Source organism: Myxine glutinosa, chromosome 1 (assembly GCF_964187855.1).
Source record: "Myxine glutinosa chromosome 1, kmMyxGlut1.1, whole genome shotgun sequence".
Classification (NCBI taxonomy): Eukaryota; Metazoa; Chordata; class Myxini; order Myxiniformes; family Myxinidae; genus Myxine; species Myxine glutinosa.
In genome coordinates, this window is record NC_136261.1 from 196,362,329 (window position 1) to 196,434,417 (window position 72,089).

At 46.5% G+C, this 72,089-nt stretch overlaps 2 protein-coding genes across 5 annotated transcripts in view; one reads left to right on the forward strand and one right to left on the reverse strand.

Annotated features, from left to right (window-relative positions):
- Positions 1–14,819: 14,819 nt before the first annotated feature.
- LOC137432791 (uncharacterized) lies at positions 14,820–55,639 on the forward strand. The gene is made up of 6 exons (XM_068124999.2): positions 14,820–15,060; positions 38,788–38,969; positions 41,588–41,822; positions 45,161–45,287; positions 45,792–49,540; positions 54,573–55,639. Exons 2-5 carry the CDS (start codon positions 38,838–38,840, stop codon positions 46,204–46,206), a joined length of 909 nt encoding a protein of 302 aa, XP_067981100.2. The 5' UTR covers positions 14,820–15,060; positions 38,788–38,837; the 3' UTR covers positions 46,207–49,540; positions 54,573–55,639.
- A 4,370-nt stretch (positions 55,640–60,009) lies between these two features.
- The window catches only part of BOC (BOC cell adhesion associated, oncogene regulated), a 129,745-nt gene continuing 117,665 nt past the window's right edge, over positions 60,010–72,089 (reverse strand). For 2 of the 4 annotated variants that reach the window (XM_068124883.2, XM_068124892.2), the window contains exons 9-14: positions 67,851–67,973; positions 67,555–67,740; positions 64,819–64,988; positions 62,871–62,938; positions 62,570–62,745; positions 60,010–62,423 (exon numbers count right to left, since the gene is read on the reverse strand). In XM_068124883.2, the coding sequence (XP_067980984.2) occupies positions 62,266–62,423; positions 62,570–62,745; positions 62,871–62,938; positions 64,819–64,988; positions 67,555–67,740; positions 67,851–67,973 (881 nt within the window). In that variant the 3' untranslated portion in view covers positions 60,010–62,265. The remainder of the gene's footprint in view (positions 62,424–62,569; positions 62,746–62,870; positions 62,939–64,818; positions 64,989–67,554; positions 67,741–67,850; positions 67,974–72,089) is intronic. The other 2 variants (XM_068124875.2, XM_068124864.2) reach the window with 1 other exon arrangement.

Sequence of the window (72,089 nt, forward strand, 5' to 3'; positions counted from 1 at the left end):
ACCACCACGTCAGACCCCTCCCCACGACCCTCCAGGGGTCGCTTCGGCCGGGTCATCCGGACCCCCCTTAAATTGACCCTGCCGGTGCAGGTCGATTCTGGAGGGGCGTGTGTAGCGGTTACCGCTGGATGCACACAATCGCCTTGCACCGGCCAGAACACGGCCAGACGCGCCTCTCCCGGGCATGCCCGGACTCACTGTTCGCGGGCACGCCCGCTCTCGCCTTTCCAGGGCTCACCCAGAGCGTCCGGGCATGCCCGCTATCGCCTTTTCAGGGCTCGCCCAGAGCGTCCGGGCATGCCCGCTATCGCCTTTCCAGGGCTCGCCCAGAGCGTCCGGGCATGCCCGCTATCGCCTTTCCAGGGCTCGTCCAGAGCGCCCGGGCACGCCCAGCCTCGACTTGCCAGGCCGCAGCCAAACACGCCCGGGCAGGTCCAGACTCGCCTTTCCAAGGCTCGCCCTTGACACCCAGGCATGCCCGGTATAGCTTTTGCCGGGCAAACTTCCCGACATAAATGTGTATATATATTGCAGCCCGATAAACGGGCTTGTCAGAATACCTGAGCTGTTTTGTTTCAATAAAGCAACTCGGACGAATTCCGTCTTTGGTCGCGTCAATTCTTTCGACTCGCGTTGGAGCGCAGTTCCTTCAATATAATAAATCGTTCACTTTGTAAAGGAAATCGCTGTCAACATGTTTTCCCTGCACGTCGGCTGTGGTTCCTTATCTTTGTCTAGCACTGGGGTGGGAAACCTCCGGCCTCCGGGCCGTATACGGCCCGCGAGACCGTTTGATCCGGCCCGCGAGGCAATTCATCTATCTATTATTCCAGTAATCTCTCCTTTTCAAGGTTTTAAATTAATCGGACAAAGGGTAACCAAGTTATGGCCAAAAACGATTCAACCAATCAGAGAGGAGCGAGCTTTCACGTGTTGTAACAGACAACGAATGCCGAACGTGGCGAGCAGACGCTGCCTCGGATGGCACATTTGAGAACTTATTCATTTATTTGACGTTGGCAAAATATGTTGGCGCTAACAGAATAATTGCCATCAAATTAAAACTAATTTGCGATTAATCGTAACTGCGATATGCGACCTTCCGGACAGTCAAGTGAGTGACTGCCGGACAGTCGTAACTGTGATATGCGACCTTCCGGACAGTCAAGTGATCGCGTGATCTCATGTCATCATTTCATTCAGTATATGCAAACATGGCGACTAACAAGAAAAGAAAGGTAGATGCGGATTGTCGCGCTTTCCAAGAGAAATGGGCAAACGATTATTTCTTTGTGGAAGTAAAAGGCAAGCCAGTATGCCTAGTTTGTCGGGAAGCGCTCTCGGTGATGAAAAAGGCCAACCTCGAGCGTCATTACAACTCGAAACATGCTAAACTGGACGAGTTGAAAGGACAAATGCGCTTGGATAAAGTTAACGTTCTTCGGCGGAGTTTTGGTGCTCAACAAGCAGTCTTCATAAGACCACAATCTGACCGAGACAACACTACGCATGCTAGTTTTGTGGTGAGTGAGCTAATCGCTAAGAAGCTGATGCCGCATTCAGAAGGAGAATTTGTGAAGGAGTGCCTTGTTGCTGCTGTGGTGCTGCTCGCACCGGACAAAGTAAAATTGTTCCAAAGTGTCAGTTTGTCTCGAAGAACTGTCTCAGATCGGATTACTGACATGGCACAAGATATTGAGAAAACACTGAAGGACACCGCAAGAGATTTCCAGTTTTTCTCTCTGGCCTGCGATGAGACAACGGACATAACAAACACCGCCCAACTAGCCATTTTTGTGCGGGGGATTACAGCTGAGTTTGATACGAGGGAGGAGTTGCTGTCTTTGCAAGCCATGCATGGCACCACCAAAGGTGAGGATTTGTTTGAGCAAGTTGTTTTGGCTATGAACAAATTCGAACTGCAGTTTGACAAGTTAAGTGGCCTGGCCACGGATGCCATGGTTGGTGCGCAAAAGGGATTGACTGCATTGTTCAAAAAAGAAATGAGTCGTCTCAGTCTCGATCCAAGTGAGTTAGTTGTATGCCACTGTATCATACACCAAGAGAATCTGTGTGCACAGTCCCTGAAGCTCAACAATGTGATGACAACTGTCGTTTCCACCATAAACGTCATCAAAAGCAGAGGGCTGAACAGCCGCCAGTTCAAGGAGCTACTGAGTGAACTAGAGTCAGAGAACGGAGATCTGGTTTACCACTGTGAGGTATGGTGGCTGAGTCGTGGAAATATGCTCACACGGTTTTACTCACTGAGAGAAGAAGTGAAACAGTTCATGGAGATGAAGGGGAAACCTGTCATGGAACTCAGTGATAGCAAGTGGCTGTGTGATTTGGGCTTCATGGTGGACATTACCAAGTACCTGTCAGAGCTGAACGTCAAGCTCCAAGGTCCCAACCAGCTTCTCAGCTCTCTGCAATCACATGTGAAATCATTTGAAGCTAAACTAAAGCTGTGGCAAGTGCAACTGGAAAGGGGAAACACTATCCACTTTCCCACTCTGCAAGAACAAAAGCCTGCTGTGACATCTGAATATGCTGCTGAGTGTGCAAAACTCCTCCAGGCATTTGGAGAGAGGTTCCAGGACATGAAAAGTAAACAAAGGGAACTGAACATATTTGCCACGCCGTTTAATGTGGAACCAGCGGATGTGCCTGACAACCTACAACACGAAATCATTGAGCTGCAAAGCAATGACGAGCTCAAAGCTAGGTACAACAACCTCCCTTTGCTGGAGTTCTACAAACTGTATGTACGTGCTGAGGATTTTCCCATTCTGAGGAGACATGCACTGAAGTTTGCATCACTGTTTGGGACGACCTACAGCTGTGAGCAGTTCTTTTCAAAACTGACTCTTGCAAAGACTCGGTTCCGCTCAAGACTGACTGACCCAAACCTGCAAAACCAGCTGCGAGTAGCATCATCATCACTACCACCTGACACCAAACGCCTCGCCAAAGAGAAACAGTTCCAGCCATCGCATTAGGTGAGTCTGATATATGTATTCAATAATTTAGCATGGCCCTCAAAGGATGTTCTAAAAATCGAAATGGCCCTTGACAGGAAAAAGGTACCCCACCCCTGGACTCTAGCACATGCATCCAAGGTTTGTTTTCCCGAGCCGAGAAACCACATGTTTTCCAGAAGCCAAATCCAACTGGGTTCAAAGCAAGCCACAGTAAAGACATAATTATATATTTAATGTCAGATGTTCTGATCGCATGGTTCATGGGGTTTAAACCCTATGGCTGACACAATGTCTCACAGAGTTGCACTGGAGGCAGTTGACCGCACACTGCAAGATATTCGAAACGCTCAGACTGTCATGGGAGGCATTACTCTTCTGATGGCAGGGGATTTCCGACAGACCCTGCCTGTCATACCACGCGGGACCAAGGCAGATGAACTTCGTTCCTGTATAAAGGCATCTCCTCTATGGTTAAAAGTGACGAAGTTGAAACTCAGCACAAACATGCGTGTCACCCTTCATGGAGATGTAGCCGCAGGCGCCTTTTCAGCGAAGCTGTTACAGATCGGAAACGGAGATTTGGAGACGTGCCCTGAAGATGGACTGGACATCGTACCATGCGGCAACAATGTCACCACGGCTGACGAACTCAAGGCGAACGTCTTCCCCAACATCCCCGCCAACTACCGAAATCACTCCTGGCTCTGTGAAAGGGCAATTCTAGCCCCAAAGAACGATGCAGTGGACAAAATCAATTTGGATCTTCTGCAGACTATTCCTGGGGATCTAAGAACTTACCGATCTGTCGACTCAATCCAAAACGACCACGAGACTGTCCATTACCCGGTAGAGTTCCTCAATTCGCTACAGCCTCCGGGTGTGCCTCCCCACAGACTCCATCTAAAGGAAAGTGCTCCAATCATGCTCCTGAGAAATATCGATCCTCCAAAACTGTGCAACGGCACACGACTGGCGATCAAAAAGTTGATGCCTCACGTAATTGAGGCCAACATACTTACGGGAAACTATAGCGGGGAACAGGTCTTCATTCCGAGGATACCAATCATACCATCTGATCTGCCATTTGAGTTCAAAAGGCTCCAATTCCCCGTACGGCTCAGCTTTGCCATGACCATCAACAAGGCGCAAGGACAATCTCTCAAGGTGGTCGGACTAAACCTTGCTTCCCCGTGCTTCTCCCATGGCCAACTATACGTAGGATGTAGTCGGGTAGGACAAGAGAACAATCTATACATCCTAGCCGAACAAGGAAAGACAAAGAACATTGTTTACAAGGAAGCACTGCGTAATTAACTACGTGTCTGGTGTGTTGTGATGATTGTGAGAATATCGATTCTGATTCTGATTCTGATCTGATTTTTATGTGTATTTATGTGTATTTTATGTGATTTTATGTATTTATGTGTATTAAAAAAACACACAAAAAGGCACGAAGGAAAATAGTTAATTACTCCGACACATTTAGCTGCGGTGATTGATAAATCACCGGACAATTGTTGCTGTTTTGATGCTTTTTACTGCTGTTTTGATGTTCTCACAGCCTTCCCCCTCTCCCTCCCCCACCCCTCCCACCTCCCCCTCCCCCTCCCCTCCCCCCTCCCACTCCCCCCACCCCCTCTTCCCCCCTCCCCCCTCTCCTCCCCTCCCCCCCATTCCCCTCCCCCCCGTTCCCCTCCCCCCATTCCCCTTCCCCCTCCCCTCCCCCGCCGGGTACTTCTGCTAGTATATTTTGTTGCGGATTTGAGAATCCTGTGGTTTTTTTTTATTGTTGTAAGTGTCATGAATCGTGTTGTAAATATCACCCTCCGCAGTGTATAGGTCAAAGGTCGTCCTCCTAGTTACTCCATATACATACACGTAGCAAATCATATACCCTTTTAAATAGTTATCTCCTTATTCTATGTAGTTGAAGGCTCTGTTCCCACTAGTTGACACTGCATTGCATCAAGTTGAAATAAGGTAGATTCCCCTGTCAAGTTCAAAGCCTCAATTGCCAACTGCAATTGCCTCCATTGAGCACGCGGTCGGTTCAGAGAAGAAAGGCGTGTCTCCACCTCGTCATCAAAGGGTGGAGCCAGGAGAGCCCTTGCCGACCAACCAAACACCAGGGGTTTGGCTTGAGAGGGCGGAGGGAGAACGATCCGGGAGGTTCACGAAGGTTCGAGGGTGTGGTCTATATAACCCGCGGCGGGACGCCGACACAGAGATGAGCCCTTGGAGAGCACGCGACGCACCCCACCTGAGCGATACCTGCACCGATACCGATACCTGCACCCCACCGGAGCTGAACCACAGCAGCTTTGATTTCTGAACCACCGCAGCTTTGAACAAACTGGAGCTGAACCAACAGCAGTTTTGGCCACAGCAGCTTTGAGCGTCAAAGGCGGTTTTCAGCCGCGGCTACACTGCGGCGGCTGCTCACTCCCGGCCCGACCATTCTCCTGCTCCAGCTGAACCTTCCTCTCCTTCCTGCCATTCCTGTCATCCATCCATTCGTGTGAGTCTGACCGTAGTCTGTCTTTTGTCTTGTCCTGGGGTTAAGTAAGACTGTTTAGGTAAGTTAAAATTGCACTGTGTCCTTCTGGTTCTTCCATCCTTCTGTATTTATTTTATTATCCTTCCTTCTCCTTGGTTTCTTTAATTGTGTAAATAGTTAGTAATAAATCATATTTGTTCTTCCTACCTTTGCTCTTCTTTCCTTTACATCCGTTTCGTCCTTGTCTTTTCCCTCATTGAATACCTGTGGCACGATTTGGCCAACGTTACGAATCGGGTCAGTTCTTGTTAATAGTTCGTGCCACGGTTGCTAAACCGCTCGGCAATTAACATCTGTCCGCGGTCGTGAACGGGGTTGCGCTCCTGCCTCTCCGGAGGGAGCTGTGCAGCGTCAGGACTCACGTCGGTCAGTCACAAACAAGGGGACTAATCCCCCCTTCTTAAGGGGAAGAAGGCCGACGTAGAGATCCGCAACATTTGGTGTCGGGAGCGAGATTCGGACGTGAAGCGCGCTTAGCGCGCTCAAATTACGAGTGGCCCACAATTTTATTTTAACATCCTAAATTTAAAATCGTGCCATGGATGGTCAAGGCGATCGGATGCCGGTGGGAGAGTTAGAGGGTTTCGAGTCGACCCAGGACCCCAGGGAAATGTATGTGGGGGAAATGGAGGAGGAGAGAAATGAGGATGTGGTTGAGGGGGTATCAGGTACACAAGATGGCGCCCTCACGCACGAGGTTTCAGGCGCACAAAATGGTGCCTCGCACGAGCGCGCGGTAGCCGCGCCCGCTGCGCAGATGGGGTGGGCGACATGCAAGCCTTCATGGCCCAATTCATGGCAGAAATACAGAAAAAGAACGACAGTATAGACAGGATGGGAGAACAATTGGAACGAATGGAAGACAGAAGGAGGGCTGATAGTGAGCAACTGGGAGGCCAAATGGGAGCAATGAGGGATGAAGCCAGGGGTACTAGTGAACGGCTAGACAATACATTTGAGGGTTTAGACAATAAATTTGGGGGATTAGAAAATCAAATAGGGAAATTGAGGAATGATATGGGAAGCCAAATCGGGGGGCTCGAAGGTAAATTGGGGGGCCAACTAGAGAACATGGGTAATCAAATTTGGGAAATGAAGGAGGGGTTAACGGGGTTGGAAAATAGAATGGCTGCCCAGGAGAACCAGATGGAAGGGGTGAAAAATGGGTTAGGGGGGGTAGAAAACACAATGGAAGGCAAATTGCGGGAAATAGGCGAGCAATCCGCCCGGGAAATTAAACAAATGGGAGAGCAGATAGAGGAGGTGAAAATCGGGTTGGAAACCAAATTGGATGCCCAGAGGAATGATTTGGAACAGATGAGGGCAGCCTCTACCAAGGAGATGGGAGAAATGGGGGAGGAGATCAGACGAGGTGTGGGCGAGGAGTTCGCGGGGGTACGCGAGGAGGTAAAGCGAGGTGAGGAGCGTATGGAGAAAGAGGTGAGGAATAATACGGCTAGGTTACAGGGGGGCATAGAGGACCTGACACGGGGAGTAGAACAGCTGACGGTGGGGCAAAAGGAATTAGTGGAGCAAGTGGAAAAGAACACTGCAATAATCTGGGGGTTAAAGGCGATGCAGAAGGAGATAAAGAACGAACTCATAGCGACAAAGAGGGAATGTCGGATGGTACATGAGGGGTTGACAAAGAGGTTGGACGAGGTAACGGAGGCAATGGAGACGAAAGAACGGGAGGTGAGGATGCACATAGAGACGACTAAGGTGGCCTTAGAGGAAGAAATTGAGGGGGCGCACCGGGAAATAAAAGAGGTGAAAAAAAATTGGAGGATGTGGAAGAGGGGGTGAGTGAAATTAAGAAGAGACGGAGGGAAACTAAGAGAGAGATAAAGGAGGAAGTGATGGAATATGTACAAGGTCTGTGCTCAAATCATGAATATGTGCTCACTAACCAAATAAAGAGTTTGCAGGTGGCGGAAGAGGAGCGACGACGAGGTGCCGAGGTGAGTGGCGATATACTCGGAAATGTATATGGTGTGAGGGGAGATTCAGTCGGCTTGGGTGTTGGTGTAGACCCAGGTGTTCGTGAGAGGCCGCTGGTAAGGTGTGCAACAGGTACAGAGTGTGAAGGAGGAGGTGTGCGAGGATGTCCGACTATGGGGTGTGTGAGGAAAAAGTGCGTGCCAAGGAGTGAGTGTGCTGTCGAGAGTGAGTTGGTCGTAGCGCGTGTGCGGGGGGGGGGGGGGGGGCACATGGAAGCGCGTGATGGGGAGTGTTACAGGGGATGTAACGAAAGAGTGCACACCTGTGGTGAGTGTTACGGAGGGTGTAACGGGAGAGTGTGCGCAAGAGGATGCGCGAAAAAGGTGTGTAACAGAGGAGTGCATGATTACAGAGTGCGCTGTTGAGAGTAAGGGTGAATGCGTGACCGAGTGTGGTGGTGAAAGTAGTGAGAGTGACATGGAGCACGAGTTGGTTGTAGCAGGTGAGAGAGGATGCACACCTGGAATGGAAGGATGCACACCTGGAATGAAAGGATGCACACCTGGAATGGTCAAGCGCATGTGGGAATGCAGGCTTGAGTTGGTAGTGGAGCACATGATTGGGTGTGCGGAGGAGAGCACACCCGTGGTTGTCACAGAGGATGTGACTGAGGAGTGGGTGCGAAGAGGTGTGTTGGTGAGGTGTGCGAACGACGAGTGTGTGCCAAGGTGTGCGGTGATCAGGTGTGTAGCGAAGTCGGTGAGCGGAATGAGTGTACCTGGGTGTTGTGTAAGAGAAGGTGCAATGACGGAGTGTATGGAGACACTTGGATGTGCGAATAAGGAACGGAACGCGTGGTGTGAGCATGCAAGTGAAGCATCGACGTTAAACGGAGCAGCGGTTAGATCGACTTGTAGCCGAAGCGAGCCCTCGGTTCGTGCCGGGCTTTGTGTGCAGCGGGAACCAGCGGGGATCGTAACCACGGCGGTTTCGAAAGAACCGCCGTGCGCGATCCATGCCGGGCCTCGCTCTGAACGGTCGCGTCCATACTCCGCTAAGCGGAGCGGGCGGCCCAGTTCGAGGACACCTAGGAAGGGTCGACACGGCGACCCCTTGTGGTTGCAGCGCTCCAGCCAGCCGAGATTGGGGCATCGGACGGTTCCGTGCCGAGATGGTGCGTGGAATCTCGGCCCGAGTAAGCCTCCTTCCCTGCACCGCATGCCAGACGGACCCAACCGCCGGCAACGAACCACCCGCATTCATTGTTCGGCTTCGCAAAGCCGGGCTTTGAGAATGTAACGACGCACCGAGGCTCCAGTGAAAGGACGTGCGGTAGGGATAGGGAATTTGTGATTGGCAAATTTTTTGATTGGCAAATGATTGGTAGAATGATTGGCAGTGATTGGCAAATTTTGATTGGTTGGAATTTGATGGCAAAATTGATAGTGGGACATGCCCAATGTGGTGGGATGGCAACTCTGCCATCCCTCACGAACGGGGCATATGAGCAATAGTTATGGGGTTTATGGCAGTGTAAGCTCGCCGAGGGAGGGTTTGGATAATGTATAGGGACCTAGAGATTGACCATAGGTAACTGGAGATTTAAGTAGCGACATTATACAGGTAGTGGGGACATAGAGAGGTTAGAATGGTTGTTAATGACGTGGGATGTGCTTCGTTTAAAGGGAAGACGGGGAGCACCAAGTTAGAGGGAAACCAGGTAGATCAGATGATGCCGTGTGTTTGAGAATCGAAAGTGTATTCGGAAGTGTATTGTGAAAAGAGTGAGGTGATTGTGAGTTGTATTGAGCGTGGAAGTGTATGGAGCAGTGCATGAGGAACAATTGTGGTTGTGCATTGTATTGAATGATTGAAGAAGCCTGGGAGGAAGGAGGGTGCAGGTGGCACCAGGTGTGATTGCACAGGTGTGCAAATGAACGGGTGTGTGAAATACATGGAGTATGGAATACATGGAGTATGGAATGGATGGTGTGGAGGGAGTATGGTGGAAACTGTGGAGTGGAGTGGATGGTGCGAAGGTGTGAATGGGAGAAAAGTGGACCCCTATCACGAATACCCGGGGAGGGTAGTTTAAGAGTTAGATAGAGGGTATAGGTAAATTGTGGTTGGATATTGGCATCTGTGGTGCGTGTGGAAGAATGGTGTTTGGATGGGTGCATTAGTGACGTGGAAATGGCTGGGCGTGTGTCCTATTAGTGTGTGTAGTTAAATGGGCACTCCACCACTGTGAGGATGTCGGCCAGGTGAGGCCGTAGGTGGGCTCTGGGAGCTGGTAGAGTTGTTGTGGATGGGGCCCGAGGATCCAAAGGACGGACCCGGGTAGCCCAGTGCCAGAGAGGGCACCGAGTGGGGAGAGCGCCAGAGGGCCTTCCCCAGTTACATAGGTTAGGGTAAGGAGCAGGTAAGCTCGGAGGCAACTGCAGTGGTGGAGGTGTGCAGGTGGGTAGACCTGCTGGGAGAGCCACACGACCCAGTCCTGAAATTGTGCAAAGGCACAGGGAGTTGAATCGGGGGAGTGAGACCCCAAATTGATGAAGCACCACAGTTTGGTCAATGGAAATTTGGTTCTTAAAACCGCATAGAGTAAGATGGCCAATGGATTGGCAGGGAAAGACCCCGGTAGTGTAAAGTGTATTAAAGTCATTTAGAAGATAGTTAGGATTGAAATCTCCTCGCACCATCTACATCCACTCACCTGAGGTGACGCAACTCCACACCGTGCCATGGTTTGTTATTTTATTATTTTCTGTGCAAATGTTTGGAATGTGAGACGCATCATGACGGGGGTGTGACATTGTACTGATGTTCCATCTCTCCCTCCTTATGAGGATTGATGATGAATTGGTGATGGCAAATTTAGACAATGGGATTGTGACGAATTTGGTATAGGGGAAATATAGGGAGGACGTGACAGTAGTGACGAATTGGTAATGTGTAGATTTTTTGTGTACATATGGGGTAAGGGCAAGGGTAAAGTAGGTAACAGGGTGGGTGACATAAGGTAGGGACGAGCTTTTCTCCGCTCAGTCTCCAGACGCACCTCATTCTGCATTGCCTTGTTTGATGTGTACCCTTGCGCCCTTACCCCTCACTCACCTGTCTTCTCTGTCTTCCTTCCCCGACCCATGGATCGTGCTCTCTGGGCACTGAGGGGAGCATGCGTGGGGCCGTGTCGGTGTGCCCGAACCCCCGCAACCAGCTGCCTGCATCGATGCACCACTTATGGACCACATGTCTGTGGCTGAGCACCACTCATGGACCCCACGGGTTGGGGCATGGCCCCTCTGCTGGAACCGGCCACGATGGCCCAAGATCTTGCTTGCGGACCCGGTGAGGTGGCACCAAGCCCACAGGTGAACCACCCATAGTCGGCCCCTGTGGGCCATAAATAAAAAACGGACACGTTTTGCGCATTTTTCATTTTTTTATATCCACCAAATAGGCCGCAACCAGGAAGATGAAGTTGACAACATCAGGAAGAACAACGGCCAGCAGAGGGAGCCAAAGAACAAGACCACCAACAGGGGTTTTTTAAAATTTTAATGGAACTATGGTGACTGTGCACTCTGGTGCTTTATGGTGCTTTGGTGTATTGGTGCTCTTTATTGGTGCTGGTGCGTCGATGCAGTGCATGCTGTCTCCTCCCCTCCTACAGGATTTTCTTTTTGTTTCCGCCAAAGGAAATCGCAGGTCCTGGGTTGCAGTGTAAATACAATTTGCGTCACTTGTAAATAATGCTCCCCACCATTCATGTTTAGTTTGAGAATTAATTCCGCAATTCGGTTACCTGTGGGCGTGAATCTGTTAGGTAGGGTGCAATGCAGCAGAGGGACATACTTACTTGTGTTTTAAAACTGTCGCACTCAGGGTCAGGTTAATTGTAGAGGGAACTACACCTACGTGTCACACTAAGTTAAAGTTTTGTCGGCCCGAGGCGTGCCGTGCGGAATGAGGGTGCTGTGTTACGGATTTTACAACCTTCACTTTGTAAATTTAGTATTAAATTTCCTATGTACATTTCCCCTTTAATTGGCTGTTAATTGAAATGAGTGCACCGTAGCTAGTCCATATACAAGCACGCAGGCCACCATAGAACCTCTCTATAGTTATTTCTTATTCTATGTTAGTATAAGGCTCTGTTTCCCATTAGTTGACTGCATTGCACCAGATGAAATAAGATAGATCCCCTTGCAATTGCCCAAAACCTCCATTTCCAACTGCATCATTGCCATTCGCATTGCCAACTACATTTGCCGCCATTATGGCGAGGTCATCTCGGAGAAGAAGGTGGGAGGAGTAAACCAAGCGCCAGGAACAAGGCGTGGCTTTGCCAATGCCTCATCAAGAGAGCGGGATCGGTGAGCCCTCGCGACCAATCCAGGCCGAGGCGAGCTCACCGATGGGCGTTTCTAAAAGGCCGGCAGCTTGATCGCCACGCGCCTTATATAAAAGGAAGTTCGGAGGGACTGCGGAAGGAGATGACCGAAGCAGATGACCGAGGAAGCCCCACCAGCGGATGACCGAGGAAGCCCCACGAGCAGATGAGTAAGGAGTCCACCGCAGCGGAATCCACCGCAGCTTTGAGACCACCGCAGTTTTGACCACCGCAGCTTTGAGCTTTGACGGCAGTTGCGGCCGTGAAGCAACGCCGCCGTGCGAACACGCTTGAGGAGGGTCGGCGGCTGCTCACCTCGAGCCGCGCGATCACACCAACCGGACCCGCATCCTTCCCGCCTGTGATCCCACCTCCTCGTCAGTCCATCCATCCACCCCCTGCCATTCATTCCTGCTTCATTCCCCGTGTAAGTCTGATTGTCGTCCGTCCTTCGTGTTGTCCCTGGGAATAAGTAAGACTGTATAGGTAAGTTAATAATTGCACTGTGTCTTCTTCTCCTTCTGTCTTTATTTTCGTTTCTTTCCTCCTCCTTGGTTCCTTTGATTGTGTAAATAGTAATTGGTTAATAAATCCCTGTTCTTCCTACCTTGCCTTCTTTCCTTCACATCGGTTCGTCTTTGTGATTTCCCCATTGAACACCTGTGGCACGATTTGGCCAACGTTTAGGATCGGGTGTAGTATTGCTAATGGTTCGAGCCGCGGCTGCTAATCCACTCGGCAAATAACATCTTGTCCGCGGTCTCGAACGAGGTTGCTCACCTGCCTCTCTGGAGGGAGCTGGGCAGCTTCAGGACTCACGTAGATCAGTCACAGACAAGGGGATTAATTCCCCCTTGATAAGGGGAAAAGGGGCCGACGGTGAGATCCGCAACAATATATATATACTGTATGTATATATATATATATATATACATATATATATATATATATATATATATATATATGTATATATATATATATATATATATATATATATATATATATATATATATATATATATATATATATATATATATATATATATATATATATATATATATATATATACAGACTTGGCATTTAATATGGAATTATTTTTTTTTCTTGACTTGGGTTTATTTTCTTAACTCAGTATATCAATCTGGTGAGTTTCTTTTACACTTTGGTGATTTATTTGTTAAAAGAACCATGTCACTGATTGTCTGTCGCAGCAAAAAGTCAACAACAGGATTATATCACGGGTGGCGTGGCAAAATGTACGGACAGGTGCATTTGATGATTGGCTTCACAGTCGGGTATACAAGGGTTGTTGCGTTCTGTATTAGTGGAAAACAACTGCTGCACGTCTCCAAAAGTTATTGCCGCTTCCTCTGGAGATGGTCCGTCAACTCGACAATGCTGTTTGTCATGGAGTGGTAGCTTTACGAAATTACGGCATGAAACAGCGTGCTATTGCTTGGCAGTATGGCATCACTCAAGGTCAGGTGTTAAAGATCCTGAAACGAAATGCTCAGAGGGGTGTCCCTACTCCAATACCGAGGCCAGGACGTCCCCGCAGAACCACAATGAGGGATGATCGCCAGCTGCACCGGTTAGTCCGCAATGGCCGTACCAAGTCAGCTAATCGGCTTAGGGCTGAGTGGCAGCAACTGACAAATGTGCCTGTATCCAGAAGGCTAGTCAACCAACGACTGGTTCAAGCAGGCTATCGTGCCAGGCGTCCCCTGAGAAAGCCCCGCCTGACCAGACAACACCGCCAGCGCCGATTGCAGTGGGCCAGAGAGCACCGTCAATGGCAACCAGTACACTGGAATCACGTGATCTTCAGTAACGAGTCTAGATTTCTGGTCTATCGTCAAGATGGCCGCGTCCGAGTGCGCAGACAAGTTCATGAAGCCTAAAACAAAGATTGTATAGTGCCAAGAGTCCAAGCTGGAGGTGGTGGGGTGACCGTTTGGGCTGCTTTTCATGCAGGGGGCAAAACTGACCTGGTTGTTCTGAATGGAAACCTGAACCAGTTCAAGTACAGGGCCATTCTGGAAGAAACATTGCTTCCATTTGCTCGTGCAGCCTTCAGAGGAAACTTTGTCTTCCAAGATGACAATGCACGGCCTCATCGCGCTCGCACGATCCAACACTTTCTTGCTGACTGTGGTATAGAGCATATGGAGTGGCCTGCCATGTCCCCGGATATGAATCCGATAGAGAACTTGTGGGCAGATTTAACGCGTCAAATCGACCACTTGGACCAGCAGCCGACCTCTGTGCGTGCATTGCAGCAGGCTATTGTCACTGCATGGCAAGCGATTCCTGTCCAAACCTTGGCAAATCTCATGAACAGCATGCCTCAACGTGTACGTGCTCTCCTGAATGCTCGTGGGGGTTACACGAAGTACTGAACTGTAATTTTACTGTCCGTAATACCAGTCGTAATTTAACTTTTGTTTTTGTTAAAAAAAATTTTGGCTAATGTGCAAAATAAAGAGATACTTCTGGAAAACGTACAGAAGTTTAACACAGTACTGTCCATGAATTGAGTTCGATATCAGTTTACATCACTTTCAAGGATCAATTTAATTTTTTCGAAATGTCAAATGTGGTTTTTGTTTCTTTTAAAGGTCACATTAACAAAATCTATAATAATTTCAACATAATTCCAATGAACTTTTAGTTCTAAGACATCTTGAAAAGTAAGTTCACCCCCACAAAAAAAATATTCCATATTAAATGCCAAGTCTGTATATATATACATACATACATATATGCATACTTACATGATCATCACCTCTAACTTCATATTACCGGTTACATGGATAGTATTCATGGATACATGGATAGTTACATGGATTTCTCTTTCCTCCCGTGTGGTTAACGCGTTATCAGTTGAACCACCTGCTGACCGAGTAAAGGCTGTCGTGCTCCGTCTTGTTCCTCAAACCGAGACTGCCTCGACTGACGACAGTTTCATAAGTTCTTCTCTGTTTTCGTTCCTCTTGTCCAATGCTATAATCGTTTAAGCGAGTGCGACAAAAGCATCCTTGACTTCGGTTACAAAGCAGTTCCGACTTCTTTAACGGATCGGTTCGTCTTGCGAACTTTCTGGAGTTGTGGGAATTTCCACGCAGCTCAAAGGTGCCTCGATCTACACTTGTGGAGCTAATTTACACAGCAGACCTCCACCGGTGAGCCATTTCTTTAGCCCCCACCTGGGTGGCAGCCATATCGGGGGCCTGTACTTGTGGGTCTTGTCTGTCTGTCCTTTAGGAGCCGCTACTCAAAAATGACCGGACGTATTTCTTTCATATTCACAACGTGTATGCAATAATGTTTGCGAATGACGCAAGTCAAATGATTTTGGGATCGGAGCCAATTTGGATTTTTTGCAATTTCGAAAATAATTACAGGGGAGAATAGCACAAGACTGTGTATGATTTAGGGAACCTTTAAAAATATATATATATATACACTTTAACATCTCCCCTACTGACACAAATTTGAATTATTTATTTACACATTACCATCTCCAATACAAACACACAACGCTACTGAACTACCACCTGGATTTTAAAAAAATATTCACGAGCATCTCCGCTACCGACAGACAACTTTGCATTATTTATTTATGTATACTTTACTATCTCCACCACCATGTTTAATTACTAATTACCTCCGCCACCAAAGGTGGATGGAGGTTATGTTTTTACCCCTGTCTGTTTGTCTGTTTGTCTGTTCGTTTGATTGTGAACAGAATATCTCAAAAGGTTGTGGACGGATTCCGACGATATTTGGCAGCGATGTAGCGTATGTGACACGGACGAAATGATTAGATTTTGGTGACGATTCGGATCCGGATCGTATAATTTTTTAAGTGATTCTTCACCATGGGGAGATAGGGCCAAAAACGATACATAGCAGGACAACTCAAAAAGTTATAGATGGATTTGGACGAAACCTGTTTGACAGGTTGTGTGTGTGACATGGAACAATCGATTCAATTTTGATGAAGATCCGGATCCGGCTAGTAGAATTTTAAAGTGATTCTTCACCATTGAGTGATAGGGCCAACCAGGTGGAGGTATGTATGCTCTCTACTGAGTGCCGTTCTAGTTTATATATACTTTACTATCTCCACCACCACGTTTAATTATTTATTTATATATACTTTACTATCTCCAGTAACACAATTAATTAATTTTTTTATTGTACACTATATTTATTGTATATTGTATGTATTATATAAATTTTATTGTACACTGTAGCATCTCTACCACTGACACAACTTTGAATTATTTATTTATTTATACCACTATCTCCACCACTTTACTATCTCAATTATTTATTTATTTAATTGCCTTTTAGCATTACACTACCTATTGGTGGTGGATAAAGAAAAGGAAACACCTGTGTAAATGAGAGACACCAAGGAGCTGCTTCCAAAATAAGTGTCTGTTAATTAAGCAAATACCATCCCAGCATGCTCAGGGTCATGTATAAAAATGTTGCACAGCCTTGGTCGCCTATGATTATGGCTAGCATGGCTGCAAGAGGAGCCCAATGCCCCCATCCACAGAGCACGTGTAGTCGCCTAATGGTTTCATTAGCATGGCACTTATGCTACCCATATGTCATGGCCTTCTCAATCACCAGATCGACGCCTGGGACAGTGTTTTCCACCACAATCAAACAGGTGTGAGTTATTTGACTTTCTCGTGGAAGATGTCGCTTCCCTCCTGCAGAATTCCAGATGGTTGTGGACCCTTTGCCACGGTGCATACAGGTCGTACTGGCCACAAGTGGTGGCCCAACGCCCCATTCAGTGATTTACACTGGTGCTTCCATTTTTTTGTCCACTACCTGTATATTTCACCATGAAAAGTAAATAAATATATACAGTATATACATATATATGTATATACATGGATACGTATATATGTGTACATATACATAAACATACACATATACATAAACATATACATAAACATACACATAAACATATACATAAACATATACATAAACATATACATAAACATATACAGACTTGGCATTTAATATGGAATATTTTTTTTTTTCTTGACTTGGGTTTACTTTCTTAACTCAGTATATCAATCTGGTGAGTTTCTTTTACACTTTGGTGATTTATTTGTTAAAAGAACCATGTCACTGATTGTCTGTCGCAGCAAGAAGTCAACAACAGGATTATATCACAGGTGGCGTGGCAAAATGTACGGACAGGTGCATTTGATTATTGGCTTCACAGTCGGGTATACAAGGGTTGTTGCGTTCTGTATTAGTGGAAAACAACTGCTGCACGTCTCCAAAAGTTATTGCCGCTTCCTCTGGAGATGGTCCGTCAACTCGACAATGCTGTTTATCATGGAGTGGTGGCTTTACGAAATTACGGCATGAAACAGCGTACTATTGCTCGGCAGTATGGCATCACTCAAGGTCAGGTGTCAGAGATCCTGAAACGAAATGCTCAGATGGGTGTCCCTACTCCAATACCGAGGCCAGGACGTCCCCGCAGAACCACAAGGAGGGATGATCGCCAGCTGCACCGGTTAGTCTGCAATGGCCGTACCAAGTCAGCTAATCGGCTTAGGGCTGAGTGGCAGCAACTGACAAATGTGCCTGTATCCAGAAGGCTAGTCAACCAACGACTGGTTCAAGCAGGCTATCGTGCCAGGTGTCCCCAGAGAAAGCCACACCTGACCAGACAACACCGCCAGCGCCGATTGCAGTGGACCAGAGAGCACCGTCAATGGCAGCCAGGACACTGGAATCACGTGATCTTCAGTGACGAGTCTAGATTTCTGGTCTATCGTCAAGATGGCCTCGCCCGTGTGCGCAGACAAGTGCATGAAGCCTACAACAAAGATTGTATAGTGCCAAGAGTCCAAGCTGGAGGTGGTGGGGTGACTGTTTGGGCTGCTTTTCATGCAGGGGGCAAACCTGAACTGGTTGTTTTGAATGGAAACCTGAACCAGTTCAAGTACAGGGCCATTCTGGAAGAAGCATTGCTTCCATTTGCTCGTGCAGCCTTTCGAGGAAACTTTGTCTTCCAAGATGACAATGCACGGCCTCATCGTGCTCGCATGATCCAACACTTTCTTGCTGACTGTGGTGTAGAACATATGGAGTGGCCTGCCATGTCCCCGGATATGAATCCGATAGAGAACTTGTGGGCAGAATTAACGCGTCAAATCGACCAATTGGACTAGCAGCCCACCTCTGTGCATGAATTGCAGCAGCCTATTGTCACTGCATGGCAAGCGGGTCCTGTCCAAACCTTGGCAAATCTCGTGAACAGCATGCCTCAACGTGTACGTGCTCTCCTGAATGCTCGTGGGGGTTACACGAAGTACTGAACTGTAATTTTACTGTCCGTAATCCCAGTCATAATTTAAGTTTTGTTTTTGTTGAAAATTTTTTTGGCTAATGTGCCAAATAAAGAGATACTTCTGGAAAACGTACAGAAGTTTAACACAGTATTGTCCATGAATTGAGTTCGATATCAGTTTACATCACTTTCAAGGATCAATTTATTTGTTTCGAAATGTCAAATGTGGTTTTTGTTTCTTTTAAAGGTCACATTAACAAAATCTAGAATAATTTCAACATAATTCCAATGAACTTTTGGTTCTAAGTCATCTTGAAAAGTAAGTTCACCCCCACAAAAAAAAAATTCCATATTAAATGCCAAGTCTGTATATATATATACATATACAGCACAGGGGGACCATGAGGGAAAGACAGCACAGGGGGACCACGAGGGAAAGACATATATACATATACATATACATAAACATATACATAAACATATACATAAACATAAACATAAACATATACATAAACATATACATAAACATATACATAAACATATACATAAACATATATATATATACATATACACTACCGGTCAAAAGTTTTAGAACACCTCAATTTTTCCAGTTTTTATTGAAATTTAAGCAATTCAAGTCCAGTGAATAACCTGGTAAGCAGTACAAAGGTAAGCAGTAAACTGCCTGTGGTTAAAAAAAAGAGTTTAGGTCAGCAAAAACAGGAAAATAATGTAAATTGCAGTTATATTGTAACAAGAGAAAAATGACCACAGTGTGGTCACCAGCTGCAACGTGTAGAATCATGAGGATATCCGTTGCAATATGCACTACCAAATTCGACCAGTCATTAAATTATACGCATGCACAAGCGTCTTTTTGTCTTTCAGTTCTGGGCTAGTCCTTTGTTTTGCGACGCAACATGCTTCATCAACTAATTACATATAATTTATGGACGTGAATGTTATTTCTGTTAATGTTAATTCATTAATGTTAATTCATTAATGTTAATTCTGGGTGGCAGGAAGTAGTATATTGCTATCATAATGGCGAGAAAAATGCAATTAACAAAGGAAGACAGACAGACTATTATAACCCTTAAAAGTGTTGGTCTTTCCTTTAGAGAAATTGCAAAGAAAGCCAAGGTGTCAGTGAGTACAGTTTCCTACCCCATCAAAAGGCACTTGGAAACTGGAGGAAACTCTGACAGGAAGAGGTCTGGCAGACCCAAAGCCACACAGAATCAGAAGACACGTTTATGAGAGTCAACAGCTTGCGTGATAGGTGGCTCACAGGACAACAGCTTCAAGCACAGCTTAACACTGGTCGTAGTAAGCAAGTCTCAGTTTCAACTGTGAAGAGAAGACTTCGAGCTGCAGGTTTGACAGGTCGAGTGGCAGTAAGAAAGCCATTGCTAAGATGGCAAAATAAGAAAAAGAGGCTTGCCTGGGCCATGAAGCAATGCCAGTGGACTACTGAAGACTGGAATAAGGTCTTATGGACCGATGAATCAAAATTTGAAATATTTGGTTCGTCACACAGGGTTTTTGTACGCCGTCGAGTAGGCGAAAGGATGGTTCCTCAGTGTGTGACACCAACTGTCAAACATGGAGGAGGAAGCGTGATGGTCTGGGGCTATATTACTGGATCCAGAGTCGGCGACTTGCACAGAGTGACCGGCACCCTGAACCAAAAGGGCTACCACAGCATTTTGCAGCGCCATGCAATACCCTCTGGTATATGCCGAGTTGGTCAGGGGTTCATCCCACAGCAAGGTAATGACCCTAAACACAACTCCAGGCTATGTCAAAGCTACCTTCGAGGAAAAGAACAAGACGGAAGGCTTCAAATCATGGAATAGTCAGCACAGTCTCCAGACTTAAACCCCATTGAGCTGGTTTGGGATGAACTGGACAGAAGGGTGAAAGCAAAGCAACCTACAAGTGCAACACATTTGTGCGAACTTCTGCAACCGTGTTGGGAAGAACTTCCCGAACAATATTTCATTTCCATTGCAGAAAGAATGCCACAAGTGTTTTTCTTTTTTTTTTTCTTTTTTTGAATACTGAATCGAGGCTCGTGAAAGAGCTGACAACCACGAGGGAAAGACAGCACAGGGGGACCGCGAGGGAAAGACAGCACAGGGGGACCACGAGAGAAAGACAGTACAGGGGGACCGCAAGGGAAAGACAGCACAGGGGGACCACGAGAGAAAGACAGTACAGGGGGACCACGACGGAAAGACAGCACAGGGGGACCACGAGGGAAAGACAGCACAGGGGGACCACGAGGAAAAGACAGCACATGGGGACCACGAGGGAAAGACAGCACAGGGGGACCGCAAGGGAAAGACAGCACAGGGGGACCGCGAGGGAAAGACAGCACAGGGGGACCACGAGAGGAAGACAGTACAGGGGGACCGCGAGGGAAAGACAGCACAGGGGGACCACGAGAGAAAGACAGTACAGGTGGACCACGACGGAAAGACAGCACAGGGGGACCACGAGGGAAAGACAGTACAGGGGGACCACGAGGGAAAGACAGCACAGGGGGACCACGATGGACAGACAGCACAGGGGGACCACGAGGGAAAGACAGCACAGGGGGACCACGAGGGAAAGACAGCACAGGGGGACCATGAGGGAAAAACAGTACAGGGGGACCGCGAGGGAAATACAGCACAGGGGGACCACGAGAGAACGACAGTACAGGGGGACTATGAGGGAAAGACAGTACAGGGGGACCGCGAGGGAAATACAGCACAGGGGGACCACGAGGGAAAGACAGTACAGGGGGACCACGAGGGAAAGACAGCACAGGGGGACCACGACGGAAAGACAGTACAGGGGGACCACGAGGGAAAGACAGTACAGGGGGACCACGATGGAAAGACAGCACAGGGGGACCATGAGGGAAAGACAGCACAGGGGGACCATGAGGGAAAGACAGCACAGGGGGACCACGAGGGAAAGACAGCACAGGGGGACCGCGAGGGAAAGACAGCACAGGGGGACCGTGAGGGAAAGACAGCACAGGGGGACCGCGAGGGAAAGACAGCACAGGGGGACCACGAGAGAAAGACAGTACAGGGGGACCGCGAGGGAAAGACAGCACAGCGGGACCACGAGAGAAAGACAGTACAGGGGGACCACGACGGAAAGACAGTACAGGGGGCCATGAGGGAAAGACAGCACAGGGGGACCACGACGGAAAGACAGCACAGGGGGACCACGAGGGAAAGACAGCACAGGGGGACCACGAGGGAAAGACCGTACAGGGGGACCACAAGGGAAAGACAGTACAGGGGGACCACGAGGGAAAGACAGCACAGGGGGACCACGACGGAAAGACAGTACAGGGGGACCACGAGGGAAAGACAGCACAGGGGGACCGTGAGGGAAAGACAGTACAGGGGGACCGCGAGGGAAAGACAGCACAGGGGGACCGCGAGGGAAAGACAGTACAGGTGGACCGCGAGGGAAAGACAGCACAGGGGGACCACGAGGGAAAGACAGCACAGGGGGACCGTGAGGGAAAGACAGCAAAGGGGGGCCGCGAGGGAAAGACAGCACAGGGGGACCACGAGGGAAAGACAGCACAGGGGGACCACGACGGAAAGACAGCACAGGGGGACCACGAGGGAAAGACAGCACTGGGGGACCACGAGGGAAAGACAGCACAGGGGGACCGCGAGGGAAAGACAGCACAGGGGGACCACGAGAGAAAGACAGTACAGGGGGACCGTGACGGAAAGACAGCACAGGGGGACCATGAGAGAAAGACAGTACAGGGGGACCGTGAGGGAAAGACAGCACAGGGGGACCACGAGAGAAAGACAGTACAGGGGGACCACGACGGAAAGACAGCACAGGGGGACCACGAGGGAAAGACAGTACAGGGGGACCACGAGGGAAAGACAGCACAGGGGGACCACGACGGAAAGACAGTACAGGGGGACCACGAGGGAAAGACAGCACAGGGGGACCACGAGGGAAAGACAGTACAGGGGGACCATGAGGGAAAGACAGTACAGCGGGACCGCGAGGGAAATACAGCACAGGGGGACCACGAGAGAAAGACAGCACAGGGGGACCACGAGGGAAAGACAGTACAGGGGGACCATGAGGGAAAGACAGCACAGGGGGACCACGACGGAAAGACAGTACAGGGGGACCATGAGGGAAAGACAGTATAGGGGGACCGCGAGGGAAAGACAGCACAGGGGGACCACGAGAGAAAGACAGTACAGGGGGACCACGACGGAAAGACAGTACAGGGGGACCACGAGGGAAAGACAGCACAGGGGGACCACGACGGACAGAGAGCACAGGGGGACCACGAGAGAAAGACAGTACAGGGGGACCGCGAGGGAAAGACAGCACAGGGGGACCACGAGAGAAAGACAATACAGGGGGACCACGATGCAAAGACAGCACAGGGGGACCATGAGGGAAAGACAGTACAGGGGGAACACGAGGGAAAGACAGCACAGGGGGACCACGACGGACAGACAGCACAGGGGGACCACGAGGCAAAGACAGCACAGGGGGACAATGAGGGAAAGACAGTACAGGGGGACCACGAGGGAAAGACAGTACAGGGGGACTGTGAGGGAAATACAGCACAGGGGGACCACGAGAGAAAGACAGCACAGTGGGACCACGGGGGAAAGACAGTACAGGGGGACCACGAGGGAAAGACAGCACAGGGGGACCACGACGGAAAGACAGTACAGGGGGACCACGACGGAAAGACAGCACAGGGGGACCACGAGGGAAAGACAGCACAGGGGGACCACGAGGGAAAGACAGCACAGGGGGACCACGAGGGAAAGACAGCACAGGGGGACCGCAAGGGAAAGACAGCACAGGGGGACCGCGAGGGAAAGACAGCACAGGGGGACCACGAGAGAAAGACTGTACAGGGGGACTGCGAGGGAAAGACAGCACAGGGGGACCACGAGAGAAAGACAGTGCAGTGGGACCACGATGGAAAGACAGCACAGGCGGACCACGAGGGAAAGACAGTACAGTGGGACCACGAGGGAAAGACAGCACAGGGGGACCACGACGGAAAGACAGCACAGGGGGACCACGAGGGAAAGACAGCACAGGGGGACCATGCGGGAAAGACAGTACAGGGGGACCACGAGGGAAAGACAGTACAGGGGGACCACGAGGGAAAGACAGTACAGGGGGACCGCGAGGGAAATAGAGCACGGGGGGACCACGAGAGAAAGACAGCACAGGGGGACCATGAGGGAAAGACAGAACAGGGGGACCATGAGGGAAAGACAGCACAGGGGGACCATGATGGAAAGACAGTACAGGGGGACCACGAAGGAAAGACAGTACAGGGGGACCGCGAGGGAAAGACAGTACAGGGGGACCGCGAGGGAAAGACAGCACAGGGGGACCGCGAGGGAAATGCAGTACAGGGGGACCGCGAGGGAAAGACAGTACAGGGGGAGCACGAGGGAAAGACAGTACAGGGGGACCATGAGGGAAAGTCAGTACAGGGGGACCGCAAGGGAAAGACAGTACAGGGGGACCGCGAGGGAAAGACAGTACAGGGGGACCGCGAGGGAAAGACAGTACAGGGGGACCGCGAGGTAAAGACAGTACTGGGGGACCGTGAGGGAAAGACAGTACAGGGGGACCATGAGGGAAAGAAAGTACAGGGGGACCGCTAGGGAAAGACAGCACAGGGGGACCACGAGGGAAAGACAGCACAGGGGGACCATGAGGGAAAGACAGCACAGGGGGACCACGAGGGAAAGACAGCACAGGGGGACCACGAGGGAAAGACAGTACAGGGGGACCGCGAGGGAAAGACAGCACAGGGGGACCACGAGGGAAACAGTACAGGGGGACCGCGAGGGAAAGACAGCACAGGGGGACCGCGAGGGAAAGACAGTACAGGGGGACCATGAGGGAAAGGCAGCACAGGGGGACCGCGAGGGAAAGACAGCACAGGGGGACTGCGAGGGAAAGACAGCACAGGGGGACCGTGAGGGAAAGACAGTACAGGGGGACCACGAGGGAAAGACAGCACAGGGGGACCGTGAGGGAAAGACAGCACAGGGGGACCACGAGGGAAAGACAGCACAGGGGGACCACGAGGGAAAGACAGCACAGGGGGACCGTGAGGGAAAGACAGTCAAGGGGGACTAAGAGTGTTCGGCGGTTATATCTGCAAAAGGTGGCTACTTTGCTGAGTCAAAAATTGTAATTAAATTTTGTTAAACAAAATGATTCTGTGATATCTTTTTTTTTATCTCCAATTGTTTATTTGTTCTTTGCTTAATTTCAGAGTACATTGACACATTCAACTGCATACATTTCAATAAAAACTGGAAAATTTGAGGTGTTCTAAAACTTTTGACCGGTAGTGTACATAAACATACACATAAACATACACATAAACATATACATAAACATATACATAAACATATATATAAACATATAGATAAACATAAACATATACATATACATATGAATGAAGGCACCTCCTAGCTTTAGTGGTGAGCACCAGCCACGGATTATGTCTCACACGGTAAAAACCACATAACCCGCAAGGAACCAACAGTCTGTCTGCCACCCAGACCATCGTTCCCGCCATTGCAAACCAAAACCAGGGGGTGCGATCGGCGGAGATAATAATCAACGGACACAACAGATAACAATCAACGAGCCGATATAACAATCAACGAGCGGAGATAACAATTTCACACTTTTACTATGTCTCTCCGAAAAGACAGTCTGGACAACCCTCCCATCTACTTTCTGAATAATCCTCTCCAAGAAGTTCTGTCACTCAAGCTCTTGGGTCTCACTATCTGCCATGATCTCTCCTGGGAAAACCACATTTCCAAGCTGGCCTCCAAACCCAGTCGCGGACTGGGCATGCTCCATCGTGCGAAGTCCTTCCTTGGCCCACCAGAGCTCCTCACCACATACAAGGCTTTCATCCGCAGCTCAATGGAATACTGCTCTCCCCTCTGGGCTGGTGCTCCTGCCTCACACCTCGCTCGACTTCACGCTGATGAAGCTAACTCTGAGGGCCTTTCACTCACTCACTGCAGGCAGGTTGGTGGACTTTCTGTCTTCGACCGACTCCGCTCCGGCCTTGCTCCCCCAGCTCTCTCTCTGTGCTCTGTCCCCCAAATACTCCTACAGGTCACACAAGATCTGCCTGCAACCCTCTTCTGGTGAAACTGCCAAAACCAAGACTCTCTGCTCTCTTTCACTCTTTCATGCCTCTTTTCTCCCGCCTCTGGAACAAACTCCCTCACTCTCCTCAATCCCACTCTTCCCTCCAGGTGTTTAAAACAGCTGTTCACCCCCATCTCTTATCTTCCCCCATCCAAAACCTTGATATTTTCTACCCCCGTTAATTCACCCCAAATCCACTTTTTTGAAATACCGACTTCTTTCCTGGAAGTCCTCGCAGTGTCCATGTGATTTATACCTCTCCCACCCCCCCCCCTCCCCCTTCCCACGCCTCCTCCCCCAAGCCCTCTCCCTCCCACAGATCTCCCAATGTCCCTGCTCTCTACTGTTGTACGTGTTTGCTTCCCTCTCTACCCATCTTGTCTCCCGCTCCCTTTATTACCCTCGCCAGAGGAGAGGGTATTGCATTTGAGTCCATTTGTTTGTTTGTCTGTTTGTCCGCACAGAATAAATATGATTTTCTCTGCAACCGTTGGTCCGATTGACAGGAAATTTTCACCATAGGTGCATCTCCACCTGCAGAATTTTTTAATTATAATTATGACGTCATAAGTCACGTGGTTCGGGCGCCATCTTATAAAAAACGAAAAACTTTGCACCTCTATCTCCGAAAGTGCTGAATAGAAAAAATTGAGACATGGCTCATTGTAAAGAACTTTCCATGTGGAATAAAATATGTTAATGATGATGTCATAGGTGCCTCCATTATGACGTCATAATTCGACAAGTACAAACTTCATCCGATGAAGATGAAATTTATTGAGCATAAGCTAGGAATAAATTAGTTTAGAAAAAAAAAAAATGATGACGTCATCGGTGACGTGGTTCGGCCGCCATATTTATTTTAAAACAAAAGCCTTAAAAACCACTGAAAATACATCTGCCGAGGGTTTGCAATCTCTGATTGCTCTTTTTCTTTTTTGTGATTCATGTTAGCTCTTACACGAGCCTCGATTTGTATACGAAAAAAATACCATGCTGAAAAAAACAAAACAAAACAGCATGACGAGTGCTGTCCCAATCTCCTGTGGACCAAAGTCCAAGACCAAAGCGTCACCTCCGTCCCCCTCTTATTGAGGCACCTTTTTCATTAAAAAAAAGGTTTTAAAAAATCAAACATTTAAACAGCTTTGGACGTGCACCTTGACCCCACGGCCAAGGCACACTGACTATCAAGACTGTCCCATTGGCATACACATGCACCTCAACCCAAAGGCTGAAGCACATGGTCAATCAAAACACATGCATCCTGACCCCGAAGGGCCAGAATGCGTGGTCATACAATTGGACCCCTCCTCCAGAGGAGTGAGTCCCCATGACTGAAACACCATGCCGTCCCGACGAGGGCTTATTTGGCCTCATGCTTATGAGGCCAGCACTAAGGCCTGCCTTTTTTACTTGAAAAAAGGTAAAAAGTCAAACATTTGAACAGCCTCTGACGTGCACCTTGACCCCATGGCCAAGGCACAACGTCAACAAGGCTGTCCCAATAACAATACACATGCGCCTCAACCCCAAGGGGGAGGCACATGGTCATTCAAATGGATGCATCATGCCCCCGAAGGGCCACAATGCATGGTCATACAATTGGGACCACTCCTCTTAATAGGAGTAAGATCCCTTAATCCACCGACAGGGCATTACTCCTGCCAGGTACGATTTTGCAGACTTGTTTACATGTCATTGTTTTGGGCCACAGCTAAGGCCTGCCTTTTTTACTGTGAAAAAAGGTAAAAAGTCAAACATTTGAACAGCGCTTTTAGGGCCTGCACAAGGCCTGCCTTTTTTGCTTGTGAAAAAAGGTAAAAAGTCAAACATTTGAACAGCCTCGGACATGCACCTTGACCCCATGGCCAAGGCACAACATCAACAAGGCTGTCCCCATAACAATACACATGCGCCTCAACCCCAAGAGGGAAGCACATGGTCATTCAAACTCATGCATCATGCCCCTGAGGGGCCACAATGCATGGTCATACAATTGGGACCACTCCTCTTAATAGGAGTAAGACCCCTTAATCCACCAGCAGGGCATTACTCCTGCCAGGTACAATTTTGCAGGCTTGTTCGGCCTCATCAGGGCAGCATACTGCAAAAAAAAAAAAATCTAACCAATGAGAACCAAACTCATCTGTTAAGTGAATCAAGGCACCTCCTAGCTTTAATGGTGAGCACCAGCCACGGATTATATCTCACACGGTAAAAACCACATAACCCACAAGGAACCAACAGTCTGTCTGCCACCCAAACCATCGTTCCCGCCAGTGAACTCATCCTGGGAATTCTTCCAAAGTAAATTGCTCTCTCTCTCATGCACAGATTTATCCCATCTCGCCTACAGTTGTCATACCCTTCCACCAATCCATGGTACACGGAATCTTGTGGAAAGGCTGTTGCCCAGAAACAACTTGCCTTCGCCTCCTGGAAAGCAAATCCAATGGAAGGAAATGTCATTTCCTTTCACAAAGCCCGAAACAAGTGTGTCCACCCTCAGGAGAGCCAGGAAACAATATCTCTCCACTCTCAAGACCGAACTCTCAAACCTGTCTCCCTCTTACAAATCCTGGTGGCATCCGGTCAAATCCGTTTCTGGTGTTTGTTCCCCCTCGCTCCCCTCCCTTACCTCAAACGGCTACCCAGCTGAATCCGCACGTGAAAAAGCTGAATGCCTCAACTCTGTGTTTGCCTCTAAATCTTGTGTCCCAAACCCATCCCTCTCTGTACCCACCGTACCCAATCGTACCCAGCTGTTCCTGGACTCTGTGTCCTTTCCTCCTGACAAGGTGGAGAAGTTTCTGTCAACCCTCGACTCCGATTCTGCAACTGGACCTGACGGCATCAGCCCACGGGTCCTAAAATCCTGTTATTCCACTCTTTCACTCCCTCTCTCTGTTCTCTTCACCCTCTCTTTTGCTCAAGGTCATCTGCCATCAGCTTGGAAATCAGCCAACATCACCGCTTTACACAAAAAATGTGCAAAAACAGATCCTTGCAACTACAGATCAATCAGCCTTCTCCCAATTATCAGCAAAGTCATGGAATCCATCATTGTTCGGATATCAAATCTTTCCTCTTCTCAAATGGCTTGAACTCTGATCATCAATTTGGTTTCAGACAAGGTCACTGTACTCTTAGTCCGGCAGATATGTGAAGAATTGTGGTAGAATTGTGCCTTTGATGATACAAGCATGAAACTTGGCACACAGTTAGGGCATACCCTTACAGTGAAATTTGGATGTAGGGGCATTCCAGATTTCTCCTTGGCCCAAAATGGCGGCCATTTTACAAAATGGCGGCTAAGAAGGACATATTTACCTATTATTTCAGACTTGTCATTTGTGCTGCTATTGAAACACAATGTAATGAGCATATTATAAATTGTCATGTACATGCTATGCAATACCTTCATACTGGGTTCAAAATTGGAATCTACGGTGGCCTATAAGGGGCAGAACAAATGGTTTACCATTGCAATAGACAGGACTGGTCTAGCGGTTTAATTATTTAACTTTGCATGACTATCTGATTTCTCCTGGGTGTAATTTTGGTTCGATACCTTTATATGAACAACTTTGATGTAGCTTTATGAACTTTCCTATCATAGACTAGGTGACTATAAGGAACAATGCAAGGCTAGTGAAAAGTTACGAAAGCGAATTACTATATTTATGATAACTAGGGCATGCCCGTACTATATATATATCTAAAATTATATCCCCCCCCTCTATTTACATGAAATGGTTTGGTCCATTCGCAAAGCCAAAGCGAACGGCTTGCGAGTACGGTAGAACCCCCCCCCCCCCCTCTATTTACATGAAATGGTTTGGTTCATTCGCAAAGCCAAAGCGAACGGCGAACGGCTAAATCGCCATAGCTCGGTAGCTCGCTGCTCTCTGATTGGTCGAATCGTTTTTTGGACATAGCTCGGTAACTACTTGTCCGATTAATATGAAACCTTGAAAAGGCACATCCTCGGGTCCCCAGCAATATACCTGGCAAGTTTCAAGTATATCGGACCGGTAGTTGTCGAGAAACAGCGGTCGCATACACACAGAGATTACTGGAATTATAGATAGATAATGTATGTATTTCTTTTTCAGATGATAACTCGACTGCACTGCACCTTCGCTCATTGACTGTAGTAGCTACCTAGATTTGGTTCCCAATTTGTATATTGATTGGATGGTGGTGGTGGATAATGCTTAATTGACAATGGCCAACAAAAATTTCAAGCTATTAGACCCCCAAAGCCCTAGTACATCTGGAACAAACATGCCTTATCTGACAGATTGGGAGAAGTGTGTGTTATGTCAGGAGGTCACCGATGAGGCCCTTGCCTGTCCAGCTGATTCCAAGCGAACCACAGGGTCCGGATACCAAACTCTTGCAGATTATCTCCTCACCTTCAGCCAGATGGGCTGCCTGCCAAAATCTCTAGAACTGTCCCGCCTGGACGATGGTGAAGGTATCCAGTCAACCTTCCAGAGCCACAAGGCTAAGTGGCATGATTCATGCAGACTGAAATACAACAAAACTGAACTGCATCGGGCACAAAAAAGAGAAACGTCTAGTGAAGAAACCGCAAGTGTCTCAAGAAAGTACACCCGTCACAGAGTACATGTAGACCACACACAGCCACAGCCTGAAAAGTGTTTCTTTTGTGACAAACCAGCGGGTACTAATTCTCTGCGAAAAGCTTCCACCTTCGACCTCGATAAACATGTCAGGACAGCTGCCCTGAAACTAGGAGATCAGGCACTTCTTGCTAAACTGAGTGCAGGTGACCTTATAGCACAAGATGCACAGTACCACGTGAAGTGTCTGGTGTCACTTTATAACAAAGCAAGGGCCACAAGCACAACACTGAATGAACAAGATGATATCAATCACGGTATAGCACTTGGAGAGCTAGTGTCCTACATCGATGATGCCCGCACAGATGCTCTTGTGACACCAGTGTTCAAGCTGGTAGACCTAGCAAGACTATACACCACCAGGCTGGAACAGCTTGGAACAGTCTTGACCAGGCGTGTCCACTCCACCAAACTCAAAGATCGAATCATGACATATTTTCCAGACCTAGAGGAGCACATGTCCGGTCGAGATATTCTGCTTGCTTTCAACCAGGATGTTGGCTCAGCCCTTCAGAAGGCATGTGATCACGACACTGACAGTGATGGAGTTTGTCTTGCTAGAGCCGCAAATATAGTTCGTAGAGACATGTTGAAAATGAACTCAACATTTAGTGGTTCATTTGAAGCCCACTGCCAAGAACATTCGGTACCTAATTCGCTTGTATCACTAGTTTCTATGATCTTGAATGGTCCTAACATCCAAGAGCAGTCAAGCCACTCGTCGGTATCAACACCTACTCTCACAATCTCACAACTCCTTATGTTCAACAGTTACTCACGCCGCAGAGAGAGTAGCAGTACTACCACGTCCACGAGGCACAGTCACAATCGGGAGACTCCCCTGCCTGTGTACCTGGGCACCCTTATCCACACAAAGACTCGAAAAAGAGACCTGGTTGATACTATGTTCAACCTGGGTCTCTCGATCTCCTATGACAGGGTGCTTAGCATCTCCACGGACTTGGGGAACAGAATCTGCCGTTTCTTCCAAAATGAGGGTACAGTTTGCCCCCCTGAGCTAAAAAGTGACCTCTTCACAACTGGGGCAGTGGATAACATTGATCATAACCCCAGTTCAACAAGTGCCCACGACTCCTTCCATGGCACTGGCATTTCACTTTTCCAGCACCCAAATAGCGATAGCCGTGGAGTTCAACGGGTAAACCCAGATGACACATCAACAACAGATGCACACCTGCCACAGTCATACACCATCGTACCTCCTGTTGTTCTGGGTAAATGTGACCCACCTGTACCCAAGCTAGCGGGTCCCAACAAAAGCAACTGCCAACTCATCCCTGAAGCAATGCAGATTGAGTACAGGTAACTGATTATTGTGTTTGAACTGTGGACAGTTATATGTGTACCTAAATAACCAAGACTTGTTAACTTGTGTGGACTTGTTTGTTCTTAATTGTGTTCATTATCTTGCATTTTGACAGGTGGCTGGAGCAGATGGAGAAGACAGTGCTATCTGACACACCACTTAAGGGAGACGAGACAGTATCATGGGCTGGATACCATGCCAGCAAGCAGTCTATTCCAGAAGAACCAGAGTGTAGTGTGGCCTTAACTTCATTGCTGCCTCTCTTCTATGACCAGGCAAAATCTGTGGCAATGATTCGTCACTCCATGGATGTCATCAAGAAAGCAATCGATATTCTGAATCCAGGTCAGATCCCTGTAATCACACTTGATCAGCCACTGTACACACTTGCCAAACAGATCCAATGGAGATGGCCAGAAACACACGGAGAAGATCACTTCGTCATGGTCTTTGGTGGACTCCATATTGAGATGGCAGCATGGAAAACCCTCGGTGACCTTCTGGATAGCAGTGGGTGGACAGGCGTTCTGATGCTTGCAGGGGTTGCTACAAGTGGTACTGCTGATTCCTTCCTGAAAGTGACCCATGTGACACGCACACGACGAGCACACCAAGTCACAGCCAGTACTCTCTATCTTCTCCTGAAGGAAGCCTACAGCCAGTACACCAGTGGACTAGATGAGGGACAGGTTACGATACCACTAGATGACTGGTGCGGTGAACAAGCCAATGCAAGTCCACAGTTTCAGTTCTGGTTCCTAATTATGCAGCTAGAACTGGCAGTCCTGATCTATGTGAGATCCGTCCGTGAAGGAAACTTCCAACTGTACACTGATGCTCTGACCAAGCTTGTACCATGGTTCTTCGCCTTGGGACATACAAACTATGCCAGGTGGATCCCAGTTCACTTGCGCGACATGGTGACACTTGCAACAAAGCATCCAACTGTATACGCACAGTTTCTGGCAGGAAACTTCACCATGAAGAAGACTACACGTGCATTCTCTGCCATAGCCTTAGACCAGGCACACGAGCAAAATAATGCATTGGTGAAAGGTGATGGAGGGGCTGTAGGTCTTACGGAGAATGCTGCAGCTTTGCGCCGATGGATGGTGTCTGGTCCAGAGATGGCCAAACTGATCTATAAGTTCGAGGCCACAACAGAAAAAAGAATTAGGAAAACTGAACTAAAACACCATGAACAGACAAAGCACACGCAGGTAGCCTTTGCTCGAGATGTGAGAGCACTCACCCGTGTCATAGGAGAGATGGGGAACCCATTCTGTGACGACAGCAAAGATCTCTTGGTGCTAGACAGCAGAGACCTGGCAGACCCAGCAGTCATCAACACCCTTTACCAGATCGAGAAGCTGGGAAAAGAACAGTATGACACATATGTGAACGAGAGGCTTGTACATCAGACAAAGCCTATCACTGACCCAATAAAAAAAAACAATCTCCCTCTCTTCAGCCGACCCCCAGTCAGAGAGAAGTCAAGAACAGAGTTGAAGGTGGTATCTCTGAAGAATGACTGCGTTCTGTTCTCCAGGCTGTTTATTGCATCTCAGACACAGAATGGAGATCTTGATGAATTCTTTGCACATGAAAACCAAGCTTGTCCCCCTGCATTGTCACAAATGGGCAAAATCCGGCTTGGAACCAAGTCTGATCTGGTTGGGTGCTTAGAAGATCTGATCACCTCACGGGAAAATGATGATGTAAGCCCCCCTGTTGAAGTCATGATCCTGGATGGAGCAGCCATCGTGAACATGCTGGCACCTCGTAATGCGAAGACCTTCTCTGAGTATGCATCACTAGTATTCTTGCCATACATCACATCTCAGATACAAAATAAGAGCAGGGTTGATATTATCTGGGATGAATATTTCCCAGACAGTTTGAAAGCCGACACCAGGAAGACGAGGGGTAAAGGCACCAGGAGACGAGTTGAGCCATCTAGTTCCATCCCTCGAAACTGGCAGGCCTTCCTTCGCATAGACAAGAACAAGGTGGAGTTGTTTGACTTTCTAGCAACGAGGATAGCAAACATTGAGACTGACAAGCAAATCGTCACCACAAACCACAAATAAGTTTTTTGTACACAGCCACGAGATGTTACTGGTCTTTCCCCGTGTAGTCACGAGGAGGCAGATACAAGGATACTACTCCATGTCCAAGATGCAGTCAGACAGGGCTATACCAAGGTGTCAATCCGCACAGTGGACACAGATGTTTTGATCCTTGCAGTGGCAGCAACTGGATATCTTGACATCGATGAACTCTGGGTTGCTTTTGGCACAGGGAAGAATTTCAGGCACTTGGCAGCTCACGAGATGGCTGTGGCACTGGGACCAAACAAGTGCCGAGGGTTGCCATTCTTCCACGCCTTCACTGGGTGTGACACCATGTCCTGCTTCGGCGGAAGGGGGAAGAAAACAGCATGGGAAACATGGAAAGCCTATGATGAGGTCACCTCAGCTTTCTGCGCACTGGCTGCCACACCAACCATTTCAACTGCAAATGACAACATGGATCCACTGGAGCGTTTTGTTGTTCTGCTCTACGATCGAACAAGCAGCCAGGAACATGTTAACGATGCCCGCAAGCATCTCTTCACCCAGACTGGTAGATCAATAGAGGCTATCCCACCAACGCAAGAAGCCCTCAGACAACACATCAAGAGAGCTGCCTACCAAGCCGGCTTTTGTTGGGGCCAGATGATGATTTGCGCACCTGAGCTCCCATCGCCAAGTGAATGGGGTTGGAAACAGAGTAATAACGGCTGGGGGATATATTGGACAACCCTCACAGAGGCAACTGAGGCATGCCGACAATTGATTAGATGTGGATGCAAGAAGGGTTGCAGGAAACAGTGCAAGTGTGTTAAGGCCGCACTCCAGTGCTCAGCTCTGTGTCACTGTGCAGGGGAGTGCACACGATAGTATACAGGAGGAATAACACACCTGTTACATATACACAAACATGTGGAAGACTGTTTTGTAGACTGTTTTATAGTGAAAGTCACTTCCACAGCGTTAATGTGGCATTTTCACTTCATTTCCATTGTGTTTCTGGAGTTTGCTCAAAATAGCTCAAAAAGTAATTATTTTTGTAAAGAATAAGGACCAAATAAATGTTATGTGAGTTTGTTGACATTTAATTATGATCTTACAACCTGTTTACGTGAAAAAAACATCATAGGTGTGCTTGAGCAATAAGTAAATCTAGTTTTATAGACATCGGTACTGTGTATCTTATTATCCGTAAACGGCCATTTTTTAAATGGCCGCCATTTTGTCCCTAGGAAAAGATTTGAATGCCCCTATATCCAAAAATCTTCCTAGTAGTATGCTCTATCAGTGTTCAAAATTTCATGCTTGTATCACCAAAAGCACAATTTTTTCACATATCTGCTGGGCTATCTGGACATGCTGCTTCTGCTGTCTCAATAATGGATGGAGGTCCTCAATGCCAAACAGGAATTTAGAGCTGTCTCCCTTGACATATCACATGCCTTCAATACGGTCTGGCACCCCACTCTGCTCACCAAACTCTCCTCCTATGGTATCCATGGAAATTTCCACGCTTGGCTTGCGGACTTCCTCTCTAGTTGTAGTCAACGTGTGGCCCTGAATGGGTTTCTCTCTTCTCCCCTTCCTGTTCAGGCTGGGGTTCCCCAAGGCAGGGTTCTGGGACCTGTGCTTTTTCTTGTCTTCATCAATGATCTCTCTGGCTCTCTTGAAAATCCTCTCTATCTCTTTACTGACGACTCCACTCTCTGCCACTCCATTCCTCATCCCTCAGATCGGCAGTATGCAGCCTCCTCACTCTCTGCAGACCTGGACAAAATCACAGACTGGTCAAACAAGTGGAACATGTCTTTCAATCCTGACAGATCTCACATTCTTACTATGTCTCTCCGAAAAGACCGACTGGACAACCCTCCCATCCGCTTTCTGAATAATCTTCTCCAAGAAGTTCTGTCACTCAAGCTTTTGGGTCTCACTATCTGCCATGATCTTTCCTGGGAAAACCACGTTTCAAATCTGGCCTCCAAAGCCAGTCACCGACTGAGCAGCCTCCGTCGTGCAAAGTCCTTCCTTGGCACACCTGAGCTCCTCACCACATACAAGGCTTTCAGCCGCAGCTCAATGGAATACGGTTCTCCCCTCTGAGCCTGTGCTCCTGCCTCACACCTAGCTCGGCTTCCCGCTGTTGAAACCAAACCTTTGAGAATCATTGCAATCTCCCGCGATGAAGCCAACTCCGAGGGCCTTTCACTTACTCACCGCAGGCAGGTTGGTGGTCTTTCTGTCTTCTACCGACTCCTCTCCGGCCTTGCTCCACCAGCTCTCTCTGGGCTCTGTCCCCCAAATATTCCTACAGGTCGCACAAGATCTGCCTGCAACCCTCTTATGGTTAAACTGCCAAAATCAAGACTCTCTGCTCACCTTCACTCCTTCATTCCTCTTTTCTCCCGCCTCTGGAACAAACTCCCTCACACTCTTCAATCCCACTCCTCCCTCCAGGTCTTTAAAACAGCTGTTCACCACCATCTCTTATCTTCCCCCATCCAAAACCTTGATCTTTTCTACCCCCACTAATTTCACCCCAGATTCACTTTTTTGAAATACCAACTTCCTTCCTGGAAGTCCTTGCAGTGTCCTTGTGTTTTATACCTTTCCCACCCATCCCCCCAAGCCCCCCTACAGACCTCCCGATGTCCCTGCTCTCAAATGTTGTGTTTGTGTGCTTCCCCTTCTCTCCCCATCTTGTCTACCACTACCCTTATTATATGTTTTGTGTGTCTGTTTGATTTATTTTGTGTGGTAAATGTTAGCTCTTTCACGAGCCTCGATCCTGTATACAAAAAAAAAAAAAGTGCAAACCAAAATCAGGGGGTTCGATCTCGGACTTGGGTCCACAGGAGATCGGCACAGCGCTCATCACGCTGTTATGTCATTGATTTATTATCTCCGCCGATCGCACCCCCTGGTTTGCTGCCTACGCACCGGTGGGAAGCCAAAAGCTAACGAACAATAAGGAAATGGTGAATGCTCGACCATGGAACCTAGAAATTCCACATTCTTGTGCCACCTTCATTCGAACGTCAGTCATGGACAGCAGGTTCGTGAAATAATTAGGTAAAAAATGGCCAATGGGAAAGATGAACCAATAAATTCCACATTTCTGTGCCACCTTCAGTCAAACATCAGGCATTGACAGTAGGTTCGTGAATGACTGGCACAAAAAACGTACCAAGTCTGAATGGTTCCATACCCAGTCAATGGCGAATCTGCATATGGCGAATCCGCGAATGTCACGGTTAGAAAGTAGAAAACCACACGTCATTTACTCATTCATATTTAAAATCAATATCTCTATTTCCATTCCACACAGCATCATTCCAATCATACATTAATACTATAACAAAATACTGTGTTAAATCACGATTGTATTGAGATTTATCAAACCAGCTCATGTCGTCATCGGTTCACTTCTGGATCTGAGGCGTGTGGCATGTGTCTGCATTTAAAAAATCCATTTTCTCAGCAACCGTTGGTCCGATTGACATGAACTTTTTCCAGAGGAGCACCTCCACCTGTAGAATGTTTTTTATTCATAATTTTGACGACATAGGTCATGTGGTACGGACGCCATCTTGGAAAAACGTTACACCTCCACGTCTCCGAAACCGCTTAATAGGGGAAAAATGAAATACGGCTCATTGTCAAGTACTCCCCATGGGGAATAAGATTTGTTAATGATGATGTTATCGGTGCCTTCATTATGACGTCATAATTCGACAAGTACAACTCTTGATCTGATCAGTATGAAAAAAAAAATTCTCTGCATCTGTTGGTCCGATGGATACGAAATTTTGAACATAGGAGCGCCTCCTCATGTAGAATATTTTCATGATAATTATGACGTCATAGGTCACGTGGTACAGTCGCCATCTTGGAAAAATTGAAGAACGTTGCACCTCTATATCTCCGAAACCGCTCAATGGAAATTTTTTAACATGGTGCGTTGTCAAGTACTCCCCATTGGGAATAGGACATGTTATTACCCTCGCCTGAGGAGAGGGTATTGCATTTGAGTCTGTTTCTTTGTCTGTTTGTCTGTCTGTCTGTTTGTCCGCACAGAATAAATATTATTTTCTCTGCAACCGTTGGTCCGATTGACAGGAAATTTTCACCACAGGTGCAACTCCACATGTATATTTTTTTTAATGATAATTATGACATCATAGGTCACGTGGTTCGGCCGCCATCTTGAAAAAACTTTGAACCTCCATATCTCCGAAAGCGCTGAATAGAAAAAATTGAGACATGGATCATTGTAAAGAACTCTCCACGGGGAATAAAATATGCTAATGATGATGTCACAGGTGCCTCCATTATGACGTCATAATTCGACAAGTGCAAAACTTCATCCTCTCAAGATGAAATTTATTGAGCGTCATGTAAGCATAAATTGGTGGAGAAAAAAAAAGATGATGTCATCGGTCACGTGGTTCGGCCGCCATCTTGGAAAAACAGAAAACATTTGCCCCTCTATATCTCTGAAAGTGCTGCATAGAAAAAATTGAGACATGGCTCATTGTAAAGAACTCTCCATGGGGAATAAAATATGTTAATGACGATGTCATGATAGGTGTCTCCATTATGACGTCGTAATTCGACAAGTACAAAACTTCATCCGATCAAGATTAAATTTCTTGAGCATAATCTAGGAATTAAGTAGTGGAAAAAAAAAAAATGACGTCATCGGTCACGGGGTTGGGCCGCCATATATGTTTTCACACAAAAGCCTTAAAAACCACTGAAAATACATCCTGGTGAGGGCTTGCAATTAAATCTCTGATTGCTCTTTCTTGTTTATGATGTCATCGGTGCTTTCCTTTTGATGTCATAATACGACAAGTATAAGGCTTAGTCTGATCAGTTTGAAATTTATTGAGCGTAATCCAAGTAACAATTATATTGGAGAATATAAATTTATGTCATCGCTCACGTGGTCTGGCAGCCATATTGGATCAAAGAAAAAATCCCTTCAAAAACAGAAGAGTTTGCACGCACTAAGTTGACTGCACAGGGTAATTATTCTATGAATATCATCTAGTTGGACAAGCATATCCTGTTGGTAGCACCTGCTGATAAATTGCCCCGTTTATGTTCCAGTGTTCCACTGGCTGGTGAGTTTATCGTTCACATGTTATGATTACTCGCTTGATGCACAGTATTGTTGTTGAAAAGGGATCCACAGAAAATATCTGGACAAATAACATCGTTCATCACACTTTTATCAAGAGCTTGTCCATTTTCTTTCTTTTTCTGCAAAACGTCTTTACCATTTGTTTGTCTCTCTTCATCAGGCTTAAGCAGACAAAGGGAGTTGAGCAGACACAGGATTACAGGCGCAGATATGTCTGCTCACAAAATATGGACAGCTGAACAAGGTGGTTCAGTTGATTTAAACTGCTCTCTTTCTGAGGATCCGTTTTCACATTTCGATATTGAATGGTATTTCACCAACAAGGAAAACAAAACCTCTTTGGTAAGTTTGAATGTCGCTAAAGATGTCAAGATGTTGTTGTATGTGCTGAAATTTTTTTTTTTTGTGTTGTTTTATTTTGTATGTTGTATGTGTCTATCACATGTGTCTTTGTATTTGTCGAGTTGAGTGTGTCATGGAGATCAGAATCAATAATCTGAATTGATTTACGTAAGGTTATTGATGTAAATAGAAATTAGAACGACACTCTTCGACGTCACGATGTCGACCGATATGCCTCCGCCCGCATTATTACATCATTGTACATAATTAATTGTACCAAGTTTGATTTAAATCCATTCAGCTGTTCTCAAGTATCACATTTTTCCTGACATGACCTCTGACCTCACCAAAATCACAAAATCACCTCACTCCTTTGATGCCCAAATATAATCCGTTCATCTTTGCATCATAATATATACTTTATGCCAAGTTCCAGCAAAATCCCATCAATAGTTCACAAGTTTCCATGGTAACAGGATTTTTACCAAACATGACTTTTGACCTCTTAACCCAAAAATGTAATTAGTTAATGTTTTTCTGCACCACGTTTGACTAAGATCCCTTCAGCTATTTTCAAGTTATCACATTTTTACTTGACCCGACCTCTGACCTTTGATCTGTTGATGCCATAATTCAATCAGTTCATCTTTGCATCATATTATATACTTATATCAAGTTTGTTCAAAGTCCCATCACTTGTTCACGAGTTGGCGCGGCAACAGAATTTTAACTTAACATGACCTTTGAACTTTGACCACATGACCCCAAAATCTAATCAGTTAATCTTTACATCATTATACATACCTGAACCAAGTTTGCATTAGATCCCTTCAGCTATTCTCAAGTTATAGAACTATTACAGACTTTGACCTTTGACCTCTTGACCCCAAAATCAAACAAGTTCATCTTTGCATCATAATACATACTTGTAACAACTTTGGTCAGAGTCCCATCGTTGGTTCACAAGTTATCGCGGTAACAGTATTTTTTACCGAGCACGACCTCTGACCTTTAGCCTTTGACCTCATGACCCCAAAGTCTAATCAGTTCATCTTTACATCTTTACGTACAATCTAATCAGTATTAAATTTATGACATCATAGGTCACATGCTTTGGCAGCCATATTGGATTTAACCTAAAACCTCAAAAAAAAACCTTCTCCCAAACCACCAAATTGATTGACTCGAAACTTTACGTGTGTCATTGACGAGGCGTGGCGATTAAAAGTGGATCACGAAAACGTCATTGGTCACATTGTGTGGCAGTCATATTGCATTGGAGGAAAATATTAAATAATTATATCTCTGAAACCACTTACCCTATCGATGCTAAATTTTACAAATGTCATTTAACACCATTGTTGCATATAGTTTGAAAATAATGACGTCGTAGGTCACGTGATTTGGCAGCCATCTTGGATAGAAAAGCAAACCTTTTCCGATCAACATGAAACTTCACAAACGTGATCCACTACCCATACATATGCAGAGTGTACATTTTTCACGTCATATGTCACGTGGTTTTGCAGCCATGTTAGCTTGAAAGCGGATAATTTAAAAAAATCTCTTCTCCGAAACGGTTTCACCGATCGATGTGTAAACTGTCCTGTCTGGTAAAAATGCGATACTTGAAAACAGCTGAACGGATTTGAATCGAACTTGTGCATTTTTAGGACAGTGAACGATGGCATCTACCCATTGTCACATGCAGGGACTATGCGGAGGCATATTTGTGACACAGTCGCATTGCTCTAGTTGATTTTTAGCTCACCTGGAACGAAGTTCAGGGGAGCTCATGCGATGGCGTGTTGTCCATCCGTCCGTCCGTCAGTCTGTCTGTCTGTTAGTCCGCCCGTAAACACTTGCAACATCTTCTCCGAAACTGCTGAAGCGATTGTGACCAAACTTGGCACAAATTATATTTGTTGTGTTGTGACTAAAGTTTGTTCACGGCATTAAGAAAGTCTGGGTCTAAGGGGGTTTACCGGGGGTCAAAGTGGATCCAGGTTAGACCCCCCCAAAATAGGAATTTGCTTTTTCCTCTGAAATTACACACACTATTTCGATGAAATTTAACCACAACCTTCAACACCCGTGCTGTCCCAAAATTTGTTCATGTCATTAAAAAATGCTGCCCCTTTGGGCGTCAACGGGGGGGGGGGGGGGGGTGGGAGGGGAGAGGGGGTAGGCCCCCAAAATAGGTATTTGATTTCTTCTCAGAAACTACACACGCAATTTCGATGAAACTTCACCACAACGTTCATTTTTTGTTTAAAGTCTTATGATTATGTTAGTATGATTCTACATGTTGCCCTGACTTCTAGCAACCCTTGAAATTGGTTTAATATACCTTTAGTCAGTGTAGTATACTGTTTATTCTACCAGGTGAGCGGCGGGGGTATTGTCCCTATGTTTGTTTTAACTACAATGCTAGAATTGTTGTGAACATATCACGCAACACGTAATTCGACAAAATTAAAACTATAACCTGGGTAGGCCTTTTCAGGAGGATCACTATAGATGACAATGTAGTGATCAGTGATCATTACTGCACTAGTTGACAGAGTGCAGAATTAAGAATATGAAAAAAAAAAAAAATTTGTATTTCCTCCTTGCAGATTGCTCTACAGGAGAAAGATCACCAGACCATAAAGACCAACAAAGAAAGAACCCGTGTCTTGGGAAATGGTTTGAACTTTGTCAGTCTCCAAATCGCTGATCTTCAGGTCCAGGACACTGGGAAATACACAGCGAAAATAAAAACGATTGTGGAAAATCTTCCCTCCTTTAAAACCTGCACCCACAACCTGCTGGTCAACCAGAGCCATGGTACAGGAAGTTTGGTGAACCCTGGTAAGAGATTTTCCCCATCTCTTAAGACACTAGCAAAGATTGATGCACATCCAGCATGAAAGGTGAAATATAAAAAGATTGGCAGATGTGTGGCTCAAAACTCCAAGTGATCTATCTCTAAAGATAAGAATACCATCCAGATAGTGGTGTCCTTTCATTGTTGCTTGTTTCTGCCGGAAGTTGTATTTTCAGGGATTGTGTAAATATTTATGTATAACTGTTCCTCTTTGTTCTCAACATCTGCAAATACATGTTTTGTGGAATGTTTTTATCTGGGAGATGCCTTGTTTGTGTAAAATAATATAACTATAACTTTGAGTCTCATAAACTTTGATATTTTGAGTATGGTGTTGGTTTATATTACATATAAGGCTACAAGAGAGGAATTACAAATTAGTGAAAGAATTGTTGTAGTGCAAGACTTTTTGGATTGTTTGGAAAAGCAGAAAAACGAAAAATAACCAAAAGTCAAGACTAATTATGAGAAACATTGCAGAATGCTTGGAACAAGCTCACAACGGAATTTCTCCGAAATGTCGGAAAGCATTCGAAAACTGATTGGTGCTGTTTTATATGAAAAAGTAGTCCCACACAAACTATTGAAATTTCATGCATTAATATTGTAAAATACAATTCTTAAATGCCAATAATCATTCATAAATTATTATTCAATAATAATAAATCATTAAATTAATTAAAATAATTATAAAATTATAATAATTTATAATAAATAAATAAATAAATAAATAATTATTATTCGTTAATTATTATAATTATTATTAATTATTATTAATTATTATTAAATTCAAATTAATTATTTTATTTTATTTACTTAATAATTCATTATTATTATTCATAATTATTTCATAATGCCAATAATGCCAATAAAGATGATCATTATACCACCTTTTGTTTATTAAGACATGCCAATGTGACAATAAAATTATTTATATTTAATGTGGCCGAAAACATGCGCATATACAGTATACTTGTATATAAACCATGAAAGGGCTCTTCTGACCTAATAATACCAATGGAATGACATGACGTCATGCTGCGCATGCGCGCCACATCGCCTCCAATGACGGATCGCTTCCGTGGACATACCTGTCTCTATTTTAAAAAACGAGATTTACAGATCACAAATAAAAGACAGTGGAGCCACCGACCATGGTTTCCCTCTTATTATGAGCTCCTCATGACAGTGCATGGCACAATCATTTATTTGTAACCCCAAACCAGATATGATTATAATGCAAAAGAAAAAAAAAGAAAAAAAAAGTGTGTGTGCGTATATATATATATATATATATATATATATATATATATATATATATATATATATATATATATATATATATATATATATATACAGACTTGGCATTTAATATGGAATTTTTTTTTTTCTTGACTTGGGTTTACTTTCTGAACTCGGTATATCAATCTGGTGAGTTTATTTTACGCTTCGGTGATTTCTTTGTTAAAAGAACCATGTCACTGTTTGTCTGTCACAGCAAGAAGTCAATAACAGGATTATATCACAGGTGGCGTGACAAAATGTACGGACAGGTACATTTGACGATTGGCTTCACAATCGGGTATATAGGGTTGTTGCGTTCTGTATTAGTGGAAAACAACTGCTGCACATCTACAAAAGTTATTGCCGCTTCCCCTGGAGATGGTCCGTCAACTCGACAATGCTGTTTGTCATTTAGTGGTGGCTTTACGAAATTCCGGCATGAAACAGCGTGCTATTGCTCGGCAGTATGGCATCACTCAGGTCAGGTGTCAAAGATCCTGAAACGAAATGCTCAGAGGGGTGTCCCTACTCCAATACCGAGGTCAGGACGTCCCCGCAGAACCACAAGGAGGGATGATCGCCAGCTGCACCGGTTAGTCCGCAATCGCCATACCAAGTCAGCTAATCGGCTTAGGGCTGAGTGGCAGCAACTGACAAATGTGCCTGTATCCAGAAGGCTAGTCAACCAACGACTGGTTCAAGCAGGCTATCGTGCCAGGCATCCCCTGTGAAAGCCACGTCTGACCAGACAACACCGCCAGCGCCGATTGCAGTGGGCCAGAGAGCACCGTCAATGGCAGCCAGGACACTGGAATCACGTGATCTTCAGTGACAAGTCTAGATTTCTGGTCTATCATCAATATGGCCGTGATATCCCCTGCCCCCACAAGCCCTCTCCAAAGTTTCTCTGATGTTGATTAGTGGCCCGTTTTGTCACCCTGCTCCCACAAACCCTCTCCAAGGGACTTTTTCCTGGTGCATAACCCAATGGTCTTTGGTGCATTTAAAAAGTTCCCTGTCCACAAAATGTTGTTGCTGGTACCCACCCTTGAGGCCTTTGGCCTGTTTACTGTCCTTCAAGACTTTGAATCAATATCTGCAGATGCAATCTTTGTACATCTGCCTGGCTTCCCCTTATGAGTGGAGGACTTCACTTCCCATCTCCAACGCATAACGACATACTAACCCATATAAGGGGAAGGGACTAAGATAATGTTCTGCTATGAAATAACTATTCCAAGGGACCTGTATGGTGGTGGTCATTACTTCTTACCGGTTTCCCAAAACCGCAACAATATACGAGTATATAGTACTCAGACAAGTGTTTTGCTCTACCTCCATTTATTTTGCTTAACTCTTTCCTTACTCTGTTCTATTTATTCTCTTGTTTGACTTGCTCATACTAGTCTCCTTCACCAAACACTTAACAACTTGCATGCATCTCTCTTGAAAAGGTAAGGTGGGAACTTGAGCTCTTTTTCCTCTTTTTAATTATGTGTTCCATAATGCCTCTCCTACCCTCAAACCTTTGCCCAGTCTTGCTTCTGTCACACAATTCTTTGTCTCTCTCCTCTCTTTTCCTCTCTTTCTCCCCTCTTTCTCCTCTCTTTTCCTCTTTTTCTCCCCTCTCTCTTTCCCTCTTTTCTTTTTCCTCTCTCCTCTCTCACTTTTCTTCTCTGTTTCTATCCCTGGTAGGAAAAAAAAAAAGAAGTAATTAATCACATTGACTTTCAGAAAGTATCTGCCCTTCTATTCTAATGCTACTGGAAACTTCAAAATAATTAAAAACCACAGGGTTAGTTAATTATAATAATTTCCTTAAATAATTTTCATATATATTGAAAGGAATTCCTATCATGGCCACTGACTGCTCCATTGGGAATTTCACAAAGAATTGCTTGTATTTTGGTAGATCCATATTCAACTAGAACGGTACTCGGTAGAGTAACTCAGAAATGCCAACTTTAAGCGTTGGAAAAAATGAATGGAAGATAACATCTTGCTTTAATTTTTCACTAACATTTCACTTTTTTTCTAGATCCCTCAGTAATGCAATTGGCTCTGGGTTTGAGTCTTGGCCTACTGATAGTGCTGGTACTACTACTAGTGCTGTTTTTTGCTGTCCGTTGCTACAGATACAAGTATCTACTCAGCTCAACCATCCAGTAAGGAATACTGATGCCCAAGGAACACTGTTTCCAAAGACACAAATGTGCTTAAGCTACAATTTTAAAAGCTACATGAATTTTACATTATTAATATCTACATAAATGTGGATTGTCTATTAATCACATCACAATTATAGACCCACAGCACACGCGATTGGAGTAAATCTGGGTTGTGACCAGGCTAGTTCACGATAGGTCTTTGTAATCGCAATTGTTCCTGTTTTCTCGGTTTCGTAAGCGAATATTTTAGTAAGGATTCAGCTGGGTTCAAACCAAGGCTAGACAGCTTAGAAGCAAGTAGTGTGTACGTGTAGACCACCCTGTCAGCCCCCCCCCCCTTTTATGATGTCTATGTTTTAATAAAAACAATATTATATTCAAAGAATTTAATGCTTTGTATGAGCTATAATAACTGCTCCCACCCAAAGTGGCACAAAGCCGTAAATAATTACATAGAGAGAAACCTGCAACGTCTTCTCTCCTTCTGTCCCTTTTCTGCAGAATTGAACCAACTTCAACAACAAGTCGGAATACAACTATCCTCAGGCTTCCCTCACGCCAACCGTCACACTACCGTCCTGGCGCACCATTTCCACATCCCCCCACACCTCCTCCACCACCTCCCACTGGCACTTGTTCACCTCCTGCTGATGAATCTCCTACATCCACTCCAACAACACCCTCAGAAGCTGCTTGCTCGATAACTCTTCCTCCAAATACACCCCCACAATATGCAAAGCCTTTCCGCCCTACTGCCGCTCTTGAACCCCCAGTATCAGAAGACACTTGTCAAGATGTGGAGCAGCAAGAAGAGGCAGAATACTTAAACGGTTTGATACCTGAATCTGACCTTGATGTATATCAAAACAGTAACCTTCAACCCGACATTAACTTTGATCAATATCCTTATCTTTAACTTAACACTTTCCAACCTATCACAAGTGCCTTCCAAGATATCAATTTAAAATTAAATTCTTTAGTTTTTAAAATATTTGCAAGGTGCAGTAATATAGAATTGCAGGGTCTTTCAAAAGTAATGTTTAGCCATCTACACATTTGCCAGCATCTTTGTGGCATGACCCCCGCACAGGACCCCCACATGAGGGGGTTTCCATAGGAGTCGCGAGCTGTCTGTGCTAAGTAGTTACACAAGTCCTAGTGATGTTCCCAAGGACTTAATGATGTGAACCTGCATTCTCAATCTCAGTAGTGATCAAACCTAAGCCCAAACAGATGTCGACAGCGAGCTACGATGTTTGCTAAGACTAGTCCCCAAATTGATATATGTGCGCAAAAAGAAAACAAAAATGGCCCAGGTCCCAGCCTTTTTGTTACTCCTGTAGTTAGGGTTTTCCCCACCTGGGCTAAAAAAAAAATTCCCCACTTGAACAAACACTATTTTCCCAGTCAAGTGGATTTTTTCAAAATCCCCGTTCCTGTCTTTTTTTCATCCCTGGTAGGGGACAATGGGGGTCGCGGTGACCGAATACCAGGATGGGTGGGTCGGCTGGTAAATCCGGCTGAGAAACACTGCTTTAGAACAATAGGCTTGTTGTATCTGAATTTGCTCTACTGGATATCAATGGAGGCACCTCCAGTGGTGAGTGAACTATAGTGAGATGTTCATGTTTTGAGGGCTTATTGAGCTCTCAATTAGACTGCCATAGATGTTTCATAATTATGGATAAAGTAGCACCTGTTTATTATCTATGCAAATATATCAGAAGTTTCACCACTCTCTATCTTTCTCTATGAGATAGGCAAGTTCATTATTAAAGTTTAGAAACAACCCAAAACTCCCTAAATAACTAACACAGCGTTTAATGCATAGGATTCTGTTAAGATAATTTTAATGTTTAAAAAAAAAAAACTTTTTGGTCTCCAAAGTCTATGACTATGGAAGATTGGGGTGATAGAGGGTAGAAAGAAATGCACTGACAGTGGGGCAATGGGATAAGACGTGGACGCAACAAGGGGATGAACAAACACAAGAAGCGAAGGAAACGTATCCACCTGCAATTATATGGGGTTGGAGGATTGGGATGGGAGAGGAGGTGTTTGAAGAGGAATGGTTAACGAGGATTCATTTACATGGATGGAAGATGACCTGATGTGGTCGTTTACTGCCATCATGAAATCCTGGAAGGAAGGTGGGATTTAATAAATTGAGGATGTTGGTTCCACAGGTGAGAAAAAAAAAGGAACTAATGAGTGGAGGTGAGTAGTGAGCCTGGATTTTGGGAGTTTCACCAGAAGTGGGTTATAGATAGACAGTGTATGCCCTACACTCTTACAGACACTGAGGGTGGGGAGGTGAGAGAGCATGGAGAGAGCAGAGGGATGTGGTTGTTACCTTCATTCCTGGCTTGGTGAATTCCTCCATGCACACATTCAGTAGATATCTCTCAACGGAATCCTCTCATAACTACACCCTTCTGATAAAACTACATAAATCCAGGATCACTACTCACCTCCACTCATTCATTCCTCTTTTTACCACCTGTGGAATAAATTTCCACATTCTCCTCAATCTCATTCTTCCCCCCAGGTGTTCAAGACAACTGTTCACCACCATCTCAGACCGTTCACCATCCAAAACCATGATATTTTCTCCCCACATTAACCCTCCACAACCCCACCTCTTTTGAGTTTCCAGTATTTCCTTCCTGAGAGTTTGCTTCTGCATATTGTATATCCATCGTGTCCACTCCCTGTGTCCTCCCCTACCCCTCATTCTTCCAGACATCCCTTTTTTATGTTGAAGGGTCCAGTTACGCACTATATAATCACCATCGAGGCCAGGTTTTTTAAATAAAAGAGCTGCATTGATCGAGAATATTCTAATAGTTCCTGAAGAAATAAAAGAGAGAATATAAAGGTGAGGAGTGAAAACGAGTAAGAAAAGTGCATGATGAAAAGTGTATGATGTTTGCTTGTAAGAAAGAGAGATTGAAGCGAGCCCGGTAGCTATAGTGTGAGTGAGACAGAAAGTAAGACCAGCAATCCCGACACGGAGAGCATAAGATGGTTCTGGGCACCACTTTAACGCCCCTAAGTCAGAACGGTAGTACCACCCCGAGCGGTACAACCTACTACCTAGAAAACAGTCCAACCAGATGGGTGTTTTTTAGGAGACACCATCTCCTTACCAGATGGCCGTTGGCTCACGAAGGGAGCTCATCCGCCCTGTAACAGGTATTGTTTTTAGTCCTGCAGGGTGTCACACTGTCACAGTCACCCTCTCCACTGGCGAGTGAGTGGGGGTAGTTGGTTTAGTTGCCGACTACCCGACCATGCGGCAGGTAGTACTGGGTTACATGTCAAGAGACTGGCCTGACTGATTTCTCCAAGTCTCCCTCTAATTTGCCCCTCATCTCTGCTGTTGGTGTACCCCCCCCCCCCTCTCTTTCTACTGTTTCTTTTGTTCTCTTACGTCCTCATCCATTCTATGTTCTAACTTCTCCACAAGCTTCGACTATATACAGCAGGGGTCGGCAACCTTTTTGACATGAAGTGCCAGTTTGAAATGTTCTTGTTAATTAGTGTGCCATATCAACATTAAGTTTAATTATGACACCACATCAAAAAAATATTTCCAAAAGACATGGAATTTTATTCCATCCATACAGGCTACATGCATAGCAACAACATCCATACAGGCTACATGCATAGCAACAACATCCATACAGGCTACGTGCATAGCAACAACATCCATACAGGCTACGTGCATAGCAACAACATCCATACAGGCTACATGCATAGCAACAACATCCATACAGGCTACATGCATAGCAACAACATCCATACAGGCTACATGCATAGCAACAACATCCATACAGGCTACATGCATAGCAACAACATCCATACAGGCTACATGCATAGCAACAACATCCATACAGGCTACATGCATAGCAACAACATCCATACAGGCTACATGCATAGCAACAACATCCATACAGGCTACATGCATAGCAACAACATCCATACAGGCTACATGCATAGCAACAACATCCATACAGGCTACATGCATAGCAACAACATCCATACAGGCTACATGCATAGCAACAACATTTTAAAGAAACATTTATCTCTCATAATTAGGACATTGTAATGATCATTTTATCATTGTAAAATTTGTCCCCAATGAGGTTACAAATTATATGCACGGACCCCATTTCAAAACACTGCTTTCAGTAACTCATTTACAAAGTATTGCATTGGGAACAAATGTCAAAATGTGAGAATAAAGTGTGTTACGTGGTCCTCCCAGTAACTACCTGGTCTTGGTGACCCCCGGACCGTGGGAGGGACCCCGCCAGAAAGATATATGGTTTATACGCTTTCGTAACGCAATCAATATGAATTCCGGTCAAGAAGAAACCCCACACCAAGGATCCGGAATAATCAATAATATATTCACTGAGCAATCAACAACCATCAACAATGCACAATCAATATTACAACCATGTGAACTCATCTACACAAACTCTAAGATGGCCATCTTAATCTTATACATTCCTCACGTGAGCCCCACTCCTGACTCCCTCCGTGGTCAATGTCTCTCCTCTCCGCACACGGGCGGTTGAACGAGCCCCGGGCGGACGTGCTCTAAACGTGCCGTCTCGGACTGGGGCCGCGGCTGCAGCGCACCTCCTTGCCAAGCCACGGGGCAAACCCAGCGCGGCGTCCAACGTGCGCGAGGCCCCAAGTGCGACTCTTACGCGTCCTTGTAGATGGGCAAAAACCCAGCGCGGCTTCCGACGCGAGCGAGGCCCAACGTGCGGACCCGTACGCGTCTTTGTAGACGGGGCAAACTGTCCCGGACGCTTGGTTTCGTGCACGAACTCACAGTGACTGGACGTGTCCAAAGGTATTTACCGCCCAGGTAACTCCTCTCGCCAGACGTTTCGCAACGGCGCGTTTTCCGCGCAGCGTAAGGTCGATTCCACCTTCTCGTCGTCGCGGGGCGAGGAGGAAGAAGCCTTCCTTTCCCTCGTGTCTTTTCTCCTCCGTTTCCCGTCACTTCCGCTTCCGGCCACTTCCGTTTCCTGCCACTCTTTCAGAAGGGCTTCTGACCCTCCAACCACAACAACTACACAACAACTTAATATACTACACACGGAAGCAAACACCTGCATGGTAATTCACATACATTCACATAAATATGTAACACTCCCCCCCTTCAAGAAAGAAAGTTTGAACCCAGCGAAAACTTTCTTTGCCGGCCAATTTGGAGAAATAAACCAGATAACTCAACCCCCCCACATTATCAATTCCCCCCGGGCACAGTTATCACTTAAAAATAAAGCCAGTTAAGCCACTCGATAGCACTTTTCCGGGAGGCCAAGCCGAGTATTCACTACATGGATGCCTTTAGGAACGCGGAGTTCACGGTTAGTCCGTGCAGGAAAGTTCTCTACATGGGCGCCTTGAGGAACGTGGAGTTCACGGTTAGTCCGTGCAGGAAAGTTCTCTACATGGGCGCCTTTAGGAACGGCGTTCACGGTTAATTCGTGTAGGAATCTTGGCTCGGCGGCTCCGCCGCCTTCAGTGCTTCAACTTCTCGGAACGTCCCTAATAATTAGGGTGGGACCACTGGTCCCTGTAGTCCCCTGAATACCGGTCTTCTTCTCGGCCACTACTTTGCCAATTCTTCCTTCGGGAGCGGCCGTAACTCAGGGAGCCTCCATAATAATATTGACTGCGGCCACCACCAAAACTACCGCCCAGTTGTCCTCTCCTGTAGACCTCTCGACGCCTACGAAATGCCTTCCCTACTGTTATGGTCCGACCCTCCAAATCCTTGCCATTCCAATTCTTTTCTGCCTCTCTGGCGTCTTTTGTGCTGGCAAACGTGACAAAGCCGAACCCTCTTGACTGTTGCGTTTCCCAGTCTCTTACCAACCGCACTTCCACCAGCGGCCCATATCTGTTGAAGACAGAGGTCAGAACTTCTTCCTCTGTTTTGAAGTTCAGTCCCCCTACAAATAACTTGGCACTTTTGTCACCATCCCGAGCTGGTGTGGTGTTATTTTCCCTGCTGGGCTCTTTCTCAACCCTCAGGTTACCATAAACTTGACCCCCGGCCAAATCATTCCCGAGAACCACAGATACACCCTCTACAGGAAACGTGGCTTGTAAACCGACGGTGACCGGTCCTGACACCAAATCGGACTCCAACTGGATGACCTGAAGGGGAGCACTAACACCGCCCCCGATCCCCTGTAAACGAACACTATCCCCCGTTGCCGTCTCCTCGGACCATGGCAAAATGCCTTCAAGCATTAAAGATTGATGGGCCCCTGTGTCTCTCAATATCCTAACCGGTCTCCGGTTAGTCGAGGCTCCATCCAGTGACACAAACCCCTCGGAAACAAATGGTTGGTAACCCTCTTGATGGCGATTTCTTACGCTAGCCATCGCATTCGGAGTTGTAATAGTCGGACTCCGCTCTGGGTTGTCCCTTTTCATGAGGTAACAACTGGACATCAAGTGTCCAGGTTTTTTGCAAAACGCGCAAGTAGGCCCGGAGGAAAAACTCGGGGTCTGCCTCGGGCCCCCCGAACTATAAGTTTGTCTTGGGCCCGCATCCCTCTGATTTCGAACCGGTGGGGTATCATAGTTGTCCCCATAATCATCTCGAGGCCGCCGCCATGTATGGTCGTTCTCCGCACCTGCTGTTCCCCACCTCCCCTGCGGAGATCTAGGCGAGGAGTTAGGTTCGTGGACCCCTATTCGGTGGGTTAAGGCATAATCATCTGCCATGGTGGCTGCGTCCCACAACTTTGGTACCTTCTTTTCCTGCAGGTACACTTTGATGTCCTCGTGGACACACTGCTGGAATTCCTCCACCAGGATCAAGTCCCGCAATGTCTCGAAGTCTTTCCCGACTCCTTTTGACTCACACCACCGATCAAACATGTTTTCTTTCACTCTGGCAAACTCCACATGGGTCTCACTCTCCCTCTTCCTGGCATTCCTGAATTTTTGCCTGTAAGCTTCCGGAACCAACTCATAGGCCTTGAGGATGTGCTTCTTCAGTACCTCATAATCTGCACATTGGTCCATTGGTAGCGCCGAATAAATTTCCTGAGCTTTCCCCACCAGCACACTTTGTACGAGTATGGTCCAGGCCTCCTCCGGCCAGTTTAATTGTCGAGCCACTTTCTCAAAGTGTGGGAAGAATTTCGCGACTTCCTTTTCACTGAACGGTGGAACCAGCCTCACATGTCTGCCCACATCCCAGGTTTTCTGGTGAGGTGTCGACCCCGTCAGCAAGGGTGGTGCCTCTCCCCGTTCTCTCATTAACTCCAGCTCCTTGACTTTGATTTCTTGCTGAAGCTCCATGTCACGTTCCTTTAATTCCCTTTCCGCTTTTCTCTCCTCTGCTTCGAGGTCCCTTGCAGCTCTCCTTTCCTCTGCTTGTTCCTTTTCTCTTCTTTCCTGGAGTTCTCTTTCCACTCTCCTTTCCTCTGCTTGTTTCTCTTCTCTCCTCTCCTCTGCTTTCCTTTCTTCTTCTGCTCTTTCCTTTTCTGCTTTCCTTTCTTCTTCTGCTCTTTCCTTTTCTGCTTTCCTTTCTTCTTCTGCTCTTTCCTTTTCTGCTTTCCTTTCTTCTTCTGCTAACCTTTCCTGGAGTTCTCGTTCCACTCTCCTTTCCTCTGCTTGTTTCTCTTCTCTCCTCTCCTCTGCTTTCCTTTCTTCTTCTGCTCTTTCCTTTTCTGCTTTCCTTTCTTCTTCTGCTCTTTCCTTTTCTGCTTTCCTTTCTTCTTCTGCTCTTTCCTTTTCTGCTTTCCTTTCTTCTTCTTTTAACCTTTCCTGGAGTTCTCGTTCCACTCTCCTTTCCTCTGCTTGCTTCTCTTCTCTTCTCTCTTCTGCTTTCCTTTCTTCTTCTTTGATCCGTTCCTGGCTCCGTAATTGCAACTCCAGTTTCCGGAGCTCCACGTCTTCTGGTTCTTCGGGTAGCCACTCCCAGGCTAACTCGTCCCATGTTCCTAATCCCACCATAGATTGTATCACCGTGGCCTGCAACTCTGCCTTCCTCAAATTAGTTCGGACCTCCAAGTTAAAATGTTTGGCCAATTTCAAGAGATCCGACTTTAGCAACGCTCGGAACTGTGCCTCACTCGGGGTTACCCCAAAGTTCTGTGCCACAAACGCCATGGTGCCTATCGTTAACACCTGTTAACCTTCACCCCAAGACTTTCCCCAATTTCTCAAAAAAAATATTACCAATTAATAATTAATTAATAAATTTTAATTACCAAAAATATTATTATTTTATTATTTTATACACTTTTAGATCCCGGACGTAGACCCAATTGCGAAACCGCAAATCGTAATTTGGACGAGCCCCCAATTCTGTTACGTGGTCCTCCCGGTAACTACCTGGTCTTGGTGACCCCCGGACCGTGGGAGGGACCCCGCCAGAAAGATATATGGTTTATACGCTTTCGTAACGCAATCAATATGAATTCCGGTCAAGAAGAAACCCCACACCAAGGATCCGGAATAATCAATAATATATTCACTGAGCAATCAACAACCATCAACAATGCACAATCAATATTACAACCATGTGAACTCATCTACACAAACTCTAAGATGGCCATCTTAATCTTATACATTCCTCACGTGAGCCCCACTCCTGACTCCCTCCGTGGTCAATGTCTCTCCTCTCCGCACACGGGCGGTTGAACGAGCCCCGGGCGGACGTGCTCTAAACGTGCCGTCTCGGACTGGGGCCGCGGCTGCAGCGCACCTCCTTGCCAAGCCACGGGGCAAACCCAGCGCGGCGTCCAACGTGCGCGAGGCCCCAAGTGCGACTCTTACGCGTCCTTGTAGATGGGCAAAAACCCAGCGCGGCTTCCGACGCGAGCGAGGCCCAACGTGCGGACCCGTACGCGTCTTTGTAGACGGGGCAAACTGTCCCGGACGCTTGGTTTCGTGCACGAACTCACAGTGACTGGACGTGTCCAAAGGTATTTACCGCCCAGGTAACTCCTCTCGCCAGACGTTTCGCAACGGCGCGTTTTCCGCGCAGCGTAAGGTCGATTCCACCTTCTCGTCGTCGCGGGGCGAGGAGGAAGAAGCCTTCCTTTCCCTCGTGTCTTTTCTCCTCCGTTTCCCGTCACTTCCGCTTCCGGCCACTTCCGTTTCCTGCCACTCTTTCAGAAGGGCTTCTGACCCTCCAACCACAACAACTACACAACAACTTAATATACTACACACGGAAGCAAACACCTGCATGGTAATTCACATACATTCACATAAATATGTAACAAGTGTATCAAACAGAAATACCAGTACTATACAAGAATGCTGCCATCCTCATGAAAACATCCACATCAGAGTTGGAAAAAAAGAGATGGACAAACAGCGACATATGCAAACCCATGTGTACTACAAATAAACAGATGCCTACCAGTCAGTGTGATCCCTGGCCCTGCTTTCCTTTGCTGACCTCCATTATCTGGGGGTTGTCGTTAGTCACTTTAAGTTGCACACATGCTTCGGAGTGGTCGGTTGTCAAACGACTACGGGAGGGGCTGAGCACGTTCTTCGTGTGTGAGAATATAGATCTGCTCACAGAGGTACGTTGACCCGAAGACGGACAGCAAAGCCAGTGCAACGTTCCGGGGACAGCTGAACTTCTTCGGCACGGATGTCCAGCAGGTGAAGATGCAGGTTCCGTGATCTTGCACTGCCGTGGTTTCTAGTTGTTTCCGGAGCTCTGCAAACTTAGTCACCCACAGTGTTGAACTCTTCAGCTCAATCGGCTGCATTTCCATGTCCTGTGTATCCAACCAGTCTATCAGAGATAAATCCAATTCGTGTCCATCAAAGCTGTCTGGCTTGATCAAGAAAGAGAACATGGGTCCATCCTTCTGAAAGTCCCCGTGTTTTGAACTCCGACTCAAGCTCGCTCATGTATTTGCATATTTCAGCGGTGCTGATGCTGTGCTGCGAGGACAGCTCCCTTACGTGTCTGAAGTAGCGGAAAGTGGAGGCAGCAACATCGCTTGATTCAGGACTGGAGCCTATTCTGATGTCACTGAGTCCAATCCCAGAAAGTTGCCTCGAGATGATTTGTTGTGCATGCCAGAAGCAATGCAAGACTCGACGCTGCAAATGTCGCTATTCAGAGTTGAGGTGCACATCAATGTGTGCCTGCCAGCAACAGAGTGATGATCAGACCCCTTGTATGAATTTGATGTAGTTTGGCAAAACAACATGTGTGACATTGTTTTGTGCTTCATGGCCATGAATGTTTGTGCTTCATGGCCATGTATACTTAATTTTAGAATAAATGGTTGCATGAAACATTGTCTTATTAAAACCATTTCACATTGTATAGTGTCCAATTTCAATATCAGTTTGAATGTCTCTTTCAATAGGTCACCAACCATAATATAGACGAGACGGATTTATGAAAAAGGCCATGTATAAGCTTCCTCGGTGCATTTTGGGGTAAAAGCGCTACATGTATATACTGTACATGATATATAAATGCTTGTTCAAAGAAATTGTCCAAAAATGGCAATTTGGCGGTCGTTTTGTTTATGCTAATTAGAAGGTCAAAGAACTCAAAATTATACTTGGGAACTGGGTTAATAGAATTCAGCATACCCTAATTATGTTAAAAAGTGAGGTTCCCAACTTTTACCCAAAAATGCACCTAACATTCACATTTCTCAGAAATCCGTCGTCCAAAACCAGCTCCATCAGCGTTCAAATGGTTCAAATGGCCAAAAATGTCCAGCAGATCCAACATGTCAATTTGACGACTGGCACCTGGGTACGCACGATGGAACTGGAACTCTCCAAGGGTGTAATAAAAGGTCTTTATTCAATGAAGTTGTAATTAAATAATGGCACATCTATCTATCTATAATTCCAGTAATCTCTGTCTGTACGTTTGTACGTTTGTCTGTCTGTGACCGCTGTTTCTCGACAACCACGGGTCCGATATACTTTTCACTTGCCAGGTATATTGCTGGGGACCCGAGGATGTGCCTTTTCAAGGTTTCATATTAATCGGACAATTACTTACCGAGCTATGTCCAAAAAACGATTCAACCAATCAGAGAGCAGCGAACGATCGCGTGTGCCGAACGTGGCGGGCACACTCTGCCTCGGATGGCACATTTGAGAGCGTATTCATTTATTTCACGGCGTTGCGAATGGACCAAACCATTCCATGTAAATAGAGGGGGGGGTTCTGTGGTCGTTGCGAATGGACGAAACCATTTCATGTAAATAGAGGGGGGGGATTGTCACTGTACTCGCAAGCCGTTCGCCGTTCGCTTTGGCGTTGCGAATGGACCAAACCATTTCATGTAAATAGAGGGGGGGGATATAATTTTAGATAGATATATAGTACGGGCATATATATAGTACGGGCATGCCCTAGTTTTAGTTGTAATTAGAATAAAGCCGTATTCGATGGAGCTGCTTTCCCCTCTCCTCCCCTTACACCTACCTCCTCCAAAGCCAGCTCCCACCTCAGTCCCCGTACAGCTCCCGCCTCAGCCCCCGTACAGCTCCCGCCTCAGCCCCCGTACAGCTCCCGCCTCAGCCCCCGTACAGCTCCCGCCTCAGCCCCCGTACAGCTCCCGCCTCAGCCCCCGTACAGCTCCCGCCTCAGCCCCCGAACAGCTCCCGCCTCAGCCCCCGTACAGCTCCCGCCTCAGCCCCCGTACAGCTCCCGTCTCAGCCCCCGTACAGCTCCCGCCTCAGCCCCCGTACAGCCCCCGCCACAGCTCCCGCCTCAGCCCCCGTACAGCTCCCGCCTCAGCCCCCGCCACAGCTCCCGCCTCAGCCCCCGCCACAGCTCCCGCCACAGCTCCCGCCTAAGCCCCCGCCACAGCCCCCGGACAGCTCCCGCCTCAGCCCCCGTACAGCTCCCGCCTCAGCCCCCGATACAGCTCCCGCCTCAGCCCCCGATACAGCTCCCGCCTCTGCCCCCGATACAGCTCCCGCCTCTGCCCCCGATACAGCTCCCGCCTCTGCCCCCGATACAGCTCCCGCCTCTGCCCCCGATACAGCTCCCGCCTCTGCCCCCGATACAGCTCCCGCCTCTGCCCCCGATACAGCTCCCGCCTCTGCCCCCGATACAGCTCCCGCCTCTGCCCCCGATACAGCTCCCGCCTCTGCCCCCGATACAGCTCCCGCCTCTGCCCCCGCCACAGCCCCCGATACAGCCCCCGCCTCTGCCCCCGATACAGCCCCCGCCTCTGCCCCCGATACAGCCCCCGCCTCTGCCCCCGATACAGCCCCCGCCTCTGCCCCCGATACAGCCCCCGCCTCTGCCCCCGATACAGCCCCCGCCTCTGCCCCCGATACAGCCCCCGCCTCTGCCCCCGATACAGCCCCCGCCTCTGCCCCCGATACAGCCCCCGCCTCTGCCCCCGATACAGCCCCCGCCTCTGCCCCCGATACAGCTCCCGCCTCTGCCCCCGATACAGCTCCCGCCTCTGCCCCCGATACAGCCCCCGCCTCTGCCCCCGATACAGCCCCCGCCTCTGCCCCCGATACAGCTCCCGCCTCTGCCCCCGATACAGCTCCCGCCTCTGCCCCCGATACAGCTCCCGCCTCTGCCCCCGATACAGCTCCCGCCTCTGCCCCCGATACAGCTCCCGCCTCTGCCCCCGATACAGCCCCCGCCTCTGCCCCCGATACAGCCCCCGCCTCTGCCCCCGATACAGCCCCCGCCTCTGCCCCCGATACAGCCCCCGCCTCTGCCCCCGATACAGCTCCCGCCTCTGCCCCCGATACAGCTCCCGCCTCTGCCCCCGATACAGCTCCCGCCTCTGCCCCCGATACAGCCCCCGCCTCTGCCCCCGATACAGCCCCCGCCTCTGCCCCCGATACAGCCCCCGCCTCTGCCCCCGATACAGCCCCCGCCTCTGCCCCCGATACAGCCCCCGCCTCTGCCCCCGATACAGCCCCCGCCTCTGCCCCCGATACAGCCCCCGCCTCTGCCCCCGATACAGCCCCCGCCTCTGCCCCCGATACAGCTCCCGCCTCTGCCCCCGATACAGCTCCCGCCTCTGCCCCCGATACAGCTCCCGCCTCTGCCCCCGATACAGCTCCCGCCTCTGCCCCCGATACAGCTCCCGCCTCTGCCCCCGATACAGCTCCCGCCTCTGCCCCCATACAGCTCCCGCCTCTGCCCCCGATACAGCTCCCGCCTCTGCCCCCGATACAGCTCCCGCCTCTGCCCCCCATACAGCTCCCGCCTCTGCCCCCCATACAGCTCCCGCCTCTGCCCCCCATACAGCTCCCGCCTCTGCCCCCGATACAGCTCCCGCCTCTGCCCCCCATACAGCTCCCGCCTCTGCCCCCCATACAGCTCCCGCCTCTGCCCCCATACAGCTCCCGCCTCTGCCCCCATACAGCTCCCGCCTCTGCCCCCGATACAGCTCCCGCCTCTGCCCCCGATACAGCTCCCGCCTCTGCCCCCCATACAGCTCCCGCCTCTGCCCCCCATACAGCTCCCGCCTCTGCCCCCATACAGCTCCCGCCTCTGCCCCCATACAGCTCCCGCCTCTGCCCCTATACAGCTCTCGCCTCTGGGTAGTTAGGGTATTTCGTGCCTTTATTTAATTACTAAAATTGCGATGAGCTCAATAATCTCTTCACCTCAGCCGAAACTGTGGAATTGACAGATGTAAAATATGACCAGGGATAACAAAAAGTTTGTTTGTCCTTTTCTCCTCACTCGAGCTCTTTATTTCCTTTTTATTATGTACATTATACAGTTTGGTGCACACCAACTGAGTCTGGGCGATATCTCATGCACCTCTTGACCTCGGAAGGTGATAATTGGACACAATGACCAAGTGATTTGGCTATAAAGGATATTTTTGATTTATTGACTAATCAATCAATTAGTTATTTACGTTTTTGACCAATTAATTAATTAATTTTCGAAAAGTTACCTTCAGATGAAGCAGTGGTGGTTTAGGGACGCCATTAGCCAATTGATTAAGAAATTAATTATTTTATGATTATTACTTATTTATTTTAATTACACAATTAATCAATCAATTCTTGTACACCGCTCCATCCCAATTCCATCTCCATGTGCTGCATGGCGGCATCGCCAAGCACCAAAGGCACCCCAGCAACGTGGTGCACTGGAGGATATGTTATTTATTTATTTGGCATGGGGTAGTGTACTTTGAATGTAGCTCTACTTGTTTTTTGCTCCTTTCACACTTCTTTGTACTTTTTCACATTTCTCTTGATTCATTCTAATTCTTGCTTTTTCTTTATTTCTCTCTTTCTTTCTTTCTCTATCTGCCAAAGGAGAAGTGAATTATTGCAGAAACATTTTGCTGTGAGGTTCACTTGGTTGCACCTGGTTGGGTTTGAGGGTAGTAGAATAGTGGCTGAAACCCGAATCCTATCCAGGTTCCTCCGGATGACTACATATTTGCTCTTTGCTTATTAGGGTTCCTTCTGATGATTCCAATGCAGTTCTTTCTCCCCCCCCCCCCCCCCCACACCCCACCCCACAAACCTCCTTCGACCCCGATTTTTGTAATGCCATGAACAAACGTGTGTTGCACCATACCACATATCATTTCGCCAAGTTTGGTCACAATCCCATGAGCAGTTTCAGAGAAGTTGCAATTGTTTACGGACTGACTGCGCCATCCCATAAGCTCTCTGGACCTACGCTCCATGTGAACTAAAACTGACAAAGAAGCTGGGGAACTGGCACATAATCCAGAAAAACCTGCAGTATATTTTCACAGGTATAGCTGGAGTATTTTCATTTTTATTGAAAGCTGGTTACACCCAATGTCGCTTAGTTTGTACAAAATAATGTTAACACCAATAATATCAATAATAATAAATGAAATGTTGGATTTGGTTGCCAACAACCTTCACGTACCACCAATAATCTTCTGTGTTCACATTCGTCTCAAATGCTCCAATGTGCATATCCACGCACACTGAGATTGTGGGTGTGTGTGCATGTTCGATGTATATACAAATATATATGTACATCCATGCATACATACACACACGCGTGCAAACACAGACCTTTAAGGCTTCTTCGTTCAGCAAGTACCGATATGGAGCTACGATGGTCAAATATTGGCTCTTTGTATCATCCCAAGATGCGCTCCAAGCACTAGGGGTGTGTTTCGATACCACCATAATGCTTTGCCCACAGGGAAAGCAGCAGAAACAGGTCGATTTAAATATGTACATTCATAAACACAAGGTATAGCATTTGCTATGTATAAAAATATGAGCTAATTTATGTACAAGTCCAGCATTTCTTTTTGTCTTTCTAACACTGATTTACATCGCTGAAATGCAAACATCAAATGCCATTTGAAATGTTATATTAATTATGAAATCGCAGCTTATTAGCAACACAGATAGAGTTTTTGAGGGGTGTGAATAGGAAGGACTGCTCTTCCTCAAAAAAAAAACACCAAAATTAAGTGTATTAAAAAATTTCCCAGCTTTAATATCACACATTTAGAGGAACAAGATAGGCAAGTACTTATGGACCAGTGACAAGATAGGAAAGAAAAAATGAGGTGAAAGGGGGATGAAGAGGAGGAAAATTAGAGAACAAAGGTAATTCAAAAGAAGGTTCACCACCAAAGAGGAGAGTGAGGATCGGGAGAGGAAGGATTGAGAGGAAAGAGGATCGGAGGAGGGAATGTCGAGAGGAGGGAGGATAGATAGTGGGGGCAGAGTGGCGGAGGATCCAGGGGAGCGGGAGGATCCAGGGGAGCGGGAGGACAGAAAGGCAGGGGGAGGATCAGGAGAGGGAGGATTGAGAGGAGAGAGGATCGGAGGAGGGAATGTCGAGAGGAGGGAGGATAGATAGTGGGGGTGGAGTGGCGGAGGATCCAGTGGAGCGGGAGGATCCAGGGGAGGATGAGGACGGGGGAGAATCAGGAGAGGAAAGAGTTGTGTGTCGAAGGTTGTAAAAATTAGAGTGTGGTTCACATCATTCGTGTTACATGCATTGTGTTTGTCAAACAATGATTAGTAAGCAAAATGAAGTGTATTGTATATGTTTTTTCATTTATTTTTTTGTGGTGTATTGGAAGCAATTTGGTGGCACAGTCAGTCCTACTGTTACCCAGAAGTTTTATGTGTTAGTAAAGGCCGAGTCCACAGGATGGAATGTTTCTGAAACGCAAAATGGCACAAAGCACGTCAAAACGGTGTGGGAGTCCTCTCGGGCCCTGAGACTCCAAACAGAACCTGGTCTCACAAACCATGGGTCGCATTTAGTGGTCTGAATGCTTGCCACATTCACAAGGCACAGCTTCGAATCCCATATCCTACATCAATTGTTTGTATGTATACCAATGCTCTTAAAATGATGTATGGAGAGGCTCCCCCATAAGACTTAAACACTGTGAAAAGGAAATAATAATAATAATAATAATAATAATAATAATCATAATAATAATAATAAATAAAATACACTGGTCCAATCTCGTTTCAACAAAGTAAAGTTCACAAGGAAGTGGGAAAAATGCCAATTAATATTACTACCTATAATACACAACAAAGTGGTTTAATGCGACAGTGGATGAGGAACAAAAATGAAATAAAAACTTAACACGGTAACAGCTTGTGGGAAAAAGTTACCGAGTTAACACGCGCTTGTGGGTTACCATGCAGATGATAACCATTTCCTTCATGCACGTTCTATAATAGAAAGCTTTTCTGCATCGAATATAATTATATATTTCATATATTTATATAGAAGCATAGAAAAATAGAGGTTTAGATTATATATAAAACAAACTATATCCAAGAAACAAGTAGTGGGGCAAAGAGAAAGTATGGAGATGCTTATGGAGTAGAGGGAGGGATAATTTTGGGTGGGGAAGGATGGCTGCAGGTAAATCTGGTGAGAGGATTGCAAGGAAATGAAGGCAGGAAGGGTCGAGAAGGCTGTTTGAGAGAGATGAGTGGATGGCACGGGTCAGACCCCAGGGGAGTCTGTTGTGTGGATGCATTCTGAATTTTCTTGAACTTCTGGCGGATCATCGGGTGAAGCCGAAGCCGAACTTTGAGTGGCCAAGCCGGAGTCATGTGATCCAGTGTAGTTGGGGTCATGGTTAATGGTCGGCATGGAATTGTCTAAGAACAAGAAGAATCAGACAACCCATGAAAATCCTATCATTGTTAGATCTTTGCTTCCCTTGTCTACTCTTAACAATTAAACCCCCAAAATAGCTTAACTCTAATATCTCCCTCAGTTGAACATTTCACACAATTTCCCTCACCATCAATTCCAGGCACAGACTGGGCCCCTGTCGCCGAGTCTTGCTTTGGAGGAATATTTTCAGTTGTTTCACCACCCACAAGGATTTCAAGCTCGAGCCCATCTCCAGTGGTGGGGGCCAGCACAGATGTCCCATTTACAAGGACTCCATGGATCCCGTTCGACGTTGGATGATGCCTTTAAAGACGCAACATAATAATGTGAGACAGATGGATAGCAAGCAAGTTGGCAAAGCTTTATGTGCGTGACATAATACCAAGTAGCCAAAGATATTTGTTAACACTGGCGAACCTCAAACCCACCTGACATTCCATTTGCATGTTGAACAGGAACCATCCTTCTGAGGCAGCTCTATGTACTGTACATCGACCTGTCACAAAGACAATACAAACTAAAAATCGAGCAAAAGTTGAAACAACATAAACATGACAATTTAATCAACCAGAAATAATTAACAACAATGGCTACAAGGAGAAAGCTAAACATCGATTGCTGGATGGACGAGGAGCTAACGATTGGCGGCATTCAGTTCGTGAGCATATCTTTTCCCAATCACAACTTCACATCAGATTTATATTGTGCCACATGTTGAAATATGTTATAATAATCTGTCTCAATAGCTGTTGTTGTTCTGTAATCATTGACTAATTGTAAGCACAAACACGATTGGCAAGTCACCTCTCCAGAAGAGCATGGACCATGAAGCTCCTCTATAACACTAACGTGGTAACAGGAAAGAGAAGACCTAGTCTCAGGTGATGATTTAATTGTAATGCACAAACCTATTCAGACCTATGTTCCAGGTTTGGAACATGGCAGCCATTTTGTATCCAGTTCTCAACTCATTCCTAGTCACGTTCCAGAAAATATATTTGTTTGCAAGTGCACGGAATAATTTTGGAATATCACATCGATACCTTGCCACTGAACTCCAGGGCATTGGCACATGGTGGAGATTAGTGAGGTAGGGGTGGGGGCGAAGGAAAAGTATAGTAGCCGTAACTGCTGTTGAAGCTGGTAAGTGGAAATGCATTAACGGTTGGGTTGCTTTTCCCCTTCAGCCTTCATGCTGACATGGCACAGTGCTGTGAAAGGCCCGATCGTTGTCGCTGAAAATATCTGGCAGAGTACATAATGTGCTGTTCACCCAGTGAGTAATGCACTCAAGATCTGCCAGCAACCCTCTTCTGGTGAAATTGCCAAAATCAAGATTCTCTGCTCACCTTCACTCTTTCATTCCTCTTTTCTCCCACCTCTGGAACAAACTCCCTCACTCTCTTCAATCCCACTCCTCCCTCCAGGTCTTTAAAACAGCTGTTCACCACCATCTCTTATCTTCCCCCATCCAAAACCCTGATCTTTTCTACCCCCGTTAAAACACCCCAAATCCGCCTCTTTCACCAAATCTGCCAAATCCTTGTTATAAAGGTAAATTCTAGCTGTTTCTGGATATGGAACCACCTAGGGGTAAAAAGTAAATTATACTGGCTTTGAGGTGTAGAATAATCTCATAATAATGAGCATATTGGGAAGAGGCAGGGCAAAGGGAGTTGTTGAAAGTTTGTGGATTTAGAATATAAAAGATGATGAAGGTGAAGGAGGGGGTATAGAGGAGGGGGATGGGGGTGGTTGTGGAGTGAAAAATCCCGGATGGTCTTTTTGCTTCGTACAATGTCGTGTTGGTTTTATTGAGTGGTGCATTATGTTATTTCTGTTCATAAAATTCAAGTTTTGACCACACCCAACTGACTCCCTATTGGACATTGATGGATTAAATAACTTTAGAGGTGGTGTAAAGTTGTGGAAAAAGTGGTGGCGACTCCAGGTGCAATGGACGCATATTCATTAGCAGCATTCTCGAGAAATTGAAATGCGGTTTAGTAGGCAATGTGGAGGCCTTGCTAACAGGAAAGATGATTCACACAGCTTGAGAGAATGTGCAGGCAAATAATTCTGAACAGATACAAAAAGAAGATAATCAAAAGAACAAACCCCACTTTTCAAATTTTAGAGACATTTTCAAATAAAGCAACAATTCAAAATATCTTCCACTGAATTAACAGACCATGCCTTTTTTATGCTCTTTTTTTTTTTACAAGATTCAAAACCTACTCATAATGCTAAACATATTTATTAATGTTCAACATGCAAACAACAAGCAAACTGCACATGTCATTCAAAAACTTTCTTGTGATCACTAATTGACCAAGACTCATGGAGGTGTACAGCTAATCAACAAAATGATCGTACGTGGACATCGCCGACTGCATGGTGCCGCCGGCCTGCCCCGTTGGCAATTCCATTGGCCGCTCCACCCCCATACCCATGGTGACAGCAACCATTGGCAGGGGCAATAGGCATCGAGTCGTGAAGGTGTGGTAATGATGTCCCAGGGTCTTCAGTGGGGCCTGGAGGCACAGCTGTGAAAAAAGGAAGTTCGTCAATCATGGAACAATGCTAAAATCATGACCAACGAGCACAGTAGGCTTCTATTACTCCATCAAGCTGTGGATGATGGGTTTTGTAGGTGGATAGGAGTAGTTCAGGTGTGCCAAGGAAAGACTTTGTACAACACAGGATGCCCAATCGGTGACTGGCTTTGGAGGCCAACTTAGAAATGTGATTGGCCCAAGAAAGATCATGGCTTTGAGACCCAGTATTTGTCGTGACTGAATTTCCTTAAAGGGACACAATCATGACATTTTTTGAAGAGATATGTTTTAGATGATGATTTCCCTGACCCATTAGCACAAAAAAAATTGGGGGAGAATAATAAGCCATGCACCATACACTTTATAGAGCACTGAATGTTGCCCAAGCAGTTTCTTGGCTAGTTTTATACTGCGTGGTATAAACTGACCCATTCGGGAGAATAATAAGCCAGATAATCATGTTTTTAAATTAGACTATTTTCACTTATGTTATGCAAATGAGCTATTTTAGTTTATTCACGGGACGGCATGGGTGCACGACTCTTTGACGGACGTGTATGTCTGTATTTCATCACAAGTTGTTTTGGTTGGTTTATCAATTCAGTGACGTACTATGCAATTGCTGTTTAATTTTCAAGTGAATCGGATGAAAAGTGATGATTTTGGAAGTTTGACCTTGAGTTGACCTTTGACCTCAAAAATAGTTGGTTTCCCAATTTAGTGGCTCGATATGCAAATCCTATTCACATTTCAAGTCAATCGGATGAAAATTGAGGATTTAAGAAATTTGAAATTGTTATTGACCTTTGGCCTATGTTGACCTTATGACCTATGTCGACCGAAAAATAGTTGTTGGCTGAATTCAGTTCACCGATATGAAAATCCTATTCAAATTTCAAGTCAATCAGATGAAAATTGAGGATTTTAGAAATTTGAAAAAGTGGTTGACCTTTGGCCTATGTTGACCTTATGACCTATGTTGATCTCCAAAATAGTTGGTGGTTGAATTCAGTTAGCTGATATGTAAATCCTATTCAAATTTCAAGTCAATCAGATGAAAATTGTGAATTTTAGAAATTTGAAAAAAGTGGTTGACCTTTTGACCTCAAAATATATAGGATTTTGTGGGACCACGAACGCTACCATTTGGTGAAGTTTTGTGAAGATTGGTTTAAAATTGTGACCTGTAGGCAATTGTCAAACAGACAAACAGACAGAATAACGCACAAGACCAACCAATATACTTTAATGAATGAAAAATCTTCGATTTTGCAAGTAATAAAGAAACATTTCAATCAATTGCATAATTAGTGAAGTCTTCTTAAAGTGAATATTGATTGTGATGTACAGTCCATGGAACGTATCTATCTGGCTTATGGGAGGAGCACAAGACCAAAATGGCATGAATAACACAAACAAGAAGACGTCATGCAGAGCACGATACTTGCAAAATACACCCCCCCCCCCCCAAATGGTTGCAATTGATCCAGCAAAATCCACCCCCCTCCCCCAAAAAAGGTTGCAATTGATCCAGAAAATTGTCCATTTCATCAAGATTGACTATCTATTGACTATTGACGATTGCCTATTTCATCAAGATTTTGATTGACATCAAAATTGACTATCTTGATCAAAGCTCGGGTCAATAGGATGAAAAGTGACCATTTTTCAGATGAAAATTGATGATTTTATAAGTTTGACCTAGAGCTGACCTTTCACCTTTTGACCTCAAAAATATTTGGTTTACCAATTCAGTGAGGCACTATGCAAATGTTGTTAAATTTTCAAGTCAATCGGATGAAAATTAATGATTTTTCAGATGAAAATGGATTTTAGAAGTTTGACCTCGAGTTGACCTTTGACCTCTTGACCTCAAAAATAGTTGGTTTCCCTATTTAGTGACTCAATATACAAATGCTGTTCAGTTTTCAAGTCAATTGGATGTAAAATGGTGATTTTAGGAATTTGACCTCCAAATGACCTTTGACCTCTGACATAAAAATCAATAGGCTTCTCATTTGTGACGACTTCTGCAACTTGGTGAAGTTTCATGACGATCGGTTTAGAATTGTGACCTGTAGGTGAGTGACAAACAGACCGAATAACAAACGCAACCGACCAATATACTTGAAAAATCTTCGATTTTGCAAGTAATAATAGGATTCTCATGGGCTTGACTAAAAACACGGAATGGTTTGATTATATACAGCCCGTCATGGAAAGCAATGCTTTGTGATAACATGAATGGAAGTAACATTGAAAGAGGAGAATATTAAAATAACCCCCCCCCCCCCCCCCTCCACCTCCCCTTCCCACGCCTCCTGCCCCCAAGCCCTCTCCCTCCCACACTTCTCCCTGCTCTCAAATGTTGTGGTTGTGTGCTTCCCCTTCTCTCCCCATCTTGTCTTCCGCTCCCTCTTTTTGTATATTTTGTTTGTCTGGTTGATTTGTTTGTGAAATAAATGTTAGCTCTTTCACGAGCCTCGATTCAGTATACAAAAAAAACCCATGTGACTAAGGCTTAAGACTCAAACATTCAGGACATACTCCTCACCATCAGTATTTCTCTTCCACAGCCGTAGAGCACCCAAACAAGTGACAGAGAGTACCATAAGACCTAGCAGGAGACCAAGCAAGGCATAAAGCAGGCCACGCCCAAGCCCTTGGGTTGCTTCTGGGGACCGCGTAGCTGGTGCTGGCCTGGGAGGTGGTAGTGGTGTCCGGGTTACGCCTCGTCGTGCTGAAAGAGATACAGAAATGTATGCCATGAAGGCCACACAATACCCAAAAGTAGGGCAATCTGACCTAAAAACAAATGAAAAAAAGGCAAAAACAATTATTCAAACTCACCAAGCGTTTCACAAATCATCACATTGCTGGCCTCACTTTCGCCTCCATCATTAAACACGCGCATCTTGATGTCATATGATGTTTCTGCCTGTAGCTCAGAAATCTGATGCCAACGTAGGTCACCTGTGGATGAAAAGATCCAGTGAGGATAGGTTGAAGAAACAGGTGGAGTGAAGTTGGTGCACAACTCTTGTACCTTGTCCATCAATGAAGAGCTTTTCAGCCAAGTTTGTCTTTTAACTAGGATTCCCTCAGCCATGGAAGAATAAATTTCGAGGATTTCTCCTTCGTAAAATGAGACTTTAATCGGGTCAATTTTAAATGTTAATGAAACAAAAAAGTCAATTTTAAGCGTACTGCTACTTCACTAGCTCTTTCAATTAAATACACTTTGCAATGGACAAATAAAGTTATTTAATGCAGAAGGAACTTCAATTGCAAAAAACCCGAAACAACTCTTCCTTACAACCGCATCACGTGCTCACCATTAAGAAGTTATTCACAGACTTCAGTTTCTCATCAAAATGACATGACATGTGATGCAGTTCATTCTCCTTTCCCTGTGCTGACTTCCAACCATTAATTGTTTAAAAAAAAAAAAAAGGTCAGTTTATTTTGCTCTTCACAAAGTTTGCACCAGGTGAGATGTGGATCTCCTCTTGGATCCCGAGATTTCCATTCATTACAAGGTAACATTTCTAAACACTCATTGTTAAACTTGTCCTGTTCTTTGGGCCTATTAGTATTACACATCAAATTATATATAATGAACATCAATAGTTGAAAAATCAAGAATGCGAGATTTCTTTAAAAAAGATTTTAAACGAATGGGATGAGAGAAACCCATTCAGCTCACCCACCCACTCTGCTCACCTTCACTCCTTCATTCCTCTTTTCTCCCGCCTCTGGAACAAACTCCCTCACTCTCTTCAATCCCACTCCTCCCTCCAGGTCTTTAAAACTGCTGTTCACCACCATCTCTTATCTTCCCCCATCCAAAACCTTGATCTTTTCTACCCCCGCTAATTTCACCCCAAATCCACTTTTTTGAAATACCAACTTCTTTCCTGGAAGTCCTTGGTGTCCTTGTGTTTATACTTCTCCCACCCACCCCCCTTCCCACGCCTCCTCCCCCCAAGCCCTCTCCCTCCCACACATTCCCGATGTCCCTGCTCTCAAATGTTGTGTTTATGTGTTTTCCCTTCTCTCCCCATCTTGTCTACCGCTCCCCTTTTTATATAGTTTGTTTGTTTGTTTGATTTGTTTGTGTGATAAATGTTAGCTCTTTCATGAGCCTCGATTATGTATACAAAAATATATATATTGTTACAGATACGACTTTGATGGTATGGTGGGCCGAGCGGGATGGCCGCCGTATCCGTACAAGTTACCCGATTGTGCCCGAACGTTGACTAGCCGCGCTATGCTGGCTCAATAAGAAAAAGAAGACACCCGGCTGGATTACAATCACACAATACGACACCAACGTTTCGATTCTCAAGTATATTCGTACGGAAAAGGTTAGATTACAGGGGCTAGAGGTATATTACAGGAAGACAGGCACTTAGACACACTCTTATATTAACCCCGGACAGACGACAGACACACGGGACAAAATGCTGACTCACACGGGGGTTGATGAAAAGGAAAGGCAGGTCGCGATGGCTCAAGGTGCACTCTTGGCTCAAGGCAGAATCGACTCGGTCCGGTCCAGAGATGCGGGGAGGTATCGTCGCGCTGGGGGTGGCGGTGGCTTCTCTCTCCAGTCTCCAAGCTGAGGCGCATCTCACGTCACATCCGGCGCGGGGCCGCGTATATCCGGCGGGGAGAGACACGCCCTCGGCTCGTTAGCTCCGCCTCGTGGAATCGGCACGTTGCTTCTCATTGGGTGCGTGGGGGGGGTTACTGGCTCCGCCCCTGACGAGGAGCTGACAGCCAGCCCCTTCGGGGTAACCCCGTGGAGCGCATGGTCTGGAGCTAATCGAGCCGGTGTGAGGACGCATCCTCCCCCGCTCCGCCGCCATCTCCTCTGTTGTTGTTGTAATTGTTGTTGTAGTTGTTGTTATTGTTGTTGTTTGGGGAAGAAGATGGGAGGAGGTATGGGAAAGGTCCTAAACTCACTACTGGTGCCATATAATCACATTCTGGTGCAACGAAGAGTCATAATTAATGGAAACGAGGCCTTAACTGACATAGATTAAGAATAACTAGGAAGATGTCCGAAAGTTGGCTACGTGTGGTGCGGTGGACCTGGGCACGACATTCAATGGGGGAATAAGGGGAAGGTCGGCTCTACTGATTGTTATTTACATGCAATGGGACTAGGGAATGGGGGATCGGGGAAAGTTGGGGAGTATTGGAGAAAATAGGGGAATATTTACAAGCGGATATGGAGGCCAAATTCCATATTCGCAACATTGCACCCTTCTCTACCCTCGGGGCGTCCCGACCCGATAAATTTTTACCTACTTTAGTGTGGCACGCAATGTAGTTCCCTCTACTATTAACTCTACCCTGAGTGCGACAGTTTTACAGATATTCACAAATGAGTAAATATGTCCCCCTGCGACGTTGCACCCTTCTCCTCACAGAAACACACCCACAGGATAACCGAATCCGGAAAGAATTCTCAAACTAAACATACAGCCGGTAGGGAGCATTATTTACAAGATTACGCTGATATCTACACTACGATCCAGGACCTGTTTTTGGAGGAACACATGCAGATGTTATGCATAGAGAGAGCGCGCTTGCCAACATCGATACACCAACCCACGAGTGCTCTGTGGCCGACGGCCTTTAATAACGTGCAGAGCACCCTTCCCGAGCATCAAAAGCACCACCCCACCACCAATCGGTGCAGTCACCATTGTTCATTGGAATAAAAATAAATTCGACAACCCCTAACCCTGCAGGTGTCTCTTGCTCTTCTTGTGGTGCACTTGGTGTTAATTAAAAGTGGTTCACCTGTATGGCATAGGTGCCACGCTGACCCATAGGTCCATCCCCGGGTGGTGCTTGGCCGCAAACGAACTGCGGTCCATTGTGGGTGGCCACAAACATTGCGGTCCATATGGTGTACCGATCCAGGCAGCGAACAGCGAAAGTGCAGGCCCACAACTGCGTCGCCAGCACCTCTCTCTCCTCTCTCTCTACCCCAAAGCCAGATCCTCGGAGGTGGGAGACAAAAGAAGAAACAAGTGAGTAAGGTGGTAAGGGCGCAAAAGTGCACGCAATGTAAGGTGATGCACACTGGGGGCACATGGGAACCAGGTGAGACAGGTACGTTCCTATCGTACGCCCCCCCCCCACCAGGTAACCTACATGGCCCCTCCCTTACCCCTTACTGTATCCACACAACACAACACTACCCATAAACATCTACTTTACAAATCAACAAACATCCCTACTGTCTTCCCCGTTCCTCCCATAAACCAAATTCGTCTTCTCTCCCTCCTAACCAATCAAATTTGCCATTTTCAACTCTCATCAAAATTTGCCATTTTCAACTCAACATCAAAATTTGCCATTACCAATTCATCATCAGTCCCTCCTAGGGAGGGAGAGATGGAATCACCCCAATGTCTCATCCACGTCGTGATGCGTCTCACAAATCCTCACAGCAATCTCATTTCCTGCACAAAACAAAGAAAACACAGGTGTGGAGTCATCATCATCACCACAGGTAAGTGGCTGCGTATGGTGCGACAGGTTCATCAATCCTAACTATCTCCTAAATGACTTTAACAACTTTACACTACCCGGGGTCTTTCTCCGGCCAAACCATTGGCCCTCTTACACTATGGGTTCTAAAAACCAATTCCCATTGGCCAAACTGTGGTGCTCTTCAATTTGGGGTCTCACTCCCCCGATTCATCTCCCGGTGCCCTCGTACAATTTCTGGGCTGCGACGTGTACCTCTCCCAGTGGGTCTACCCACCTGCACACCTCCACCACTGCAGTTGCCTCCGAGCTTACCTGCTCCTTACCCTAACCTAACTACCTGGGGAAGGCCCTCTGGCTCTCTCCCCACTCCGTGCCCTCTCTGGCACTGGGCTGCCCGATCCACACCCGGGATCCTCAGGCACCCACTCACAACTACCGGCTCCCAGAGCCCACCTGCGGCCTCACCTGGCCGACATCCTCACAGTGGTGGAGTGCCCAACCAACTACACACACTAACAGGCTACACGCCCAGCCATTTCCACAACACTAATGCACCCATTCACAACACCATTC

What these genes read in the sequence shown, in the direction of transcription:
- LOC137432791 (XM_068124999.2), top strand. Translation starts at nt 38,838, where the DNA reads ATGTCTGCTCACAAAATATGGACAGCTGAACAAGGTGGTTCAGTTGAT. An exon ending in AGGAAGTTTGGTGAACCCTG is followed by an intron (nt 41,823 to 45,160) that starts GTAAGAGATTTT and finishes CTTTTTTTCTAG; the next exon opens with ATCCCTCAGTAATGCAATTG. An exon ending in CTACTCAGCTCAACCATCCA is followed by an intron (nt 45,288 to 45,791) that starts GTAAGGAATACT and finishes CCTTTTCTGCAG; the next exon opens with AATTGAACCAACTTCAACAA.